Source organism: Myotis myotis, unplaced genomic scaffold, assembly GCF_014108235.1.
Source record: "Myotis myotis isolate mMyoMyo1 unplaced genomic scaffold, mMyoMyo1.p scaffold_m19_p_6, whole genome shotgun sequence".
NCBI classification, from domain to species: Eukaryota; Metazoa; Chordata; class Mammalia; order Chiroptera; family Vespertilionidae; genus Myotis; species Myotis myotis.
In genome coordinates, this window is record NW_023416368.1 from 97,338,729 (window position 1) to 97,408,193 (window position 69,465).

Consider the following 69,465-nt stretch of genomic DNA (forward strand, 5'->3'; position numbering starts at 1 on the left):
CCTATATTGGGTGCATATGTTTACCAGGGTTGTATTCTTTTGTTGTATTGACCCCTTTAGTATTATGAAGTGGCCTTTACTGTCTCTTGTGATGGCCCTCATTTTTTTTTCTACCCTGACTTCTAATTCACTAATCCAATCCTCAGCTTCCCCTAATTTGCTGTGTATTCCTTCCAATGTGTTCTTTATTAGTGCTGTGTCATTTTGTCAGATATGAGTACTGCCACATCAGCTTTTTTTTTTTTTCCATTTCTATTTGTCTGAGGGGAAAAAATTGTCCATCACTTCACACTCATCCTGTGTGAGTCTTTTGTCCTAAGGTGGATGTCTTGTAGACAGCATATAATTGGGTCATGTGTTTGTATCCATTCAGATACCCTATGTCTTTTGATTGGAGCATTTAATCCATTTATATTTAAGCTTATTATTCGTAGGTACTTATTTATTGCCATTTTAATTCTGTATCTATATTCACCAAGAATATTGGCCTCTAGTTTTTTCCTTTGTAGTGTCTTTATTTGGTTTTGGAATTAGGATAATGTTTGCCTCATAAAAGAACCTTGGAAGCCACACCCCCCCCCCCACACACACACACACACACACACACCCTTCAAATTTTTGGAATAGTTTGAGAAGTGTTAGTCTTCTTTGAATGTTTGGTAAACCTAGCATGTAAATCCATCCAGTTTAGGACTTTTGTTTGCTGGGAGGGTTTTATTATTATTATTCCTGCTTCGATTTCATTAGTTATTATCAGCCTATTCAGGTTTTCTGATTCCTCCTGTTTGAGTTTTGGAAGATTGTATGTTTTTAGCAATTTTCCGTTCACCCATGTTGTCCATATAGATATTCATCATATTTTCTTACAATCCTTTGTATTTTGATGATGTCAATTTTTACTTCACCTCTTACATTTCTGATTTTATTTGTTGGGGTCCTCTCTCTTTGTTTCTTGGTAAGTCTGGCTAAAGGTTCATCAACCTTGTTTATCTTTTTGAAAACCCAGCTCTTGGTTTCATTGATATTTTATATTGTTATTTTAGTCTCTGTGTCATTTATTTCCACTCTGATTTTTACTATTTCCTTTCTTCTACTTCCTCTGAGCTTTTCTAATTATTTTTAAATTTTTAAAAAAATATTTTTACCGATTTCAGAGAAGGGAGAGGGAGATAGAAATATCAATGATGAGAATCATTGATTGGCTGCCTCCTGCACTCCCCCTAGTGGGGATTGAGCCCACAACTAGGGCACGTGCCCTGACCAGGAATAGAACCGTGATCTCCTGGTTAATAGGTCAACACTCAACTACTGAGCCACACTGGCTGGGCTCATTCTAATTATTTAGTTGTAAGGTTAGATATCCTTGTTTTTGTGGGGTTTTTTCCTGCTCTGACTAGGTGATTTTTTTTCTACCTTATCTTCCCAATCACTGATTCGATCCTCTGCTTCATCAAGCCTGTTTATTTCTCACAGTGTATTTTTTAAAATTTCAACTATGGTAGTCTCTATTGCCACCTGTTTTCCATGTTTTCTATGTGTTTGTGGGGGTTTTTCCAAGCTGTTGAGCATCTTTATAGCCATTACTTTGAGCTCTGTTTCTGATGAATTGGTTGCCTCCTTTTCATTTAGCTCTTTTTATAGAGATTCTTCCTGTGTTTTTAATTATTTGGGGCCTGTTCATTTGTCTCCCAATATTGGCTGTCTCTTTTTGTTTGTTTCTATGTAGTAGATAAAACTGCTATCACTCACAGTCTTACTTAGGTGCCTTCTGTAGTAGGTGTCCTGTGGGACCCAGTGGTGCAATCTCCTTGATCTCCTAAGCTGGGTGCTCTAGGAATCTCTCTTTTGTGGGTTATTTGGGCCTCCCTGTTGTAACTGGGTCTTAAATGTTGTTGACCTATTTGTGGGATCAACCCTCAGGCTGGCTCTCCCACCCACACCCACAGCATGCAAACTTGCATGCTGTCCACTCTTTGTGTCTTCATCTACTGGACCTGTTTTGCATGGGAGGGGTCAATCTGTGTAGACAGGTCAGCTTTCTGGAGCTCTGATACAATGGCAGATCAGTAAAAGACCATGCACTGTGAGCTCAACATCCACATGTCAGCTACTCAGCTCGCCCTCTATGTTGCTTGGACTCCTAGTCTTATGCAGGAAAGCTGTTGAGTGGGCCCAATCTGGCCACACCACACTGACCCTTTCACAGGTGCAAGCTCAGTAAATTGGGGCAACTGGTTTGGGCAGACAGGGCTAGTGGGTCCGCTAGTTTGGGGCAGCATAGTTTGACACTCAAATGGGGAAAATGTGCCCCTACTCCAGAGCCATCCATTCAGACTCTGCCAGTCTCCAACTAAAGCTCTCCCAGGAGTGCACCACAGGTTCAGTTTGGGTGTAGCCAGATTTCCTCACTGAAGGAACAAGCTCAGCAGGACAGGATGGGGGTCACAGGGACTTAGGCAAACAGATCAAGAAAGCCTTCTTTTGCGAGTGTCACCAACTATACCACAGGAAGGGTTGAGCTGCATTCCTCCTTTTAGCTCTGTAGCCACTCCTGCTCAAGCCCTGGACTAGAACCTGTGAGGTAGATGGACACTGAATGTCCTGGCTCTGAGCAAAGCCTCCTCCCCACTCAAAACTGAGCCTAGCAGCATGGGGCCAGCAGGGCTATGAAAACTGATCAAGGCAGTCTTCCATCAGTGGTGGTGCTAGCCCCCGTGAGGAGAGAAAGCTGTACAACTCCTCTCCCTAGCTCCACAGCTACGCCTTCAGAGACCCCTACAGAGCCACATTCCAAAGCTGCAGTTCCAAGCTATGCTCCCTGCTCCATTACCCACAGCAGGACTTGGAGGAACAGATCAAAGCAGTCCTCTGATGGGTGTGGCGCTGGCCCTCAGCTCTTAAGAGGGAAGTGAGCTCCTAGCCTTCCCCTAGTGCACCACCAGAGACCCCAACAGGAGGCTCCTAGTAGTCACACCAGTGTCCCAGTTCAGAGTTGTGCTTCCTCTCCCCTACAAGGCTGCACCAGTAGTACAGTGCCAGCAGGGCTTGGAGAAATAGATCAAGGCTCCTTGGCCAGTTTGGTTCAGTGGACAGAGCGTCAGCCTGCGGACTGAAGGGTCCCGGGTTCAATTCTGGTCAAGGGCACATACCTGGGTCGCAGGCTCAATCCCCATTAGGGGACGTGCAGGAGGTGGCCGATCCGTGATTCTCATCAATGATGTTTCTCTCTCTCCCTTCCTCTCTGAAATCAACAAAAATATATTTTAAAAAAAATACATCAAGGCAACCCTCTGCTTGGGGTGGCACCAGAACTTGGGAGGGGAGAGAACTGTTACCTTTCCCCTAGCTCTACAGTACACTGCCAGACTCTGATGGAGGGTCCCTAAGGGGCTATGTGAAATGTCCCAATTCGGAGTTGTGTCCCCCCCCGCCCCAGATCTGAGCTTAGCAGAATGGGGCCAGCAGGCTTTAGGAATGCAAATCAAGTCAGCCCTCCATTGGGAGTGGCACAGAGCTGTGGGAGGGGTGCTAGTGCACACCTCCCCCTAGCTCTGCAGCTGCCCGCTGCCTCAGAACCTGACAAGGAGGTCTTCCTTTGAGGTGACACCTGCCTAAGCCGTGAGTTGGAGAAAATTGGCCCTTGTTCCAAAACTAATCAGTTCAATGATCATGAGTGTTTATAGCTTCTCCAGAAAGAGAGCCCACCTCAGGTCTGTATTGGGTACAGCCAATAGTCCTTTTTCCTGGATTCAATCTTGGCAGGTGGTGTCACCAGTCTTTGGAGGACAGCATTAGTACACTTCCTCCAGCTGGAGCTGAAAGGATAGAAGAGCTTGACCCTGGCAGGTGGCATCCAAGGGCCAGATGGGATGTTGACTCAGGACCAGACCTCAGTAGCCTATAATCCAGATCTCTGGAGCTATGCCACCCAGTTCTTCCCTTTATGGCTTCCCTGTGCCAAGTCTCCTTCCCTCTAACCGGGGCCCCAGGTGAGTGCCCAAGCCCTTGTGTGTTGGCCCTTAAGCACCTGGGTTCTAGACTCCTTCCTCTTTCCAGCAGACAAAGTCCTCACTTATTTCTGCGGCCAGATGCTATGCAGGCTCCTCTTCCCAGCCCTGGTGCTCTGGTTTGGTGGTCCCAGTGTGGGGTTCACCCCACTTTCCTCAGGAGGGACTTTTGCAACCACAATATCCCTTTGGATTCTCAGCTGCTGCACCTGGGTGCAGGGGCTAGCCCTCTCCGCATCTCCACCCTTCTTACCAGCCTTTGTGTAGCTTCCTTTTTCCAGACTCCTGTGTAGGTGTTCTTCAGTGGTTTCTTCAGGTTGATGGCTCTAAATTTTAGCTGTAAATCCAGTTCGGCATCAGGTGTGCTGATTTCACCTACTCCACAGTGATCTTGGAACGCCCTGGCAGTTCCATTTTTAACTTTTTGCAGTGGCTGCACCAGTCAGCATTCCCATCACAGTGCACTAAGGTTCCCTTTTGTCAGCATCCTCACTAGCACTTATTTATTGATGGTAGCCATTATCTCAGATGTGAGGTAATAACTCGTTTTGTAGTTTTAATTTGCATCCCTCTGATGATTAGTGAAGCTGAGCATTTTTTCTATAGACTCGTACTTCTTTTACATTTGTGGGTGTAAGACAATGAGATTTGTGGTCTCTGCTCTGGTGTTGGTTATGCTTTGAGGGGTCCAGAAAAAAAAAATCTGATATTCCAAAGGTATGTTATCTTAGAAGCAAAAGACAACAGGCTTAGTTAAGGTGAAGATTTGACTTTTGTTAGGAAAAAATACTGCCGTAGCACATGACTACCCTCCCTGAACTATTTTTAGTTAGAAATTTTTTTAATTTCAGACCACTCTATGGGGTTCTTTTGGTCTCTTGAGTTTGTAAGGCTGCCATGCAGGCCGCCCATAAATGTGTAAGGTTTAAATTGGTATGTGGCCCCTTTTTTTGTCCACAGCTTTACAGTGGCAACTAAAACCTCAGACACAGACTGAACTGAAGTTACCTAACACTCCAAATGCAACGTCTGGGGCTTGTTTGAAGCCTGAGACCACCCAGTGTTAAGGCAATGATGAGGCAATTGGGGAAATTTTAATTTGGTTTAACAGATGACACTAAAAAATTATCAATTTAGTCTGGTGTGGCAAAGGCACTCTGCTTATGTTCCAAAGACCTTATTTTTCAGACTTGCATTCCAAAAACAGAAACAGCAAACCCAACTTCTGTCACCTCCCTGATAATGTTCATAGCCTGTTTTTCCTATCGCCTAAAATACACCAGACACCCTCCCCCATTAAGTTAGACCAGGTGACCTGGTGAATAAAAGGGGAATGAAGTGACTGTGTTTGCCATATTAACACACTGGGTGCCATCTCACTGGTGAATAAAAGGGGAATGAAGTGACTGTGTTTGCCATATTAACACACTGGGCGCCATCTCAACCCACCCCGTTTCTGACCCAGGGACTTGAGAATGTGCATTTCCAAGAAGTTGCAGGTGATATTTATGTTGCTGGTTTGGAGAACCCACTTTAGAAACCAGAGTTCTAGAAGAATCCTCTCTGGGCCAGGATCTCGGAGTGATGAAAGGTGGGTGAGAGACATTTCTACCGTTCTCACTTCACTGTGAGATGTTCATGCCCATAACTGATCATACCTCACAAAAAAACCCCAAAATTCTCAGAACCCACAGTCCTCAAGAAAACATGACTGTTTTGATTAGACTGGCCCCATCAGTGTCAGCTGGGTTCCAGGCACACAAATCCTCATAGAATTAATGGTGCAGAGCTGCCCAGAGGGCCTGGGGCACATCCTGAGCACAGTCCTCTGGGTCTTCCTACCTGGTTATAGGATGGCTACTTCCAGGAGGAAGTTCTACCCTCCCCGTGTCTCCAATGGGTCCTGCCTACATATTGCATTCACTCGTATCTGGCTTCCAATTATGAGATATCAAACCCTGTTAGAGCCAGTTGGGGTTGGAGCATGTTTGAAACAAGGTTTATCAGTGATTTTCCTGACATCAGAGCCATAAACTTCTAGCTGGCAGAGGGTCATAAAATGCAGACAGCTCCAGGAAGGGCCCACACCCTAGGTAGGACCTTGAGCTAGGTCAAGGTAAGGATTATAAATCTGACCTGCGCTCAGTGAGTGTCCAAGCACCTCAGAGCACCATCCTGCTACTGGCTGAATCACCTGGGCATGCTCCTGCTTCATCTCTGAGGTCCCTCCCTGCCGCTGAGTGCACCTATCTTCACCACTTTTGTACCAATTCTTCTAGTTGCACAGTATTTCCTCTCATCCCCTCCATTTACGCTTCCATACCAATTTACTTGCCTTTCACATTTTCTCTGGATGTGCCTTTAATATATTCAATTTAATTCAGAAAAAAAAGATAAACAAACAGCATATCCAAGGTGGCAAGTAAGCTAAATAGCTGGCTGCATTTAAAAAAAAAAAAACACAACAAAATCTTGAGTTTGTTTTTGTTGGTGCCATGAAGACATAGCTTCCCTCCGAAAGAGACCATTCTAAGGCCTTGTGACCTTTCTTGTTGGACGGGTTCCTTCCAACTGAGTCACCACAGTCCCTTCTGCTAAATACAACTGTTTTGAGGGAGAAGGAAAGTTTTGTGATCAGAGGCTTCAGAAATCCTGTCCAAAGTGGAAGCAGAGTTGAGTAGAGGTCAGCTGAAAGCCAAATAGGAGAGCAGGGTGCACACTCCTGCCCAGCACAGGGGCAGCGGGGCTCCTGGCCTCTCCACAGCAGCAACACTGAAGTTAGAAAAGGGGAGGGGATGTAAAGCGAGGGACTCATCCTCCCCTGAACAGTGGCAGCTTCTGAGAGCCCACCCAGTTCCAGGAGCCCCGCCAGGAAGCCCTCCACGCCAGCAGCTTCCTCTATCCCTCCACTCTTCCCCCATCCCCACAGCGCTGTAAGTTCCTGCCTCACCTCTGGAGAAGGGTAGGCCCCAACATGGCTGACATGCCCTTCTGCTGCGTGTGGAGTGGAGAGGACCCCTAAGGAGAGAGGAATGGGGACAGGGTGGCTGAAAGCATGTGTGATGAAGAAGCAGCTGAGGAAAAAGGAGTTTGTCTTCTTTTGCCAAACTCTGCCACTCTGGCCTCCATTCCATCCTAGATACAAATGTTCCTCTGTCCTAAATGGGGAAAAAACTCATTTTGACTCCCATTCTCCAACTGTGTTGAACAAGTCAGCTGGTTTATCCCAGGTGTGGTAAACGCCAGCCAGCCACCAGGAAGGAGAGGCCACCCAAGCACTCCGCCCTCCCCGGAAATGCAAGGTCCTGATGCAGTGGACAGTCATCAGCTCACACCCAAGCAGCTGTCCACTGCCTCTGGCTGGGTCCCAATCAACCCTGGACTTGGGAGTTCTCATGCTCTGTTCCCAAGACCTCTCTGCAAACGCATCCACCTGCTCACATCGCCCACTAAATGCCTCACAGGCCCAAACTCTCCACCGGCCATGTCATTTTAGTTCTTTAAAGAACCTGAGATGCCAAAGCCGGTTTGGCTCAGCGGATAGAGCGTCGGCCTGCGGACTGAAGGGTCCCAGGTTCGATTCCGGTCAAGGGCATGTACCTGGGTTGCAGGCACTTCCCCAGTGGGGGATGTGCAGGAGGCAGCTGATCAATGTTTCTCTCTCATCGATGTTTCTAACTCTCTATCTCTCTCCCTTCCTCTCTGTAAAAAAATCAATAAAATATATTTAAAAAAAAAAAAGAACCTGAGAGGTCATCTGCCCGGTGCGGTGCACTTCTTGCAGACTGGGACACTAAGGCCCAGGGGAGCTAGCGGGTCATTCATGTGCACACAGCTCCTCATGGCATAGGCAGGCCAATGACAGCCCTCTGGACAGTGTGGTCAGTGCTGTTCACTCCTGGGTTACATCTGCCCCCTTTCACCTCACGTGCACCAGTTTAGACCATACATGGCGTACGGTCACTCTATCCTGTCTATTGTAGCATGTTAGGTGTTGAGCAAGGTAAAGTCAAATGAGCTTTGGGGAACTTGGAGAGGGTGGGGGGATTAGTTCAGAGCTGGCTGGAGAGCTGGGAACCAGAAAGGCTTTTCTTTGATGACAAGAAACCTGAGCTGGGTCTCAAATCCAGGCAGAAGTCTAACAGGTTAAGCAGCGGGGAAACATGTCAAGAGTAATACAAGTATCAGCATGTAAGTGGGCAGATATTGATGGACAGTGGCATGTGCCAGACCCTGAGAACATAAGATGGGTGAGACACAGCCCTGGCTGGAGGGGCTCAGGACATGGTTCAGAAGAGTGAGGCCTAGGGTCAGGAAGACTTGGAGGTGGGGGCCCTCCTGCCAGCACCTGTCCAGCTTGCACCCAGTGGCTGGGTCAGAGCTCCAAAGTAATGAGTGCCCCACTCAAAGCGTCCCACTCTTTCCTCATCTCCCAGATCCCTCCTTGACTGTAGCCCTCTCTAGTCATCAATGTTTACTGCCCTGAATCACCTGCTACCAGCACGAACCTGTGTTCCTCACCTGAGCACCCCACCCACTTTATGGTGTTTCTAACAAGCCCTACCAGTGTTTGTACTTAGAAAGATCCTGGCAAATATTGCTTAATAAACTGAACACATTCAGCCCTGAGGGTGTATTCCGTGGTTAGAGCATCAGACCCCGGAACCAAAGGGTCACAGGTTCAATTCCCGGTCAAGGGAAGGTACCTTGGTTGCAGGTTCAATCCCTAGCCCCAGTTGGGGTGCACGCGGGAGGCAACCAATAAATGTCTCACTCACATCAATGTTTCTATGCCTGTCTCTCTCCCTTGCCCACTCTCTCTAAAAATCAATGGAAGAAATATCCTCCGGTGAGGATTAACAAAAAACAAAAAACAAAAAACAACCCGCACACATCCATTTGTAAGCCAGTGGATTGTCCCTGGTTCCATCAGTCCCAGGAGGGCCCAGTGTACAGACCTGGGGCTCAGGAATGGTGGGGTTGGGGAGGGGTGGAGAGAAATGATTGCCCAGGAATGGAATGTGGAGGGAAGTTAAGAAATGAACAGGGACAGGGCCTTAGGGAGGACAAGAAATGTGGGTGGAAAAGAGGACAGGGCACAACAGGCACAGAATATCTGGTCCCAAATGACAAGCCACCCCAAACACCTGGGCCAGCTCACTCTCACACCGCATGGAACACAGACGCGGGAATGCAGGAGGCCTGAGAAGCGGGGACAGATGGGACTCAAGTGGTGTGCTCCCCACACTGGCCCAGCGCCCACCCACCAGGCGCCCAGATGCCCACCAAAATTCCCGAATGGAATCTCATAGGACAGACGTGAACATATGCTTCTGCTGTCCCCTGCTGACAGCGCAGGGTGTGACATCCTGGGAGCCCATCCCTCTCCTCACACCTTGAGGGAGACCAAGCCTTAGGTGGAGACTTTATAAGGAGTCTCCTTGTCCAGCACACGATGGGACCAGGCCCCCCTGTGCAGGTTCACTGTTGAACGGAGTGACTGGCATCCACTGATCTGCACCAGGCTAATCCACCTGGACCTTCTCCTTGTACAATTTATAACACCTAAGAACAGAGACATTGGAGAACCAACCCACCGCCCCCAATGGACGTGGATGTAGAACCCAACCCCTAACCAAGTAATCTGGTGCACATCAGACTGGGGGCGTGCGGGAAGCAAAAAAAGCATGGTCACTGAGCACCCATTAGGCACCAGGTGCATGCTGGGCGCTGGGAGACTGAGGCCCAGCCGCTCACTTGTGGACATTTTCAGCAGCACTGCTACCACTCACTGTTTCGTGTGACATGGTACAGGAATGGGAGGGACGAGGCCCCACATTCCCCACAACCTGGCCATCTCTTGCTCACAACAAAATTTTTAACAACAAAATTCCCTTTGACCATGCTGATACTTCATACAACTTCCTAAGAGGTGACTACATCCACTGCCTCTACTGTCACTTCTGGTTCCTGTGAGTTTGGACTCAAAGAATCCAACTGCCACCCTGGACAGATGGCTTAGTTGGTTGGAGGAGCGTCCCTTAAACCAAAAGGTTGCAGGTTCAACTCCTGGTCAGAGCACATACAGGAGGCAATCAATTTATGTTTCTCTCTCACTTCAAGGTTTCTCTCTCTCTCAAATCAATAAAAAAACACAGCCTTGTGTGAGGATTAAAAAAAAATAAATCCAACTTCCTCCATTTTCTTCTATGAAGCTGGAGCAGACAGGGTACTTCCACTCTACCTGTTGTCTCATCTGGAAAAAGGCAGCTGTGGTGCTACCCCCCACTGTGGGAGTAAAATGGGTCAATGCATATGCCTGGCACAGGACATGCCCTGGGTGGTGTTGGCCATGGTTGTCGGGATCAGGCTGGGGTGCTTTCACTGTGGCCATTTTATTCCATTAGAGCAGTGGTTCTCAACCTTCCTAATGCCGCGACCCTTTAATACAGTTCCTCATGCTGTGGTACCCCCAACCATAAAATTATTTTCGTTGCTGCTTCATAACTGTAATTTTGCTACTGTTATGAATCGTAATGTAAATATCTGATATGCAGGATGTATTTTCGAACGACCCCTGTGAAAGGGTCGTTCGACCCCCAAAGGGGTCGCGACCCACAGGTTGAGAACCACTGCATTAGAGGAAGCATCATCAGCTCTAACCCTCCTGGTCTCTCCTCACTCCTACCTTATGTGACAGGTGATTTTGCAAGGAATTGGGTGGGCACAACTAGCCCTTTCCTGGGTTCCTTCACACCAGGAGACTTATAGGTCCACGCTGCCAGGGCCTGGGGAGGGAAGGATGACCTGGGTGTCATCTCAGAAAGCTCACTTGCCTAAAGACATAGGCCATGCACTCACAGCAGCTTTCCTAGTGACAAAGGAAATAGTTTGGCACCCATCTGTCTTATCATACTTTCCTTATTTCTCAATAAAAACAAGCCAGGTCAGAAAAGGCAGTCTCACACTGGACAGTACCTGCCAAAGGACACTAGTACATTTCTGTACACAGTGGCTCCTGATGTCCCATCTGAGGTCACCAGTCACTGCTCTGCCCTCCTGTCCCTCCAACTCCTGGCCTCTGCCCGGCCTCTTGAGTTTAGACCTCATTTCTCACCAGCTTTGCAGGGTTTCCGACCCTCCCAGCAGTACCTTCTTCATCCCTTTGACTGACCCCACTCTTCACCTGGATGTAAACACAGGTGCACCCCTGATTAGGCTCAGTCCAAAGCCTTCGTGTATATCATGCTCGTGAAGTTCTCAGCCCTTCTCCACCTGATGTTTCACAGGTTAGGGCCGTGGTCGGCAAACTGCGGCTCGCGAGCCACATGCGGCTCTTTGGCCCCTTGAGTGTGGCTCTTCCTAAGCCTTAGGATTACCCTCATTAAGTTAATAACAATGTACCTACCTATATAGTTTAAGTTTAAAAAAGTTGGCTCTCAAAAGAAATTTCTATCGTTGTACTGTTGATATTTGGCTCTGCTGACTAATGAGTTTGCTGGCCACTGGGCTAGGGTATACAGGAGGGCCTGGCCCACAAGTCAAACCTTGATTTGGGAGTCTCCTCTGTGTTAAACTTTTAATTTCAGGTAGACCACAAATAACTAAGTTATGACCTAAACACTGGGGCAAAAAGCACTCACTATCTGAAACCCAAGTCTAACTGGGCAACCTGCATATTTGCTAAATCCTGCAACCCTTCCTTCATGCTCATGCCAATCCAGGAGTGGCACTCATAGGGACCACCCCAAAGTAGCTGGCAAGTCACTCCACCCTACAAACCTGGCTCCACCAGCAGGTGGGATGGGGAACCACCCCTGTGCACTCACCCCAGCCATGTTGCTATAAGCCTTCCCTCCTCTCTTGGCCTGGTTAAATCTCAGATCCAACTCTTCTTCACCTCCCAGGGGCCTTCCCTGACCATCCCATCGAAAGAGGCCCCCATCATCCTGCTCAACACCCCCCCCCCTTCTCCCTTCCATACAGGGGTAGTAAACATTACTGTTACATAAACTATTTTATTTAAATAAAATCAGGGCAGATCCTTTCCCCCCATACACCAGCACATGCACACACACACGGGCACATCTTCCCTTTCTTCCCTTCACCCACGGCCACCTCAAACCCACAGGTTCTCATTGTGACCATCCTACCTCAACCCTAGAACAGGGACACACCGTCCATGTGAAGACCCCACGGCTCCCAGTCAATGGCAGCAGCACACAGGCCTAGGTACAGCCCTACTACCCAGTCTAGCTCTCAGCCCTCCTAGGGTGGGACAGAAGGACCAGCCCTCCCAAGGCACCCCAACCTGGTGAGACTTCCCCACCTTCCCCCCGCCGGACGCACACACAGCCTGGCAGCACCACTAAACGCCTAAAGCTGCTCCCTGGGGAGGGTGTGTCCCCTCCCCACATCAAGGGCAGCCACACTTTTGCATTCCCCAAGGGACCCTGGAGTAGGTATGGTATTGTTGGGGAAAGAGCACCAAATTCCCCAACTCCATCCTGTAGGAATAGGCTGAGATTCAGCTCAAAATCCTCTAAAAAGTAAACCTCACTTGGGAACAGGGATGGCAAGGGTCTCAGCATCAGGACCTCATAACATCTCTACTCCACACATGGACCCCATTAGAGACCCACTAGCACCTTGGCAATGTTAAGGGCCCAACTCTTCTGGGGAAAACACCATGTACATGGGAGCCTGTGCGGAGTTGGTAATGTCCCCTATGCTGACAGCAGGGTCGGGTTCCACCTTGCCTGACACCAGCACCCTCAAGTCCTGCTCTGGGACACCCGGAGCCAAGTGGCTGAGGTCATGAAGAGGGAGTGCTGAAGGGACAGGGATGCGTCTTCCACAGGTACACAGCCCCACAGTGCATGTTACAGGTCACACACAGGCGGGCTGGAACAGAGCATGGGGCCAGGCTGCCAGGAGGCTCCTACACATCCCTCTGCCCCTCATGAGAAGGGAGATGGGAGGAACACCTGTCCACTCACTCAGGTTTGGGGGCCCGAGATGCTAGATTCAGGTCCACATCCACCTTCTGTGATGGGCTTCCCTGTGCTTCCTAGACCAAGTTCCCTGAGGGAAAAGCCAGGCAGAAGGAAAGAAGTTAGAAAGAGACCAGCAAAGGGAATGGACAGACCGTGAGAGCCGGAGGTAAGCCTTCGGAGTAAGGCAAAGAGAGCTGTCACCTGTAACACTGGGGAGGTGGGGGGATGACAAATGACAGAATCAGACACAGCCAACCCGACCTCTCCAGGGGAAGCAAGGACCCCAGGAAGAAGCTGGGAGCCCCTGTCCTGAGTGGGCTAGCAGGGTAAGGGCCACACCAGACCCCTAAGCACAGGCTACAGACTGATGCTGCGCTGGTGGCGGCCCCCACGGCCCCCGCTCCAGGTGCCCAGCTCCTGGCCGTCTAGACTGGCATGGTCCGAGAGACCCCGCAGGTGTTCCACGGAGTCACACTTTTGCAGGTCTGAGGCCACTGTGCGCAGGCTCAGCAGGCTTACCGTGTCTGCATCAGGGGCAGGACCAAGCCCCAGGCTGCAGCCCTCTTCTGGGGCCTCACCCTCGGCCCCCTCAATGATCCCACTGTCTCCGTCCTCCTCCTCCTGGGGCCTGGCCTCAGCGCCCACAGGGGAAGAGCGCCGAGGGCCAGGCGGGCGAGGGGGCAGGCCCCGCCGGCGCGCGTGAATCTGCTCGCTGATCTGCTCCAGGTTGCGCAGGGCCACCGAGTAGCGAGTCTTGGCCTGAGCAACCTGCTGCTCCAGCTCTGTCACCTTGGCCTTGTGCTCCTGAGGGAGGGACGGATGGCATCACCCAGCTGGCAAAGCTCCATAGCTGGGAGCTCCCAGTCCCCTTAGGTCCCACTGGGCAGCCCCACTCTGCCCCAAACCCACCAGATCCTCCTCCTCTCCCGATTCTCATTTTTTCTTGTTTATCTCCCTACAACTCCAATCCCTGCCAGCACCCACCCCCAACTCCACCTCCCACTTCCCTGAGGTCATTCTGATCACAGGCACCACCCCGTCCCACCTAGTTGATCACACACTGTCTCCCTGCTCTCACTTGCCATGCCCGCCCTCTCCCACCTGTCCCCCTCCCCATAGCTACCTCCAGGATCTGGCTGAACTGAGCCTTCAGCTCAAAGTAGGGGCGGCTCTTGCCAATGGCCCGCCGGAGGGTCTTCTGCAGGGCCTGCACCCGAGCTTCAGCCTGCTGGCACAGCCGCGTTACCCGTTGGTGCTCCCGCTCACCATGAAGCCGTTCCTCCTCTGCCTCGTTCACCTGGCCCACATAGCGTAGATGACAGATTTCACTAAGCTGGGGGACATGCTCCTACCCCTGCCATTCACCCCAGGCTGCCACTCCAAATGTTACCCTGGGGGAAACCCCACTGTCTGAGGAGCCTAGAGAGAGCATGGATTTCCTGGGACACAAAGGAGAACAGTGGGTCCTTGCACCTGCCTATTGTTGCCTGCACCACCGCCACTCGGGTTTGCTGCTGCTGGGAGGGTGCCAGGGCCCTATGGACAACTTGTGAGCCTGTCAGGATGTCCGTCTGGGCACATCTCCTACAGTCATCATCCTCAGGGAGCCCTAGTGCTGGGGTGGGAGCTGGGGAGACCGGAGGAGCCCCGGTGGGGGCAGCCAAGCTCTGCACTGCATTCTCTACATTTTCACGCCCCAACAAGGAATAGGCAAAGTCTCCTGCCAGCTTGTGCACCAAGACCAGGGGCCAACTTTGCCACACACTGGGCAGATGCACACTGGAGCCTGTCACACCCTGCCACTCACAGCTCAACAAGCCCTCCGCAGTGCCACACTCTCCTGTAGGGGCTCCTGCTGTGCAAGGCGGTGGCCTGGACTGAGGAGTCCTCAACGGACCTGAGGCATGCCCACCTCTCAGGAGCTCACACTTGCTGCTCTAGACTACGCATCTGTACCCCCGCCCCGCCCCCCCAACTAGAGTTCACATGCTGAAATCCTAACCACTACAGTGAAGGTTTGGGAGGCAGCACTCTGAGGTGAGTAGGTCATGGGTGGGATGAGTGCGCTTACAAAAGGGCTCTGGAGAGCTCCCTCGCCCCTTCCGCCATGTGAGGACAGTGAGAAGCGGGCAGACTAGGAACCTGGAAGGGGGCTTTCCCCAAACACCAAATCTGCCTGTGCCTTGATGCTGGACTTCCCCAACTCCAGAGCTGGGAGAACATTTGTTGTTTAGGCCCCATTGTATATCTTTGTTATAGCAGCCTGAATGGACGGAGACACTGCTCTTTACACGGTGAAGGTGGCTGATGCCAGGGAGCCTCCCGCTCCTCAGTCCCCTTCAAGTAGCTTGGAAATGATACACAAATTCCACTTTAAATATCAAAGCACAGTGGCGGAGCTCAAAAGCAAGGAAGAGCGAGTATTCTGAAAGCAGAAGGTGTCACAGCTAAACATAACAAAATGTGGGTGTTAAACCGAGAGCATCCAGCAGGATGAACTGTTTGGGTTAGTGCCTAACCTGGAGGCAAAGAGCCAAACAACATGCGTCCAGAGGAGATGTACATAAGAACACTGGAGGCCAAGCAGAGCAGGGCAAGAAACAGGTTTGCCTGAAACAGTTACAACTGAGGGAAGGCTGGAGTGGAAAAAAGAAAGGAGTGAGGAGGGTGATGGGATAAAGAGACAGCAAAGAAAGCAAGGGGACCATGGGAGGGGACCTGCTGGAACCGCCTGGCTCACCTTGCAGGTGGCATGGTTGAGCATCTCCTGCCACGTAGGGTCCAGCCGGTTCTTGTCAGCCATGACACCCTGCTCGGCCACAAACACCATCTCCCGGGCGGCGTTGTGCATGCTCACAGCCCGCTCGTATCGTAAGGCTGCCTTCTGCGTCTCCTGCTGGGCCTGGGGGGAGAAGGCCATCAGAACAGGGAGTCCTCAGGGGACTGTGGAGATATATCCTAGGTGAGGACAAGAGGAGGACAGCCCATTGCAATGCCTCACTTCTCACACTGCGCTGACCAAGAAAGCAACATTCTACAAAGAGTATTTTGTAAGGTTATGGCCTGAGAGAAGATGGGAAAGCGTGATGCTGCCAGTGGAGGGTGAGTTGAGACCGACCCAGCAGTTTCAGAGCCGGATGGCCTTCTGCCCTACAGAGAACAAAGAGAATTCCACCCCTTGGTCGTTGCAAGGGAGTTAGCGACGTGGATCAAGTCTCAAAGAAAGAAAGCACACCCAAGACCATCACATCAACTCCGGTCCAGTAGGGAAGGTGAAGGAAACAATCTGACCATTGCTCAGAGATAGTCATCACAGCCATGCTGACCAAACAAAACACTGGAAACAAACCCAAGTTTTCAGTTCCAGGAAACTGTTAAGTAAATATAGTATGTCTCATATAAGGAAATATTCGGCAGCCCTTAAAAATGATGGCATGGATGTATATTTATTGACATGGAACTATGTCATAAGTAAAATAAAGGGGTAAAAACAGCATACACTGTATAATACGTTTGGCACAATGTATACAAAAAATGTAATGGGTTATCTGTACTGTATTAAGCACGCTTTTTATTGCCTATATTTTATGATGCTTTGACATCCCGGGATCCTTACTGGCCCTTCCAAAGCTAGTTAATTTCTGAGATAAAACTCCCTTGTGAGCACACCTTTCACATGCAAACCAGCCAATCCAACACCCACCACCTCCTTTTTTTGACTCTTCTACACCAGCCAATGTTGCCTCTGCCGTTACCCAGGACCAAGTACTAACTAGGTCCCACCACAGAGCACAGAGCCCTCCCCTATTCTCAAACCATCCTACCACCCTAAGTTTAGCCAGAGCTGCCTACCCTGCCTCACCCATTCCTCACCACAAAACACAGTAGAAAGGCCGTGGGCCAAGTTTTCTTCTCCTGCCTTCAGCCTCCTGATCAACCCAGGTGCTTCTCCATGTAACCCTGCATGGCATGCCCCACTCTTGGGAACTGCCATTGTCTCTGCCACCTCACCCCATACTTGACCAACACAAATCAAGTGTGCATGGCAGGATTTAGGGCAATTTTTGTTTTATCTTTTTCTTGTTTTACTGTTACAATTATAGTTTTCTAATAGTGAACCCACATTATTTGTGTAAAGAAAAGGGAGGAGGAAGGGTAAAAAGGTGGAGGGTAAATAAAAAGAGAGGCATGAACCAAAAGGAAGAGAAGAGAAAAGCAAAGAGAAAAGGTGATCTGTCTCCCCTCCATACAGAGGAAGAATCTTGGGCCAGCATCGGTGCACGGCCCTCTCAGATCGAGGGTCAGGGGGCTGTACCTCCTTAGCCAGCCGCCGAGCCTCATAGTAGGGCCGGGCCTTCTCGATGCAGCTCCCCAACTGGGAGCCCTGCGTGTTAAGCTTCCTCGCTGACTCCTGCAGGATCCTCCGATAGGTGGTTCTGGCCTCCTGGCAAAGGGACAGAGATGTGGGCAGACGAATAACTGTGTGTGGATACCAGTCCCTCTTGTTTCCTGTGTCGCCCCTTCCCCTGCCACTGTGCTGAATAGGGGACATACGGAGACACTGGGGCAGGACACTCACGTCCAACTGTAGCTCCACCTGGTTGATCTCCTCGCTGGCCTGGTTCAGGTGCTCCAGCTCCTCCTGCCGCAGAAAGGGGCAGAGTTAGAGCCGGGGAAAGAAGGAGCCTCCGTGGGCTGGGTGGGCAGGGAGTGCATGCAGAGACAAAAGCCCACCAAACCAGGGGAGGGAAGAAGTACAGGGAGGCACTGCTCCTCCTTGTCAGAGACCTAATCCACAGTCCATTATCTCACAACTTACCTGTGTCAGGGAGGAAAGCCCCCACGTTAAAGGTCAGGAGATCAAGATTTGGAGATGAACACTCATGCACACAGGGAAGTGGCAGCAGCCTGGGCGCTCTCCCTCAGACTGTACCAGCTCCTCCTCAAACCCCAGCCAGGAGTTCTCCTCCTCCCTGAGCCACTCGCTCAGCACGTTTACTGCACACTTACCCCAGCTTAGCACATGAGACCCAAGAATTCAGGACTCGGAAAGGTGGCAGCTTATGGCCCAGCAAGTAAGCAACAGACCCTCATGGTGTGAGGAGTCATGGGGGGGGGGGGGGGGGGGGGGGGGGGAGCAGCATCACCTACCTGGGCAGCACAAGGCTGGGGCAGGGTGCTCTAAACACCTGCCCCAGACTGGGTCTTGATTGATGCACAGAAAGCACCAGTGACAGGCAGGTGCCCAGGAGGCAACGCTCAGATGAGAAGCCAGTGAGGTCAGGGCAGAGGGAAGGGGAGGGCACAGAGCCTGGCACTCCCTGGCTGTGGCTTGGGAAGGCCTATCTGAGCAATGTGAGAATGAGTGGGGAGCCAGGCAGACAGTGGTGGAGGCAGTCTGCAGTATCCGGCTGAGGAGGGAAGCACAGGTCCAGGGAAATGCCGGCTGCAGAATTATGAGGGCCTGATGGGCAATGAGGCCAGATTAGGGAGAGCACATGGTTCAAGAGGCCACGAGCCAGCTTGGGCGTAGAGTGACAGTGACCCTAAGTCCCCACACAGTAAATCCTGTGGGAGAAAGGAAGAGCCTCAGGGAGAAATCACCAGACACACTGGCTTGAGCGCCTCACTGGACCCAGGACCACCTGGGAGAGAGAGCAAGGAGGAGTGCTGGGCTCAAGTTTCCACTCCTGCCCTTTCTGGTCAAGTTCCTGGAGCCCAACAAGTCAAGGACACTCCTGAGGAGCAGGGCCCCAGAAGACGCCTGGTGCTCAGCTAAGGGACTCCATCCAGGAGCCCTGCAGCAGCCAACTGGACTCACAGGTATGGCCCACACTTGGCCAGGAGGCACACTGCCACTGCCACCTTGCACTCGCCTCATTCAGCCCTTTCAACAGTCCAGTGTATGATCCCCCTTAGTCCTTTTATTCCTCAAGCCCTGAGATTTGATTTGCAAGTAAGAATCCAGGAAACCAAGTTACATGTCCTAATTACAGTAAAGGAACACAAAGGAAGACACAACAGAACCAAGAACAAAGATATCATAGCACACTTTCCCTGCCTCCAACAGGGCCTCAAACTTGACTCTGGACTGAACAAAGCTGTCCAACAGAAATACAATGTGTGTCTCACCCTTCCTAGTAGCCACATTTTTAAAAAAGCAAAACTGAACAGATGAAATTGTAACTTTTCATTTAACCCTACATGCCCGAGAAATTGTAATTTCAGTTATGTCATCAGCATAAAGTATTTACAACACTCCTATGCTTTTTTAGACGATGCCTGTGAAATACGCACGTTCATTTGATCCTCAGGGCACATCTTAGCCTGGCCAGTCGCACTTGGCTCCCATACTGGGCAGTGTGGGTCTAGAAACTGGTGCACATGGGCCACCTGGTTAGTCACACAACCCAGTGTCCACAAGACAAGACAGTCTGGAGCCATAGGCAGCCAACACTCAGGGACCCCAGGGAGGCCGAAGGAAGTACTCCACCAGCACAGAGCTCCGTTTCACTGCCTCCCCAACAAGGACTTCACCTGCATCTGACAGGAGCACCCCAACGGGCCTCAGAAGAGGTAATTCCTGCAGGATGAGAGGCCACCTCTCCCATGGGCCCAGCTCCTATGTGTGACTCAGCCCAAGATGGTTTCAGACTCTGAGACAAGATGCCGGCCTTCCCAGCAGCCTTGCTAGCATCCTCCCTTTCTCAGCCCATTCTCTTGACAGAAAAGAACAATGAGGTGGGGCCCTGGCCGCTGTGCTCAGTGGTTTGTGCCAAAGGGTCACAGGTTCAATTCCCGGTCAAGGGCACATAACTGGGTTACAGGTTCCATTTCCGGCCCCTGTTCAGGGCAGTCGGGGTGTGTGCAGGAGGCAACCAATCAATGTGGCTCTCTCACATCTCTCTGTCTGTGTATCTCTCTCTCTCTCTCCCCCCCACTTCCACTCTCTCTAAAAATCAATGGAAAAATATACTCAGGTAAGGATTAACAAAAAGAAAAGAAAAATAAAAAAAGGAAACCATGAGGTGTGCATCTGGCCATCAGTGACAGAGTTGGGGCTGCATCCTGGACCCTCCCTTGGATCTGGCTGCCCAGCCTCTGTGACCACCCTCCACACTAAGGATGTGCCTGGGTGCGAACCTCAGAGACGACAGGTACACCATCACCTTAGACAACCACGGCAAAGTCCAGGCCTCAGGAGAGCAACAAGTATTGATTTGGGGAAGGAGAGAAAGTGGATGCAGTCCACCCTGCACTGTTCCTGTGGGAAACCCGAGATCCAGGCTGCCTCCCACTCGGTTCCACAGCCCACACTGTTCCCAGCCAGACAAGGTCATCAGCGTGGAGGGCTCTATGGAAGTCATCCCCCACTGGAAAAAGGACGTGCAGGGTTTGGCTACTGGCGAAAGGCAGGAATCTACGTCAGCACAGCAGCTCCAGTAATTAAAAGTCTTCTGTTGAATGAGGTCTGCTCCTCAGTCACAAAGCTCTAACAGGCTGGAGGTGGGCAAGGGGGTGGGGGCAGCCAGGCTGAACGGAAGCTGAGGAACACCAAGCAGTTGGGGAGCTGGAAACACTTGCCATGTGGCCTGCCCCACTGGGGACTCCTGGTAGCTGCTGACACAGAACTCCAGGAAAATGAGGTCTGAGTCAGCAAACACTGCCCATCAGTGAGCCTGCAGCCAGCAGGGAGGGTGACCTTCCTGGACACATAGTGCATTCCCAGGATGCCAGGCCACTGTGGCAGAGGCCTAACCATTCAGGCTGCCAACATGCCTGTCTGCCTATGCCAGCTATTAAAACACTAAGCCACGATCAACGGGTGGGGCCAGGGTGATGCACGGCCCAGGTCTCAGAAATAAGGGAATTAAAGCTGTCTGCGAGCCAAACCAACATTTCAGATGAGGTGGCAGAGGCTGCAGAGTCATCCTTGAGAGTCTGAGTGAATGTATCCACTCACCCAGGAAAGATGTGCCCATCACAGAGGCTGAGAAAGTCACAAAGGAGGAGACCCAGGCCCAGAGAACCAGTTTAAAGGCCTCAGAGAACTATGCTGAGGTCAAGACACGGATATGGACAGTGGCCTTCCCAGGAGAACAGCATACTTCCTGTAGGCCTGAAGCTGGCTTCCATACAACTTCCAGGCAATCCCACCAGACAACGGAGGCACGGGCATGCTGCCTGCCTGCCCAGAAACCCCAGTCCCTACATCACAAAGAGCCTCGCCCAAAGATCCAGAAAACACCCGAAAAGGGGCCCTATCTTCGAATATCCCTGGCCCAGTGGACACGTCAGAACCACTTCTCACCCACCCAGGCCAGAAGGATGCACTTGTCTGCGCACAGCTCCGATGGCGGCTCTTACAGCTCCCTGGTGGGTTCTGATGGATCTGTGGGTAAAGACCCACTGAATGTACTAACGATCCACTTAAAACACTGAAACACACAAAAAGGAGAACAGTCTGTGCACTGTCGACACTAAAGGGACGCAGAAGACACGCCCCACTCTCCTCTGCACAGAAGAGCCCGAAGCCCGCAGGGCTGAACGCCAGCTGCCTGCTCCATGAAGGGAGCCCCTCACAGCAGCCTGCCTCCCACAAGACAAGGGCCGAATCCCCACTGAGGCCAGGAAACTGAGGGCCACCTGTGCAAGGAGACTTTTCCTTCTTACATAACCCACAACGCAACTCCTATTCTGGCAAGTCACGGTGGGCCCACCGGAGGCGAGGGGATAGCACAGGTGCCCAGTGTCCTCTAAAGATCAGAGCTCATCTGATGGAACTGCCCATGACAGAATGTCCTAGTTCTGCACTGCCAACAGCACCTGAGGAACTGTATCTTCAACTTTTACTTCTTTGTAACTGATTTGCTGAAGTCGGCCATGTGAATGGACAGTGAAGCACGGGAGTGACTGTGTGGGCGCTGGGCAATAGAGGAGCAGGCAGGACCACGGAAGACAATGCTGGATTCTCTTCGGAAGCAGGGCCAGGAACGCTGCAGCGCGTCACGTGGCCTTCCTCCCCAAGGTGCACAGGGGTGTCTTTCCCAAAGCACTACCTGCAAACTCACCAACAGACAAACGAAAGAACGTGAAAGATTCATAGGACTCTGTCAGAGCAGTGCAGGAAGGAGTCATGCAAATCAGGGGGAACACCCCTCACTTTACAGATAGAGAAACTGAGGCTTGTGGAGGTTACACAACTTGCATGAAAATCACAAATCATCAGTCAGAAGGTTGCTTGAACCTCAGTCCGAAATGTTTTTCACTACAACTTGTTTCCTCAGTGGAGGACAAATCTAAAATCAACCAAAGAAACTGAGCTGATTTCAAGGCAATACCCGTGAAACAGCAGGAATGTCTGACACACCACGGCTTCACTGTGAGCAGGGACCCAGTTCCCACACACACCCCAGGAGCCCCGCCAAGAGGCAGGAAGGACTCTAGGACCAGCACCGACTTCTGGTGGACACACCAAAGTAATCTGCTAAAGGAGTGTTGACAGAGAAGCCCAGGACGCAAGCCCAGGGATGTGTTGCTCACCTACACAGGTGTGAGTCACCTGCACACCAGAATCTTGAAGATGCTATGAACTGAAGGGCAGACTCAGCCTCAAACACAGAAACGTGCCGACTCTCACCGGCCCAAGCAGCTTCCCCAGCTAGTCCTTCCCAGGCACTGCCTGGAATCACTGCAATCAGCCTCGGCGGCCAAGCACCTCCACCCCTCCACCCGGTGCCCACCTGCTCCGGCCTCACCCACTGCTGCAGGTCTCCTTCACAAAGAGCTGCCAGCCGACCAACCGGCCTGTAAATGCTCCACGGCGACAAATCAGCTCCCCTACACACTCGGCAGCCACCGCATCCTTAGAGCTGGGCATCTGTGTCACTGAGGACGGAGGACCAATACCTATCAGGCTTCCTCAGGGGCCGAAACCGGATGCCACCTTTGTAACACACGACAGGTCTCAGCCTTCACGGACGTGAACATCCCTGGAGGCACTGATGAGGTGAGGCTGCCTCCCAACCTGTCCCCTCCTCTCACGTCCCAGCCCCCCAAGTCCGAGCTCACAGCCTGCTGCTTATTTGGAAAGAACAATTCCGCGCTGCACTGACCCGAAGTGTGCCTCCTAATGCCCCTTCCCTTCTCCTGAGGCTTCAGCAACCACCCCAGGCACTCGCGGCCTTTCTTGGCTCTCCCGCCGCAAGCTGATCTTAGCACTTCTCCCCGCATTGCACTGGTGTGTGGACAAGCTCGCTTTCCTGTCCTGCCCCGTGCCCTCATCCGCCAGCTCGTCAGGAAGCTGGCGCCCCGGACTCTCCGTCGGTCCCCTCACCTGTATTCTAGGATCCAGCTCTTCCTCCTCCCCGGGAAACACTTTGGCCTCACTGCTACTGCTGCCGTCCCCGCGGGGCTCCTCCGAGACTGGGCTGCGGGGGCCTTCATCCGGCCCCGCCTCCGGCCGCAGCTCCCCCTGAGGGGTCTCCCGCCCCCCCGGGACCTGCCGGAGCTCCGCCATGCTGACGGGAAGAGGGCACAGCCCTATACACAGGAGGGGGCTGACATGCTGGGCCCAGGGCCCCAGCTTGAGGCCTCCCGGGCTCTGGGCGGCAGGAAGGGTCTCTCTCCTCAAGGCCTGGCAGAGGGGACACAGGCGGGGCTCGCACTGGATTAGAGGCCGCGATCCCAGTCGTCAGGGGGTCCCTGCGGCTAGAGCCTTGGCTGCACCCAAGTTCTTCCCCCCCAGCCTCGTGGAGCTGCTGCTCCGAGGCGGGGGGCGGAGGGCCTGGATCCGGGGCCGAGGCCTGCGAGGAAGCACACCATTCGGGAGGGCGGAGGCGGGCGCCACGGGCGGGGCGGCAGCTGGAGACGCGGCTGGGCCCGAACGAGGCTGCGGCGAGGTCTCTGGGGAGCTGCAAGGGAAACAAAGGCCACGGGCGGGCTCAGCCCCAGGCCGCCGGCCGCCGGCCCCGCTCTCGTCCCCCCACAGCTCCGACGACGTCCGGCCGCCTCCCCGCCTCCCCGCCTCGGCCCTCGGGACCTGCGGCCCAGCCCCTCCGCGTCTCCGCCGCTCGTGCCCGCCCCCAGCGACCCCGGGCGCACCCCGGGGGTTCACCTCGCAACTCCCCGCCCCGCCCCACCTGCTCGTCTTTCTCCAGCCTGCGAACACTCCGAGACCGGCCCCAGGCCGCCGGCGCAGTCGGGCGCACGGGTGCCTCACGCACAGCTCTGCCTCAGTTTACCTTACCGTGCGCGAAGGTCCAAACAACCTGCCCCCGCCCTCCCCACAACAAGCCGGTCCAACCTCATAGGACGGGGCCGAGAGGAAGCGGAAATACATGGCGGATAGCACGCCCTCGCCACCCGGCAGCCCGGCCGCCCGCCCTCCCACGGTCTCCAGCCAGCGGCCTGGTCTGGGTTCCCCGCCGCTCGCCCCGCCCAACCGGCCAGCAGTTTCCGTACAAAATGGCGCCCAACGCGCTCAGGTCACCTCACGCTGCCTTCGGCCCGTACTCTGCCACAGATGGATGAGGCTGAAATATGAGCCAGCTTTACTGAGAAAAACTAGGCCAGGAGATGGAAATAGAGAGGCCCTGGCAGGTAGAGAAGTGCTACAAACAGGATGAAGACTGAGCAGCCACTTCGGAGCGAGCGCTGCCATCTTGCCTTACGACCCTGTGGAGCTGAGTGCGGGGAAGCCACTTCCGGCCTCGCCCAGGAAGTTGGAAGCGCGCCGGAAGTGGGCTGAGGAGACTTCCGGCGCGGCCAGCCGGGCGGGTGCTCGCGTCCGGCCTCTGGCGGCGTAGGCAGGTGGTTGAGCTGTCGTTTTCCACTAGTGTCGGTCCTCGCTGCGGTGGGTCGGCGGTGCCCTCACTGCCCAGCCCACGGCTCCGCGGGGCGCATCTCGCGTCCCGTCCCCCGGAAGCGCCTGCGAGCGCTCCCCTGAGAGCTTCCCGGGGACTCTGCGCTCCCGGCCGCCGCGAGGAGCTTGTGCCAGGCCTGGGCGCTGCCGCCTGGGCGCTGCCCGCCGGTGCGCCCGGCGAGGCCGAGGGACCGGTGTTTCCGCCCCAGGCCAGACTCCCCGAGAGCCGAGGCCCTCCCACCTCCCTCACCTCTTCACCCCACGTGAAAAAGTTGTTTTAACCGGCAGTGCCAGACGGCCCTTTAAAAGTGATTGCAGAGAGATTTCTTCCACAAAATTAGAAACCTTATTTTTAAAATTCCAGTAGTGACGTTGCTCGCTGCCGTGGGTTAGCGGGAGCCTGAGTGCCTCGGTGAACAGATCTGCATAATAAATGCAGTCGTCTGTCACGTTCCTCTTACTACTGCGGTGCTGCACAGAAACCGCGTACGGTGCACGTGGGAGTCAGTTCATTTGTTCTTTGATTTTGTAAAACTGTGACGATTGCATTACCCACCTGCGTGCCCAGGCCCGAATCCGCCCTCTGGCCCCGTGCAGTGCCCGGGCCCTCGCAGCCTTGCCCACGCTCCCTCCCTGCGCAGCCGGCCCTCCGCAGTCATGGCTTCTAGTCGGCACGGATCGGGACTGCATTTGGCGGGAAGCTCCTGGGCGGACACCTGTAACCCGACGGCGCTGGCGGCTTCCTGCAGTTCAGCAGCCTTCCTGCGGCGTGCACCGGCTCCCGGGGCTGCCCCCTCAGAGGCCAGGCGCCGTGTCATCTGTACAGATGGTGCTGGGATCCGAGCAGCTTTTCTGCTGGGCTCGGATAACATGTCCAGTGCGAAGAGGTTGGGCGCTGCACTGCTTGTTTTACTGAGGGCTCGGCATCACAAATGAAGGCTCTTTTCTGGAGCATCACTCTCCAGTGGACCTTTCCGCAACGATGCGACGCGAGTGTTCGGTCGGCTCTGCACCGTAGGCTGCCAGTGGCTGCAGGTAGCCGCTGAGCACCGGAGATGGAGCTGGGATTAAGGAACTGTACTTCAATTTACTTCTTCTTTAAGTAGCCACATGTGGCTAGTGGTTTCATTGTTGGACAGCACAGCTCTAGAACATGCCTTTCCTATAATCTCCAACGTATGTTGGATTTTCGTATCTTTGATACAAAACAGATAAATCTCAATCTCCACTGTCATTTGTCTCAACCCTCCTTCCTCGCCTCCTGTTTGCTTCTGCAGCCTGGCTTCTGCTTCTGCCAGTCCACAGCAGTCACAGAGACAAGCTCCTTTGTGCTCTGACCATGGCCACATCACTGACATTCGACCCTGGGTTATTTCTTACCATTTTTTAGCTCCTGAGTCACCCTTGCCCTAGGTTTCCTCTTATTTCTCCGACATGTTGATTCTTTCCTTCATGCAGGAATGAGTGTCTACTATGTGCCAGGATTTGGGACACTGTCCCAGTTCGCATGTAGCTTATAGTTTGTGTTGCTCATTTTTTAAATCAGTGACATTCAAGCTACTTGGACCACAACCCAGAAATACATTTTACTTTGCAACCCAATATACATATATGCGTAAAACTAGAGGCCCAGTGCATGACACTCGTGCACTGGAGGGGTGGTCCCCTCTCAGTCTGGGACCCCTTGAGGGATGTCCGCCATCCCTGAGGGTCCTTAGTGCTGCCACAGAGGTGGGAGAGGCTCCTGCCACCACCACTGAGCTCGCCAGCAGTGAGCCCGGGTTCGACCAGGGGGCAGCTCCTACATTAAGTGCCTGTCCCCTGGTGGTCAGTGCGTGTCATAGCGATTGGTCATACTGCCGTTTGGTCTATTTGCATATTAGCTTTTTATTATATAGGATTACTCATATTACATACAAAGCATATTCGTAGTTTCTATATATTTTTAATGCTGGTGGAGACCTAGTCTGTTGATTTCTTGACCCACTCACAGTTTGGAAACCCTGCCTAAATGCACTGTGTCCCAGCCTGGTGCCAGCCTCTGGCAGTCTCATGTAGCCCACTTCCTCTAAGCCTTGGCACCAGCCTCTGGTGGTCTCATGCAGCCCACTTCCTCTAAGCCCTGGCACCAGCCTCTGGTGGTCTCATGCAGCCCACTTCCTCTAAGCCCTTGCTCAGCTGCATGGCTCCAGCCCCTACCCAAGGCTGCTGCCCCTTCCTTGGAACGCTGGCTCCATTCAGACTCCTCACAGATCACAATCTGAGATGCAGCAGCTTCTCAGACCATTGTCCCAAGGCTTGCCTCTCACTCACTGGGTACAAATCTGATTTCATACCCTTTTCCAAATCCTGCTTCTGCTGTATTTACTTTGTTGGTGAATGGTTCTACCCGTTTACCATAGGGAGGAATATAGAAAACAGGCTAAAAGAATCCCCACCTTCACTCTGCATCACATTAAGTATCTCAGGGAGATCCCTTCTTTCCATCTGATTGCCACAGCTTCAACTTAGACCCTCCTCATCTCCATTGTAGATAATGTACCTCAAGAGCCTTCCGGCTCTGGCCAAGTAGCTCATTTGGTTAGAGCCTTGTTCCAATACAACATGGTTGCAGGTTCAATCCCAGGTCAGGCACATGAAAGAATCAACCAATGAATGCACAAAGAAGTGAACAACAAAATTGATGTTCCTCCCTTCCTCTCTCTAAAATCAACCAATAAATAAAAATTTAAAAAATGTCTTCAGAATCAACTGTTCAATAAACTTTCAGCAATGATGGGAATCTCACTATCTGCACTATTGAGAACTTAAAATGTAGCTAGTAATCGCTTCTTGGCCTTTTGGCTAAGATCAAGTGTAGTATCTGTTCTTATCAGTTTAATATCTGATATGTCCTCTATCCGAGGACAATATATTAAATGGATTTTTGGAATTAGGAGATGGAATAGGAGCTTGCTCTGTCCACTCCACACATTGGCCTGGTATTGCAGTACCTCTAGGAAAAGTGCATCAAAATAATAATAAAATAAAATGTTGCTAGTGGAGCCCTACCTGGTTTAGCTCAGTGGATAGAGTGTTGGCCTGCGGACTGAAGGGTCCCGGGTTCAATTCCAGGCAAGGGCACATGCCCGGGTTGTAGGCTCGATCCCCAGTGGGGGATGTGCAGGGGGCAGCCAATCAATGATTCTCTCTCATCACTGATGTTTCTATCTCTCTCCCTTTCCCTTATTCTCTGAAACCAATAAAAATGTTTTAAGATAAATAAATAAAATATAGCTAGTGTGACTGTAGAAATAAAATTTTAATTGTGGTTTGAATATCCACATGGGGCTAGTGACAAACAGACAGCACAGGTCTACATGATCTTCCCACTACGTTTACCCCCTTCCAGTCCTTGGCACAAATAACCACCCCTTCCCTGTTGACTAGGCTAATGAATGAAATATAAAAATAGGAAAGCCATATAAAGATGTTAGCAATGCCATTAATTACTAGGTAGTATCACAGTCAACCATTTCTCAGTGAAATAAAATATTCTCATAAATTTTTATTTTTTAATTCCTTCACCCAAATTTCCTTCATTTTGGTTTTGTTTTTTTCTACTATTAGAAACTTTTTTTTCCTTTTATTGAATTTATTGAGGTAAGTGATACTGGTTAACAAAATTACGGTTTCAGCTGCACAATTCTACAACACATCATCTGTACCCCATTGTGGGTTCACCACCCCACGTCAGATCTGACCATCACCATTTATCCCCCCTAAAGCCTCCTCCACCTCCTCCCTCCCAACAATCACCATAGTGATGTCTGTGTCCATGAGTTTTTTCTCCTTTTTTTTCTTTGTTGTTCAATTCTTCTGTTATAGGCACCCCAGAAACACCGAAAAAGCTGTCATAGGACACCCCCCTGAGTTGAAGGGAGAGGGCTGTTTCCTCCTCAGTTCTTTCAGTCTCGTGGGAAGGAATTCAAACGAGTGACTTGGGATGATTGCTTTGTAGTAAAGCCAATTTAAGAAAAAGTGAAGCAAGTAAATTTATTAAAGAAGCAAGGCAAGCCTGGCCAGCATGGCTCTGTCAGGTGAGCATCGTTCCCTGCACGGAAAGTTTGCTAGTTTGATTCCTGGTCAGAGCACATAGCCAGGTTATGGTTTTGATCCCTGGTTGGGATGCTTGTGGGCAGCAGGCGATTGATGTTTTGCTCTCACATAGATGTTTTTCTCACCCTCTCTCTTCCTCTCTCAAATCAGTATGTGTGTGTGTGTGTATTTATATAAATAAAAATGTAAATGTTCGTTTGTTCAAAATCTTAAATCTCCGAAAGTTCTTCACCGATTGCTTTGAAATTTTGACACAATGTTGCATTCAAATACGCGTGTGTTTTTATGTACCTATATACCTATTATTATATAGATGCCACACCTGTGACAGGTAAAAACATGCTTTTTTTGAAAAACAGCTCCATCTGTTGGATGTAAAAGCAACACACGCTATACTAAATATTTTACGATTCCATTTCAATATTTCTGTTTACAGTTATAAATTGTAGGTAAAATTAACTACAAATATGCATGTCCAGCTGCAAAATGATCGATCAGCTGAGATATTCTCACATCAATTGCTGGACATTGGGAACGGAAAGGTGCCAGTTGATCTGATCTCAGGACGAATTTCATTGCCTCATAACTTCTGCAATTTAGTGATGTCAAAAGAAGAATTGGTTGAAAAAGTATTTCCCAATATTCAAACAAATTATAAGAATCACGATTGGCTGAGTGAACGAGCTATTCTTGCAGCCAAGAACAAAGACGTCTATGAACTTAACAGTATTACTCAGTCTAACATTCAAAGCGAGGCAGTCACATACAAGTCCGTCGACACTGATGTGGAAGCAGATGAAGCGGTTAATTATCCAACAGAATTTTTGAATTTACTCGATCTGCCAGGGATGCCACTGCACATATTGCAATTGAAAATCGGCGTGCCAATTATCATGTTGCAAAATATCGCCAGCCAAAGCTTTGCAACGGCACGCGACTTGCAGTAAAAAAATTAATGAGCAACGTCGTAGAAGCAACATCTTGACAGGACCTTTCAAAGGTGAAGATGTCCTCATTCCTTGCATTCCTATGATTCCAACGGATATGCCATTTCAATTTAAGAGATTTCAATTCCCAATTCCATTGACGTTTGCAATCACCATCAACAAAGCTCAGGGCCAATCTTTAGAATTGTGCGGTTTAGACCTAGACACGGATTGCTTCTCACGTGGACAATTATATGTTGCGTGTTTCAGAGTCAGCAAACCAGACAATCTCTATATCTGCAGACAATGGAACGACAAAAAATATTGTATACCCTCAAGCATTGTGAAATTAAACATATTAGAAGCGTGTGCTTTCTCTTTTCTTTCTTTTCCATTTAACCAGACTGAGCCACAGCAACACGTGGCTGGGTACAGCTAGTATGTGTGTGTATATATATATATATATATAGATAGATAGATAGATAGATATCTATCTATCTATCTCCTATCTAATAAAAGAGAAACATGGTAATTAGCCATATGTCCGCTATCCTGCCCATTGGCTAATTAGGGCAATATGCAAATTAACTGCCAGCCAAGATGGTGGCCAGCAGCCAGGCAGCTTGAAGCTAACATGAGGCTTGCTTGCTTTAGTGACAGAGGACTCCAACGTTCCCCGCCTGCCGCTGCTGGGCTCTGAGCTGCTAAGAAACATTGTTACAAATATAGAAGCTAAACAAAACCCCAGAAACCTGTTTTCAGTCAGCCGGGATCTCAGAGCTGGAGTCGCAACAAAGTTTCAAATACAGAAAGTAAACAAAGCCCAGAAACCTGCTTTCAGCAGCGAGGTCTCACAGCAAAAGCCGGCTCTCAGCTCCAGTGACAGCCATAAATCCAAGAATGAAAAAAAAAAAAGGAAAAAAGGAGCGGTTGGGAGCTTCAGTCACGCGCCAGCCTGAAAACGGCCCTCAGCCCCTCACCCAGACTGGCCAGGCACCCCAGTGGGGACCCCCACCCTGAAGGGGGTGTGACCAGCTACACACAGCCATCATCCCCTCAACCAGGCTGGCCAGGCACCCAAGCGGGACCCCCACCCTGATCCAGGACACCCTTCAGGGCAAACCAGCCGGCACCCACCCATGCACCAGGCCTCTATCCTATATAATAAAAGGGTAATATGCTTCCCAGCACCAGGATCAGCGGAGCCGCGAGGCCTCCCGGCACCGGGATCAGCATGACAGGGGGTAGCGCCCAAACCCCCTGATTGCCCTGCGGCTCTGTGTGTGACAGGGTGCAGCGCCCCAACCCCCTGATCGGCCCTGCTCTGTGTGTGACAAGGTGCGACCCCCCAATCCCCCCATGGGCCCTGCTCTGTGGGTGACAGGGTGGAGCCGCAACCTCCCCATCGGCCCTGCCCTGAGTGTGACAGGGGGGAGTGCCCCAACCCCCTGATTGGCCCTGCTCTGTGCGTGACAGGGGGTGGCGCCGCAACTTCCCCATCGACCCTGCCCTGAGTGTGACAGGGGGCAGCACCCCAACCCCCCAATCGGCCCTACCCTGAGCGTGACTGAGGGTGGCATTGCAACCTCCCCATCGGCCCTGCTCTGAGCCCGACTAGGGGCTGCACCTAGGGATTGGGCCTGCCCTCTGCCACCAGGGAGCAGGCCTAAGCCAGCAGGTCGTTATCTCCCGAGGGGTCCCAGACTGCAAGAGGGCACAGGCTGGGCTGAGGGACCGCCCCCCCCCCCTTCCCGGCCAGTGCACAAATTTTTGTGCACCGGGCCTCTAGTATGATATATAATATATATGATTTCATTTTATTTTTTTGTTAATCCTCACCTGAAGATATTTTCCATTCATTTTTTATGGAAGAGAGGTGGAGAGACAAGAGAAAGAAACATCAGTGTGAGAGAGACACATTGATTGTTTGCCTTCCACATGCGCCCCAACCTGGGTTGGGGATTGAGCCTGCAACTGAGGTACATGCCCTTGATGGGAATCGAACCTGGGACCCTTCTGAGCCAAACCAGCCAGGGCACTCAAAATACATTTTTTAAAAAGTATATTTCTTTATTGACTTCAGAGAGGAAGGGAGGAGAGAGAGATAGAAACATCAATGATGAGAGAGAATCATTGATTCTCTGCCTCCTGCACACCCCGCACTGGGGAACGAGCCCGCAACCCAGGCATGTGCCCTTGGCCAGAATAGAACCTGGGACCCTTCAGTCTGCAGGCTGACGCTCTATCCACTGAACCAAGTTGGCCAGGGCTCAAAATATATTTTAAAAAAAGAAGCAAGGCAAACAAATCTATTTAAACTACATCTGGTGTAGAGGGCAGATGGCTTCTCAGCCAGCCTGGAAAGCATGGTCAGTGGGGATTCAGTATTTTATACTTTCTATCTATATGTTTTAAAACTCCTCTGCTGGATATCTTGGGACAGATTAACTCTTAAGGTCTCTCCCTTTACTTTGTTATGTCTTTCCTAGAATTTATGAGAAGTACCAGGTGATTTTATCTTTTTAAAAAAAGATATTACAGCTTTTTAAAAATGTTTTTATTGATTTCAGAGAGGAAGGGAGAGATAGAAACATCAATGAGGAGAGAATCATTGATTGGCTGCCGCCTACATGCCCTCCACTGGGGATCGAGCCCGCAACCCGGGAATTGAACCATGACCTCCATAGGTCGATGCTCAACCACTGAGCCACACCTTCCGGGCTGAATGTATGTTATTGATGCAGCTTGTAAGTTTGCCCTTGTTTTCCTCTTTCATTTCCTGAAATCCATTTTGATCTGGCTTTATAATGTTTGCAACTTAAAGTTAATAAAAATCCCCATTGCTTAAAAAAAGGAAATCTAAAATTCAGGCTTTCGTGAAATGTATGCATTCTTGCCTGGTCTCGTTATTCCACGTTGTTAGATTCACTCTCTGTGCTTGGTTCTCTCCACTGTTGGGGATCTGTCAGCTGACACCTGAGGAGTCACTCGGGGCAGCGTGGGGAGCTGCCATTTTCATGGTGAGGGCACTGCAGCTGGAATGTTTAAAAAATGAAAACACCACGGAAACGCACCGGCAAGTGAGACAACGGGTATCACCTGGCCTCGCTGTACGAGGCCTCACTACCGGGACGGGTTGGTTGGTGGTGGCACCGGCAGGGTGCGCGCGTCTCAGGAGGACCCGGCGGGGCCGAGCCGTCGCGGAAGCATTCGTAAGCCCGGCCCGCTGAGGCCACCGCAGAAGAGCGGCGTTGAAGCGGGACCCCCTACTCAGAGGCACCTCCCTGGTCCCCGCCTCGGCGGCCGCGCGCGGCCAGTCCCAGTCCCTGTCCGCGAGGGGGAGCCGGCGAGCCGGCGGCCGGGGCACGGCGCGGCGTCCAATGTCCGCAGAGCCAGTCGGCTCCCGGCGAGGGGACCTGTGGTTTAGGGCCATTCCCGTGGTTTAGGGCCATTCCCGTGCCCTCGCCATGAAAATGGCAGCTCCCCACGCGGCCCCGAGTGTCTCCACAGATGTCAGCTGACACATTCCCAACAGCGAAGTGAAATCCAACAAGCCGGAATCACCAGACCAGGAAAGATGCACGCATTTAATGAAACCCTGACCTCAACACTCCCCCAGCTCCTCCGCTCCGGGTGGGTTCGTGTCTGCATTCATAGTGGCGCGCGCGGAGGGAGGGAGTGGGGGGAGAACCCGCCCCCGTGGGCCCCCAGCTGGCGCTGCACCGCGAGCCGCACCGGGGTGAGCGCCCGCACCGGGGTGAGCGACCACGTGCCGAGGGCGCAAGTGCTCCAGTCACAGCCGCTCCTGTCGCAGCACCAGCTGGCCCATATGCTCGCGCCACTTCCACCACCCAAGGCACCACAGCAGCCGCCCTCATCTGTGCTGGGCGGTAGGGCAGCAAAAGCAGGGGCTTCTGTGTCCCAGCTAAGGGAGCCTTGCTGAGAGGCAGCCCTGGAGTAGCCTATGCAAACGCCAATATAGTCACAGGGACTGCGGGCCAACTCACAAGGTGGGGCCTTTACTACCTGGCCTCCTGCGAGCCCTACACCTGCTTCCTTGCCAGTCCTTCTGCTCCTCTGGGGGGCGGGGGGAGGAGTCAGGTCCGGCGCCAGCCGCTGTGCTCTCCGGTGTTTCTTTCCCTGCTTCCCACTTGAGCCGTTTTCTCTGTCCCATCTTCTTTTTCCAGCCTGAGCCTCCTCTGCCTCTCCTGCCTGGGTACTTTTGATGTCCTGCCTCTTCAGGTAGCGATCACAGATGTGGCCTCTGTCACATCCCACCTGCCCTTCCTGCCTCACGGTTCCACTTAGCTACTAGCCTCCCCTTGGTCTTCGGACAGATTGGAAATTTGCAGGCAGAAATGGCGGCGGAGCTAGCTCAACTGAAGGACATCGCTACCCAGAGGCATACAGCCTGCTGCCTTAGAGAGATGGCCCGCTCTCATGAAGGTGGGTGGGAGCCTTCAGCATGGCTGCCCACCTGTCCCAGACCCGGTGCCTCTCAGGACAGTTCCTCCAGCCAGGCAGGGACATTAGCCCTGGGACCTAGGCTAAGACCACACGGTCCCCAAAGCCTGGCACAGCCAAGTGGAGCACGTGAATCAAGCTCACACTCCAGAGGCAACAGGGCAGGGTGGGGACTTCCTGGGCCAGCAGTGTTCTGCTGTGACTGGTGAAATAAAGGAGGCATGTATCTGGGTTCCGGAGGCCAAGAGCCTCCTTTATCAAACCTGAGGCCACTGTCTCTGCAAACCTGAGAAGTGACCTGAGAGTCAGGCCCCTTCCAAGTCCCTAGGCCTCGCTCTTCCCAAGGCAGCTCAGCAATGCTGCATGCACAGCCCTCTTGCTTTTGTACTAGAAGGCAAGACTCTTTGGGCCTGTATACTTGCTTCTCCTGGTTAATAGACAGAACACGGACCAGGGTCACATACCGTATGCCTGCTGGTCCATACCTCCAGTGACCCGGTCCTCTCCCTGCACTCACAGCCTGCTCTGCTCCAGTGAGAGTGGGCGTCACACTCCACAGGGAAGGGCTGCAAAGTGCCCAAGCAAATTGGGAAACCTGGGTCCTTGAGGTGGGGGCTGCAGAGAGGAAGAGGCTGGTGCCTGGGTTGCACCGGCAGAGTGCCTACAAAGGAATCGATTCCTGCGCCTCCGGTGCAAAACCACTCACTCTGCCCACACGTCCATGTAAAATACCGAGTTTATTCTGTCCTGTAGGAAGACTACTACAGCCTTACCGCCCTGGAGTCCAGTCCTGCCTGTGCCCTGACTCTCCCTCACCCTAGTTTCCAGGAACCAGGCGGCTGGCCGTTCTCCTCTTCAGTCCCGTGGTCGCTGCTTAGGAAGCAGGGTCAGAGCCTGAGACACTCGAGGGCCTGCACCCATCGCTGGCCCCCAGGAGCGCAGGGGGAGAGACACTGGAACTGGGCTCCGCTGGGCTGAGTTGCTCTGATGGGGCCAGGAGCAGTGCTGGGTGGCTCTTGCTGCAGTGAGCTGCGACGCTGTCCGGCTTCTCAAAGCACTTGCCACAGACTTCGCAGGGGAAGCGCAGGGTGGCTGCTGTCTCTGCGTGCTTGCGCCGGTGCCAGTTCAGGGAGGCCTTCTGGCGGCAGGTGAAGCCGCAGATCTCACACCTGTGCCCAGGTCAGCAGAGGGGAGTTAGGGGCCTCAGCCCAGTTGCCTGAGTGTCCTGCCGGCCCCCTCCTCCAACACCCCACACTCACTGCAGCGGCTTCTCTCCAGTGTGGATGCGCCGGTGGATGACCAGGTTGCTGCTGGTGCGGAAAGACCGGGCGCAGAATTCACAGATGTAGTCCCGGGTGTCTGCGGGGGCATGGGGACACCCCAGCATCCATCTCCAGGCTGTGGCCCTTCCTCATCCCATCCACCAGCCCCCACAGGAGTACTGTCCCCACTCAGCCTACACATCACATCCATTCTGGCCCCCAACAACGGCCTGTGGCTGTCAGCAATCCCCTCTCTATTTTTTTTCTGGAACCTACCCTCCCTCCCACCTCCAAGCTTCTCAAGGTGCCCCTTAGACCTGTTGCAACACCACTCTGTATACCCTGCCCTCAGATCACATACACACACCGGCAGCCTTCGACTCCATTACTCCTGTGCTCCATGCAATACTGGCCCCTGGCCTGCTCTCCAGCTATCCTAGCGTCAGTTTGCTTCCTACTTGGCCAGCACTCACTTCTGTTTCGTGACATGACATTCACTGACCTAGCAGCCCATCCTTCTCAACCACCACTTCCATTCCCCATCACCACAATTTCAACCATCCAAGTTCCAGCCACGGACCTGCCTACCATACCCTACCTTGTCACACTGATAATCCAGTGACTCCAGGCTGCCAGTCCAGCGCCCAAAGCCGTTCCCAGTCCCTCCTTGCCCAGCGCAGTTTCTAGGACAGAGTGACTTCTGTCACTCACACCAATCTGTCACTCACTTCTGTCCCTCTCTCCCTCAGCTGTACCTGCTAGGCTAAAACCAATGCAGCATAAACACAACTCTGGGCCTGCCCCTGTATACTGAGGGGGCAGAAATCCCTCCCCTCAGCCTCCACGTTCATCCACCACAGATCTCAAGCGCCGCCACACGCCTCTGCATTTCCCTGGTCAGCTCACTCGCCCCTCTCTGGAGTCCAGAAGGCCATGTTCACACCACCTCCTCTCCAGCGGCGCCATTCAGCACGGAGCTTGTTTTGAAGTCATCAATAAGAGGGAAGCCCAGAGAGGATGCTCATATCTTGCCCCCAAATCCAGCAGCCAGAACGCTTCTGTGCCCACATATGTGACTACCACCTGCTCCTCTGTGGCCACCTTCTAACTGTGCCTGATACCCCCTCACTGACCAGAGGGTGCCCACCCCAGTCAGTAAGTCTTTTCTCTCTGAGGGATCGGTCCCATTGTGTGCCCCAAGCTTACAGCCCTCTTAGCTAAGACCCCAATTCTCTGCTTGTTTTCTCAGCAATACCGAGTTGTTCATACCGTCTCCACTTCCTTAGCCCCTTCCCGCCTGGAACTCACTCCATTCTGGCTGTCATTTCCCTTGTCACCCACCATCTAGTCAAGGATGGCTTCCCACTAGGTCTGGTGGCCTGTCCTCACCCTCTTACTCGGCCCTGTGCACCGGCACGCCCCTCCCCAGCACTTTGCTTGGTCCTTCGATACCAGTTTCCTCGCCTGCCTCGCTGGCTCCTCTGCAGCTGCCCTTCCCACCTGCCGGCTCCCGCCTCTTCACCTGGCTCAGTCCCTCCATGTGGGGTTATGCCACCCACAGCTCCAAAACCACCCGCGTGCTCATGACAAACATACTTTTTCTACCCGTACCCCCAAACTCCGGATTCACATCCTCTGGGATACCCATTATATGCCCCAAATAAAATGTCCCTTTCTTACAGCACCTGTCTCTGTTTCAAGAAGCCATATTACCTTCTGCCCAGTTGTTCAGGCTAGAATCCTCCAAGTCACCCAACTCCTCCCGCCCCTCCCACCTGCGCCTAATGTGTCCTTCCCATTGGCAGCCCTTCTGGTTCCACTCTGTCGGCTTCCAGACCACCATCACTGCGCCCTGCACGTTCCTGCCGCCCCCTACTCCACGTGGCAGCCACAGCTCTTTTTGTTGTTTTAATTCCTCACCCAAGGGTATTTTCCCATGGATTTTTAGGCAGAGTGGAAGGGAAAGGGAGAGACAGAAACACCGATGTGAGAGAGACACATCGATTGGTTGCCTCCCACATGCCCCTGACCAGGGCCTGGTGCCTGCAACCAAGGTATGTGCCCTTCACTGGAATCAAACCCGGGACCCTTCAGTCTGCAGGCCGACGCTCTATCCACTGAGCCAAACTGACTAGGGCCACAGCTCTCCTTTTCAAGTCAGCTGTGTCCCTTCACTGCTCAAGACCCTGAGGTGGAATCCATCTCATCTGCCCAGGAGCCAAGCCATCCTCATGGTAGTCTTGGGGCCCCCACCACCTATCTGTCTTCTCATCCTTCCACGCGCTGCTCATAGAGATGGACACGTCTCCCTTTCTCCTTTCACTGAGGTCTTTGCTCAAGGCACCTTCCCTCTCTACACGCGCTCCTCACTTCCATGCTTTCACTTCTTCCGTGCTCTGTATCACGGGAGTGGACAGCTTCGGTGAGGACTGCCTGCTTTGCTCACTGAGGCGTCCCAGCACCTACAACAGTCTCAAGCAGGTACGTGCTCAACACAGGGAATGCATGCTGAGTGTGCGAGTGAGTCACCTAGAGAGTGACAGGAACTGCAGAGAGCTGACGGGCCCCATGGGGGAGGTGAAGGGACTCACAGATGGGAAGGTAAAGGATCTCCAAGGGAAGTGAACGGTCCCATAGGAGGACATGCTAGACCACAGGTGGAGGTAAAGGGATCCAGAGGGGGAAACGAGGAGGCATTCCCCCCACTGACCACTGTGCAGCTTCACATGCTCCTTCAGGTGTTTCTTGAAGTTGAAGGACTTTCCACAGGCCGGCTCTGGGCAGGAGAAGGACTTCTGGTGGATGTGCTGGTACTTCTTATGGTGCTACGGAAGGAGGGGGATGGTCTCCTCAGGGAGACCCCAGAGCCGACCCACCGGACAGGCTCCTCTGCCGAAAACCGTCACCCTGGCTCACATCACCTGCACATGAGTGTCCCTCCCCTCCCCTCCCCCCGACCACAAAATGCCCTCATCTTATTGTAGCCTTGACTTCTATGATCTCACCTCCTTGCCACAACTTCCCCTTGTAAAGCCCAGGTCCCCAACTATGAACGTGCTGTCTGCTGGGGATGGGAAAGACTGTAGGGGCATGATTGTCCTCTTCACGGTCAATATTCAAGTACAACATCACCCAGATGGCCTGCTTTTCAGTAAGAGATCACCAGATATATGCTACACGATTTTCTCTGACGTCTGTTTTGGACACACATACTCTCAACTCTTAAGGGTAGTGTGCACTTCTGGAATACATTTCTCTTCCTATGTGACGCAGCTTCACACCCCGTCTCATTAAATCCCATGGGCTTCCCCCTCCAAAATCCCACATTCCTTCCTTTTTCTGATTTAATTTCATTTATTTTTCCATCACTATTTATCCCCTCTATGCCCTCTTCCACTCCACCACCCCCCGCACGCCCCCAGGGACCCCACTGTTGTCCATGTACATGAATTCTCTCGCTTTATTCTTTGTCCACTTTCTGAGTTAAACTGCCGTTGGGGCTGCTTCCGTCTCCTCCTTGAACAGGCTCAGTGTATCCGAGCAGCCCTGCTGAATGTCCACAGCCCAGAGCTTCGCTGCCACTTGGGGACTCTCCCCCTCTACTTGCTCCAGGTACATCCAAGCCTCACCAGCCCTGTGTGAGCCCTCCTCAGGCCCCAGACTGCCCTGAGGGCTCTGGCTGAGTGTCGGGGTGGGCCCTGCCCTTTCTGTGCTTCAAACTTCTCCTGAATATGAGGACAAAACTCAGAGACCCCAGCACTATTACGCACTAGCTGAGGAGCCTTGGACAGAGTTTAACCATGTGAATCTTGGCTTCCTGGTTTGCAAAGTGGGAACAGTATTAGCATCTACTCCCTAAGGACATTTCGAAGATCGTCCCTTTCGATCTTCGAAACGTCAAGTGCTTATAATAGTCGCTATCACCCAGAGAACCTGAGGATGCTATCGTCATCTCCTGTGGTCCCTGGAGGCTATGCGACAAGCAGTAGTGGGCAGGGGTAGTGTGTCCAAGGCTGGGTTTTCTGCCTTCCCTATCAGTCACCTGGCTTAGTGATTACGAACTGCAGGTAAGCTCTGCATGTCCACCCAACCCTTCTTTTCCTGACTTCCAATCCCCCCGCACTCCAGGTTCCTTTGCCTCAACTTCTCTTTCAGCCCTTCTCCACCGAGGCCACATGGAACCCAACCTGTGCCCTTCACATCCTCACATTCAAATACTGGCGGTTGGAGAAGATCCTCCCACAGCCAGGGTAGTCACAAGGCAGCAGCTCCTTTTTGGCAGCTTTCCTGGGGGAGCAGAATAGGGAGGAGCATGAAGACTCCTGCAGGCTCTCCTCTCAGCCCCTTCCAGAACCCTCCCCCAGCCTTACCTAATTCTCTTGGGGCCAATCTGTGCACTGTCCTCATCCCAGGCTACCGCCAGAGCAGACTGGACCTGACTCCCAGGGCTACGAGCAGCAAAGAGGGAGCAGAGGGCCTCAGGGAAGGGCCATGTCCCAGGGCACCCTGCCTCCGTCTCAGCCAGTCGGTTACCTGGCCAGGGCCTCAGTTTGCTGGGCCACCGGAGGGGTCTGGCGGAGCTCCGGTTTCCCCTCATCTTCTACAGACAGGGGAGCTCCAGAACCCAGCGGCGATGCTGATGAGAGTGGCACAGCAAGAGAAGTGGGGGCAGCTGCAGGAGCCAGAGGTGTCTCTCCTTCCTCAAGTGCATGGGTGACAGGGGAAGGGTGCGGCCTGGGGGCATCTGGCTCACAGCTGAAAGAGTGAAGAGGAGGACATTAACTCCTGGGCCCTCAGCCAGCCACAGCCCCACCCCAGCCCCGAAACTGAGATGATCCCAAACTCAGAACAACTCCACCCAAGCCTCTACTCCTATCTGCATTCGGCCTTCATTCTCCCTTGAAGCCTAACTTAACCCCTTTCCACCCAATTCCAAGCCTCCAGTTCTTTGTGCCCTTCCCACCAAGTCCGCAAAGCTCTTCACCCTGGTCGGCTGCCCCCCCTCCTGCCCTGCTGACTGTCCTCCCTCAGCCCCAACTTGCTTGTCTGAGGAGGAGCTGTAGGTCCATGGGCTGGCATCACTGAGCATCTCCTCTTCACTCTCATCTTCATCCTCCCCCTCGTCTCCTGGGGGCAGGAAGGACTCCGGTGGGGGTCCCATTCCCCTGCAGGGGCAAAGAAGGCAAGCCTGAGGTTCTGATCCCTCACCCCACTGCCCACCCATCTAGCTTGCCCCTCCTTCACCCAGCCTCACCTGGGCAACCTCGCCTCCTGAGTCCTCTCCTCACGTTCAGATTCCAAACCTGTTGGCACAGGTGGGGTTAAAGGGGAAGAAACTCTGGCCAAAGGGATGAGGGCAGGTGGGCTCTGAGGTCTGAATTCATGGGAGGACTCTTAGGGAGGGGAAGAGGCTACTACAGTGGGAAAGGGTATTTTATTTTAAAGATGACACATTCACATGGTCAAAAACAGCACACACAAGTCTAAAAAGGTACATTGCGAAAAGTCTCCTTTCCAATACTGCCCCCTAGTGGCCTAGCTCTCCCCACAGGCAATCTGGTCTCACTTGCCTTCCCAGAGAGATTTCATTCTTTCAAAAGTGCTTGCCCCCCCCTTATTTTCCCACCAAAACACATGCCATACATCCTATTATGCACTTTCCCTTTTACACCTAAGCCTCTATTTAAGGACATATTCCCTGGACAGCAAAGTCCATTGAGAACAGATCATTTTTAGAGCCAAAGGCCCTGAGCTCCAGAGGGAAACCCTTCTCCCTTCCTATTCTCCACAGCTCTTCCCGCCCCGCCTACCTGCAGGCTCCTGCCCACCCCTGGCCTCTGGGCACCAGCTTCTCTGGGAAGGACTTGGAAGGAGGGCTGGCTTGGGCTCCGCTGGAGGTGTGGGGCCTGAGGAGGGGCCCCAGGAGAAGGTGTGGCCCGCGGAGCACTCCCACACAAGCCCTCCATCTCGGCCCCCGGGCCCCCGCAGCCCGGGCACCAGGCTGCACTCTTGGCTGTGGGCATGAGATAGGAGCACCAGATACTGCAGACCCTTGGGGGGCAAAGGCTTAGGACCTAAAGGGGTGAAGGTGACAGTCAGAGCCTGTCAGACAGCTGGGGTGCCCCCTCTTCTCACCATGGAGCGCCACACCCAGACAGCCTGGCCGGGTAACACCCTGGGCAGGGCAGCCCTGGTCCCTTCCAGCTTACCGATCCTCAGAGCCCAGGCAGCGAGGTCCTGAGAAGCTGCTCCCTTCCCCGCGGGCTGCGCTCACCTCACTGCCTGGGCTCCCCAACGCCTTACCTCTCCCCAACTCCCACAGGCCCCCTCTGATCCATCCCCTTAGGGAGTCTTCCTGGGTCGCACCCTCGCTGCTGCCCCGCTTCCCCCTACGGCCCCTGAGCCCCTTCCCCCAGCTGCTGCCTACCCACCTGCACAGAGCACACAGCCCGAAGAAGTGTACCTGCCAGAGGACAAGGGGCAGGTCAGGCCGGGCCCAGGCGGACCAGTGTCCTCAACTAGGGGCACTCGCACCCTCAGGGGGGCGACTCCAAGGGCCCTGTGCACGGGGGCGACGCCAAGGGCGCTGTGCACGGGGGCGACTCCAAGGGCCCTGTGCACGGGGGCGAGGGGGGTGGGCCGGACCCTGGGAGGCCACCATCACTCAGTCCATACCGGACCGCTGAGGTGAGAAACGGGCCAGCACTCGGGGTGAGGGTGGGGACTCCGGGTGCCCTAACCGGTCCAGCAGGAACTTGGCGAGCTGCGAGTGCAGGGAGAAGCCCAGCTGCTCCTTGAGGAGGCACCACTGCTCCATGTGGCCGCCCAGGCGGATGCGACACTTGCTGCGGCGCGCGTCCAGCTGCCGCCGCTTCTCCCGCCGCCGGTGGGAGGCGTCGGCCTCTGCCGGGGAGGCGGCCATGGGCCCGGGCCCTGCAAGGCAGAGGACGCGCGTGGGCCGGCCGGACCCGCCGCTCGCCGGCCGGCCTCCGCGGGGGATGGGCAGGACCAAACCGTTGCCATAGCGCTCGCTGCAGTCGGCGGGAATAGGGGACCGACCACCGCGGGGCAGGAACGGCGGGCGGGCGTGATTCTTCCACGGGAGCTCCTCCCGGGAGGGGAGCCGGGTGGGAAACAGCTTCAACTGCAAGGACGCGTCCTGGGGGCCGGGGGCCGGGGCCCGCCCCACCCGGTCTCGGGCCGCAGCGCTTAACGCGTACAGTGAGCGCACCGGGCACCGCACAGGCCATCCCGGGGCCGCCTCGAGCGCCCGCCCGGCCCGGCCTTACCAGCTTCCCACGGCGCCTGCGCCGCCGCCAAGCGCGGGCGGGACAGCGGTGGAGGGACGGGGCCCACCTTCCGTGCCCGCCGCCGTTTCTCCTTTAAGAGCAGCCCGTGCCCTGGCTCCTGAGTGGCCCCCGCGGAACTGGGCGGCCGCGGAGGAAGGGGCGGGCACGACGCGCGCCTGCGCACTGCCGCCCGCTGGCCGCCCGCCGCCCAGGCGCGCACGCGCGTAGTGCGGGGCGGGCGGGGTCGGCGGAGAAGGGGTCTGTCTCTGCGGGGCGCACCTGCGGCGGGTTTCCGAAGCCTTGGCGGAACGTGCGCGGACCCAGCCCTCAGCCTGCACCCCCCGCCCCCAGGTCCTGGTTTGCACTTCCGCTTCAGTTCCGCCTCCCCTGTTGCCACCAACGAACGCGAGCTGCAGAGTCACTGCCGTTCTTCCTACAACGGTCCAGCGGAGCTTTTCCCGCCGCCAAGCCGGGAACGCGTTCTCAAGGCCGCTGGCGGCGCCACGTGGCCAAGTGCAGTGGTCCGTTCTCTGACGCTCGCGCTTGGAGCGGCACCTGGCGATGCTGCGCTGCCACCTCCTGCGGCTCTTCGCTTTGGCTCCTTTCCCTGGTTGGACCCTCTGCGGTCCCACTGAAACAGATTGTGTCCCTGGCTCAGGCCCTGGACCAAGTCTTCTCTCTTCTTGGGCTATCGAATTGGTCGCGTGGCTTTCAATAAATACAACGGATGACTCCCAGATTTCTATTTCCAACCTAGCCTTCTTTTGGCTCCATACTCATAGCCAGTTGCCCGCTTGACTGTCCATATGAACTTCGCATGATACATACTACTTGATATGTTCTCACAGACGACTCTGGCCAACACACAACACCTAATCATTCTTACCTCCCCCGGCCCCTTGCACACCCACTTGCACACAAAAACCTAGAACATGGGCCTGAGCTGGGTCACCTCACACAGGATCTGGTCCAAGGGGTCCCTCTTTGCCACGTGAGCACCTAAAACACAAGGTTATCTCATGACTAGGTCTAGGCAGCACCCCTGCTCTCAGATTTCCGAGGGCGAATCTGACTGCTGCCTCCCTTCTAGTCATTCTTGCCCCCTCCCCAAGCTGTGCTTCCTGCCCAGGTGTCCCTGGGCATAGGTGTACATAGGGATACCTGCTTGTGGACTATCGTGGACTTACTGAGGCAAGATAGTAAGAAGCTAGGAAAATTCCTGGGCAAGTAGGATGGGGAAACTGAGACATAATTAAACAAGGCCTAACAATTTTCCCGATTTACAGCCAGGCAGCGAATCATAAGACCTTATCTTCCCTAAACAAGGATACTTGAGAACAAATGGTTAATACCTCTCCCTCCTGCTCAGAGAATAAATAGCTTAAGTCACCTGGTCAGGGAGATAGAGGAGGGACCCAGATAACGCCATGTGTGCCCGCCAAACCCAAGGACGGATGAAGTTGGGAACAAATAACAAAAACCTGGTAAGAGCCGGGCAGACCCAAGATAAAAGTAACACCGTAAACCCAACCAAGGAACCCCACACTCCCCATATACTCATTCTGATGCCGCAGCGCAGAATTAAAAATGCACTTGAGGAGCTGGTGAGCGTTTGCTGGGGACCCTCCACCTAAGAGAGAAAACCCTCAAGACAAAGCAGGCCAGCATGGGCTCTCTCGGGAGCACGCCATGCCCTCCTCAGGCATGAGCTTTTTACTTCCTTTCTCCTAAACTCTAGGGTCCCCAAGGGACTTGCAACCAGGGGAGCAAAGGGCAGCGGCAGGTCATCCCAGGCTCACCCCTGATCCTGTCCCCAAGGTCCTCTTTTTCTCTGATGTCCCAGTGAGCTAAAGCAGCCCCACCCAGGCTCACTTCTGTCACTGCAACCTTCCCTTCCCAGTGAGCCAACAGCAGCCCTGCCCAGGCTGCTTTCCTAGAGCATTTCTAGGGAGCCAGAGCAGAGCACCGCCCACGCTCTCTGCTGCTGCTCCCACCCTAAGTGCCTCCTTTGTTTCACTGTCCCCAGTACATTTAATAAATGTACTCTCCAAATCACCTGGGCTCATGCTGTGAAATCTTTCCTGCACAAAGTCAAGAACCCACATACTACCGGCCGGCTTGAGGCAGACCTGCTCCGGACCTGGTCCCTGTCTGGTAACATTACAGGTGTCAGTCAGTTATCACCCAGGCTGTGGCAGAGACCCATGCACCTGGCCTTGGGTGTGTTGCAGAAGAAGTAAAGGTATTTCCAGAATAAATATCCACGGAAGGAAAAAAAACAAAACATTGGAACTCAGGCAGGGACGTGTTCACGGGCGCTTAGAATCCAAGTTCCTGGACCACTCCTTAAGCCTTAACCTCCCGTGAAGACGAAAATAAAGAGAAACCTGATTTGGTCTCAGTAAAACCTGGCTTTTTGTGGTTGGATGGGTGAGGAGAGCTCAAAGATGGGGTTCCTCTAGTAAAGGGAGTGCCTCTCTTTCCCCTTAGCCCCCCAACCCCTTCCCCAATTCACTATTTCTCCTCACAGTCATTTCACCCCCTGTGCCAGGCCTTTGTACTGCGGCACCTCTGTGCATTCACAGGAAGAGATGAAAGAGGAAGAAGCCAGACTGGCAAGAACGGGGTCTTGACAAAACACTAGTCCCCTAAGTCAGGCCTACTACGCCCTCTACCTTTTCTTCTGCCACATACTGGCGAGCTAGGACTCACCTGGAATTCCCTAAGCTTTCCTCTCATTCTGCTCCACTTCCTGTGTTTATTCTTTTTTTAATATATATGTATATTTTATTGATTTTTTACAGAGAAGAAGGGAGAGAGATAGAGAGTTAGAAACATCGATCAGCTGCCTCCTGCACATCCTAGTGGGGATGTGCCCGCAACCCAGGTACATGCCCTTGGCCGGAATCGAACCTGAGACCTTTCAGTCCACAGGCCGACGCTCTATCCACTGAGCCAAACCAGTTTCGGCCCTGTGTTTATTCTTTCCCTCTCATCTCTATTCTCTCATTCCTGTTCTCTCCATTTACTGTCATTTCTCCCATTTTACATCTAACTATACCCATTTCCTTCCCTTTCTGACCCTCATTGTATATTTTTGACTCACTTTTCTTCCGTTCCTTGTGTCTTCCCTTTTCCTCGCCTCATTCTTTCAGCTTCCTTCCTCTGTACCTAGACAGTTTTACATTTCAGCCAAAAAGGGATCCAGCCTATCTTCTGCCAACTTTCAGCGTCAGGCTTTTAATACAGAATTTGTGAGCCACCAACAGACTAGGTTCTTCCTCCTAATTCTGTTCTTGTTGCATTCCCCTCCTGGCTCACTCAGTCCATTGAGCAGACGGTATTCCGGTGGTTCCCAAAATGACCATCTTCCCTTGCTTGCACCTCCCAGGGCCTGGTGAATCTTGGCCTCCCCAGACGGCAGTTCAGCTGGTGAGAACTGAAACCCCTTCACCAGTGAGTTCTGGGAACATGGCTGTAATTTCCTGGTTGTCAGTCTTCACTTTCCTCTTTCTAGGAGCACCTACACCAGCTTGTAGCTAAACTTCCTGCTTGGAGCCCTGAGCAGAGCCTGCAGTCTTCTGGGTCAGAGCGTTGGGCTTCCTTAGCCTTGGCACCCTTTAGGCTTTCCCCTAAACTCCCAGAGGCTACCCTCCCACCCCTTTGCTGCTAGATCAGAATTCTAATGAGAGATGCTCTACCTGATAGACCTCAGTGGGCTGGACTTGATCACATAGCATCTCTAAGAATCGCAGAAGCTTGCCATAATGGTGTGTAAAAATGGTCCCCATCAGGGTCCCTCCCATCGCCCTATGTGGAATGCCTGGGGAAGGACATAACATGTTAGCAGCCCCAACAGTAAAATAAATGAGAAATGTTTAGTGAGGCTACGATTGGGAAGAACTTTCGTTGTAAGGCCCACTCCTGATTATGCCAACTCTCCCTCTGGGCTTTGAAGACACCCAGCACGATGCCCAAAGACAAATGCCTCCCCTCTGCCCTCTCCGCCAGGAAAATCCAAGTCTGGCTACTGCATGTATTGAGGTGACTACAAGTTTATTAACAGAAGTCTTAATATTCTGAAGGCAATAATTTCAGACTAGAGCAGAACTGAGATCTGGGATGTGAAAGTTGCTGAGGTGAGAAACGGGCCAGCACTCCGGGTGCCCCACCCTCACCCCGATCTCCTTGCCCTGCCCATCCTCTCTCCTCAACCCACTCCCTACTGAGAGTAGGTGGAATGTGAAAGTTTCTTGGTGGCAAGAAGTGGTTCATATCTCCACTGAGACTTAAAAATAAGGCTGTATTTCCTTGGAGAGCTTTACTAGAATGAACAATGATATGGGAGCGGTCTGGGGAATGAAACCCTCTCTCCTGCCACACGCACTAGTGCAGTCCACTATGGAGAGAGGGGGGTGGATGGCAAAGCCCTATGGGAGGCATGTCAGGGGCTATTATAAGACCCTCCTTTTGTAATCTGAGCATTTAAACTTCTTGAGTCTCCCACTCCCCTAGTAATGTCATATATTGGGGCCTAGGAGATGGCAGATGTGATGTTATGTGAGTATGCCCAAGGCCACCACTAGTTGAGGGTCTGGGCTTTACTGACCTATCAAAGTTCAGTTTATCTTGGGGGATTTTTGTCTTGGGGGAGGGCGGAACTGGGGAAAGGGGAGGGCAGAGAAACAACTAGGATACTTGAGAGAAGGACCATGAGGCACTAAGGAGACATGGGGCAAAAGGTTTGAGAGCAGGAAGAAAGGACCACTTCTAAGTCCAAATCAGATGGCCCGGTTCAAACTCTTCCTCTTTACTATCACTTCATCCTCCACCCCACAACTCCTACCCTGCACTTGTCTGCACCACCTCTTCAGCCACCCCTACTTCTTGCCCTGCACTCTCTACAAGGTAAAAAGACCCCTTGACATAAATCCATGGGCATTGTTATCTCATACTAGTACATGTGCAACTACCCCCAGGAAGTGAAACTGCAAGAAAGCAGTCCAGCAGGCTAGAACCAGAGCCAGGGCCAGAGCCTGGAAAGAATCTAAATCTCTATATATAAAAACCTAAGCTATTGTTCGACTGTTCCACTGGTAGCTATGACGTGTAGTGACCACAAGGGGGCAGACACTCTGACTGGTAGGTTAGTTGCTGCTGGGGTCCTGAGATGGGGACTAGGCAAGATGGGTGGACATGCCCTGGAGCCCTCCTGTGGTCGTCCAGCTGGCCAACCTCCTGTGTCCCTTCTGGACCCCACCAGTGGGGTCCGTTGGCCTGGCCTGCACCCTTTCACAACCCAGGACCCCTTGGGGGATGTCCGCAGGCCAGGCCAAGGGACCAGGCCTCTAGTATAAAAATAAAACCAAATACCACCTGGCCAGTGTGGCTTACTTGATTGGGCGTTGTCCCATGTATCAACCCAAAAGGTTGCCCGTTTGATTCCTGGTCAAGGCACATACCAGGTTGTGGGTTTGATTCCCGGTTGGGGTGTATACAGGAGGCAACTGATATCTCTCTCACCCTCTCCTTTTCTCTCTCTCAAGTCAATAAAAACATATTTTAAAAAAATAGCCCTAACCGGTTTGGCTCAGTGGATAGAGTGTCAGCCTGCAGACTCAGGGTCCCGAGTTTGATTCCGGTCAAGGACATGTACCTTGGTTGTGGGCACATCCCTAGTGGGGGGTGTGCAGGAGGCAGCTGATCGATGTTTCTCTCTCATTGATGTTTCTAACTCTCTATCCTTCTCCCTTCCTCTCTCTAAAAAATTCAATAAAATATATTAAAAAAAAAAAAAAAGCCCTAACCGGTTTGGCTCAGTGGATGGAGAGTCAGCCTGCGGACTGAAGGGTCCCGGGTTTGATTCTGGTCAAGGGCATGTACCTTGGTTGCAGGCACATCCCTAGTAGGGGGTGTGCAGGAGGCAGCTGATCGATGTTTCTGACTCTCTATCCCTCTCTCTTCCTCTCTGTAAAAAATCAATAAAATATATATTTTTTAAAAAAACATATTCCAGTCCCTGTCAATTGTAAACAATTGTAGAATAACGGTTTGGGTTGTCTATCTCAAGATGCTTATACTTCAATTAGCACATTATCATTTATCCTTTAATAAACATATTCTACATGGAAGTTTATTTGGAGAATTCCCATTATTGAGTCAGTCTGGACGCAGGCCCTACTCAGCTACACATGTTCACTTCCAAAGCAACTTTCTAAGAGGTTGGTTTGGAAGCACTTCAGCTCATTTTGGCACAGACGGAAGGTACCACGTATACCTGAGTGGACTTGAAAGAAACCATAGCACAGTGCTGTGAAGACAGAAGATCAGCTTGGATTAAACAATGCTGTCATTCTTCACAGCCACTTGCTAGGAAGCCAAACAGTGAAACAAAGTGTGAACTGCCAAGTGCAATATATTTGTGAGTAGAAATTTTAGTTTATGCATGAAATGTTTTATTGAATTTGAACATTTTTAACACTGAAAAATCCAGAGTTAATGAATCTAGGAAACAAAGCATTCCATCAGTATATAACTTTGTCCAATGTCATCTTTCAAAGCTTTCCCCAATCCTGCTGAGGCAGTCCTAAAAGCTGTGTCTTCTTGCTACCTGACAACATTCAAAAGCATCCTGCTAACACCACCTGTCTTTCTAGTGCTCTCCTTCTGGCCCGCTCTTGACCCCACTGGCACTCCACCCCCTGACCCACTCCACCTCTGTATCACTCCCAAACTTGCCCTTCCAGTCCAGGTTCTACCACAGCAGTCACTTCCCTGGAGCACACCTTTATGCCCTTGTCCCCTCTTCCAGCATCTTATTCACTTGGCAGGAAGCCTTTGCTACTGTCCTTATATCTCTCAGATAGCCAACTGTTTCCTGGGCACAATGGCATTCTCCCTCCCCATGCCATGTCCACCTTTTCTATCACCAATTTTCTCTCTCTCTCTCTTTTTTTTAAAAAATATGTTTTATTGATTTTTTACAGAGAGGAAGGGAGAGGGATAGAGAGTTAGAAACATCGATGAGAGAGAAACATCGATCAGCTGCCTCCCGCACACTCCCCACTGGGGATGTGCCCGCAACCAACGTACATGCCCTTGACCGGAATCGAACCTGGGACCCTTGAGTCCGCAGGCCGACGCTCCATCCACTGAGCCAAACCAGTCAGGGCACCAATTTTCTCTTGACCTCAGGGTTTTTTAAAATTTTATTTTATTTTCTTAATTAAATCTTTATTGTTCAGATTATTACATTTGTTCCTCTTTTTTCCCCCCATAACTCCCCTCCTCCCAGTTCCCGCCCCACCCTCCGCCCTCACTCCCCACCCACTGTCATCATCCATAGGTGCACGATTTTTGTCCAGTCTCTTCCTGCATCTCCCACACCCCTTTCCCCCCCAAGAATAGTCAGTCCATTCCCTTTCTATGTCCCTGATTCTATTATGATCACCAGATTATTTATTCACTTGATTCTTAGATTCACTTGTTGATAGATGCATGCTTGTTGTTCATAATTTGTATCTTTACCTTTTTCTTCTTCTTCCTCTTCTTAAAGGATACCTTTCAGCATTTCATATAATACTGGTTTGGTGGTGATGAACTCCTTTAGCTTTTCCTTATCTGTGAAGCTCTTTATCTGACCTTCAGTTCTGAATGATAGCTTTGCTGGATAAAGTAATCTTGGTTGTAGGTTCTTGGTATTCATCACTTTGAATATTTCTTGCCACTCCCTTCTGGCCTGCAAAGTTTCTGTTGAGAAGTCAGATGACAGTCGTATGGGTACTCCCTTGTAGGTAACTGAGTTTCTTTCTCTTGCTGCTCTTAAGAGTCTCTCTTTGTCTTTTGCTCTTGGCATTTTAATTATGATGTGTCTTGGTGTGGTCCTCTTTGGATTCCTTTTGTTTGGGGTTCTCCGTGCTTCCTGGACTTGTAAGTCTATTTCTTTCGCCAGGTAGGGGAAGTTTTCTGTCATTATTTCTTCAAATAGGTTTTCAATATCTTGCTCTCTCTCATCTTCTGGCACCCCTATAATTCTGATGTTGGTACGCTTGAAGCTGTCCCAGAGGCTCCTTACACTATCTTCGTATTTTCGGATTCTTTTTTCATTTTGCTTTTCCAGTTGGGTGTTTTTAGCTTCTTCGCATTTCAAATCTTTTTTTTTTTTTAATTTATTTTTTTAAAATATATTTTATTGATTTTTTACAGAGAGAAAGGGAGAGAGATAGAGAGTTAGAAACATCAATGAGAGAGAAACATCGATCAGCTGCCTCCTGCACATCTCCCACTGGGGATATGCCCGCAATCTAGGCACATGCCCTTGACCGGAATCGAACCTGGGACCCTTCAGTCCGCAGGCCGACGCTCTATCCACTGAGCCAAACCGGTTTCGGCCGCATTTCAAATCTTTGCCTTGATTCTTGCGGTCCTCTGGTCTGCTGTTGGGAGTCTGTATAATATTCGTTATTTCAGTCCGTGTATGTTTTATTTCTAGTTGGTTCTTTATCATAACATCGAGGGTCTCATTAGATTTGTTGAGGATCTCATTAAGTTTATCAGCGGCTTCTAGACAGTTCTTGAGAGACCTTAAAAGTGTGGTTCTGAACTGAATATCCTCCATTGACAGTTTTGTCCTGTTTCTTTGTCTCCACATTTTTTTATGCTTTCTTGGCGCACCCCCTAGTGGTCTTTGTGTGCAGTCCTCCTGTAGTTAAGCCTTGATTGTTGTAGTTAATACTAGTGGGATTTGACCTCCAGGCCAGCTGGCTGTGAGAATCAGCTGTGTTTGCAGTGGGAAAACTTCTGTCCTCTGGGGAGGTGCTAATCTAGCCTTTGCCTGAGGCTATCTGGCAAATGGCTCTGCGCAGGGCTTGGGCGGGGCGGGTGGGTCGCTCGGGCTTGGGATCAACAGGGTGGGCCGGAGAGAGCAGTTATGGCGGCTCTCAGTTCTGTCCCTAGGGGCTCTGCCTCACAGAGTCCCAGCAACCGCTGCAAACCTCGGAGAGAAAGCTGCCTTCGAGTTCCGACTGAAGCCAGACAGTCCCGCTTCTCCCGTTTGAGTCTGGGTCCCTAGAGACTCGCCCGGATCTGGAGCTCAGAATCTGAGACTCCCTCCCGATTGAAAGCACCAACCGCGCCCTCCGCCGCCAGCCCGCTCCGCGCACTCCGTACCTCAGTATTTCACTTCAGCACTGCGCCTCCTCTGAGTCTGGGTATGATATTCTCTTTCCTCCTGGTTGTAGAATTTCCACTCAGCCAGCCTTTCTGTGGTTCTGGATGATGTCCGTTCATTTGGTTGTTCAAGGCAGCAATCTCCGGCGTTAACCTATGCCGCCATCTTGGTTCATCTTGACCTCAGGGGTTTTAGCCTGGGATTCTAGTGGATAGAACTAAGGGTCCTATGAATTTGGATGGAAACAATTTACGTCTTTATCTTCACTAACCTCTAGCTGAATATCTCCTTCCATTAACAATGGACATAGCAAACCACAGTAGTATTGCACATTACAGCTGTAAACATTTCAGAATATCATTTATACTTATCACTAATTCAAATGACACTATAGCTTATTTAATGTGTTAATAAGTATACATATTACAATATCACAAATTAATTTTAATTTTTGTGATAACAGAATTTCAACATACTAGGTAATTAGTTTCCTCTGTAATCCTATATGTTTTATCTTATGCATTTAAAAATATTGAGGGAATTTCCTCAATATGATAAAGGGCATGTATGAAAAACACAGAGCTAAGATCAGAATCAATGGGGAAAGACTAAAAACTTTCCCTTTAGGATCAGAAACAAGTCAAAAATGTCCACTTTCACCACTGTTATTCAATATTGCACTAAGACATTCTAGCCAAAGAAATTAGGCAAGAAAAAGAAATAGAAGTTATCCAAATTGGACAGAAAGAAATAAGACTTTCTCTAGTTGCAGATGACAAGATCATCTATTTATATAAAAGGCTAATATGCAAAGTGTCCCTGTGGGAGTTTGACCAGGAGACTGGGAGTTCAATGGCTCACAATGACGTTCGCTGACCACCAGGGGGCACTGTGGAATGAAGGAAGGCCCTGTCCAGCAGCCGGTAGGCTCCAATGGGTCCTGATCACCAGCCAGGCCTAGGGACCCTACCCTTGCACAAATTTTGTGAACCAGGTCTCTAGTCCTGTATATAAAAAGTCCTAAAGAATTGACAAAAAAAATCTACTAAAGATAATACCTAAGTTTAGCAAAGTAGAAGGTCATGAGATCAAACAAAAAATTCAGTACAGTTTCTATACACCAGCAATTCCATTTACAATAGAAAACAATTCAATTTACAATAGTTCCAAAATAATAAAATACCTATCCATAAATTGAACCTAGAAGGTGAAACACTTGTATGTTGAAACTATAAAGCATTGTTGAAATAAAGTAAAGACCTAAATAAATGGAAAGATATCCTCTGTTCATGGACTGGAACACAATATCATTAGGAGCCAATACTACCCAAAGTGGTGTACAGAGTCGATGCAATCTTTAACAAAATCCCAGGGAATTGTTTTTTCGGATGTGGAAGGGTTAATTCTCAAATGCATCTGGAATTGCAAGGGCCCTCAAATAGCTAAAACATTCTTGAAGGAAAAAAAGTTGGAGGATTCACACTACTTGATTTCAGAACTGACTACAAAGCTACAACAAAAGTAATCAAAGCAGTGTGGTGCTGGCAAAATGACGGACAGAAATAAGCCCATGTATCTACGGCCAATTGATTTTGAAACAATGGAGGAAAACAGTTTCACAAATGGTGTTAGCTCAACTGGAAAAGAATGCAAAGAATGAAATTGTACTCCTAACTCATACCATATACAAAAATTAACTCAAAATGGACTGGTGGCCTAAAGATGAGAGCTAAAATGATACAACTATTAGGAAAAAAATAAGGGTAAATCTTCATGACCTTGGATTTGGCGATGGATTCTTAGATATACCAAAAGTGTGAGCAACACAAAGGAAAGTAGATAACTTGTACTTAATCAAAATTAAAATCTTGTAAGCATCAGGACATTATAAAGAAAGTGAAAAGACAACCTACAGGATGGGAAAGATACTTGCAAGTCAGATAACTAGTACAGGTCTCGCATCCAGAATAGACAAAGAACAAAAAGACAACTCAATTTGAAAAATGAGACAAGTAGACGAAATAAAAGGCATCCACACTGAAAAGGAAGAGAAGTATAACTTTTGTTATTTGCAGGTCAAAAACCCTCCAGGTATGGGCCACCCCTTCATTTCTTGCACGCCACCCATTCCTGTTGGTTCCACCTTCAAAATTTACGCTGTCACCACCAGGTCCACTGCCATCCAGCCCAGCCAGGGGCTGCAGCCCCGCACTCCGCGGCCCGCCCCGCACAGAGGGCCTCCTCCTCTGGGATTCTCTCCCGCGGCTCCTGGACTCCGCTCCCCGCTGCGCTGCCATGGCGCCTCGGGAGGGGCTCGGGCCGCCTGCACCCCGTACCCGCTTTCCCCGCGTGGCCGCTGCGCTCATCGCTGCCTGGACGGACCTGCAGGCTCCAGCCGGCTCTGGGACCGCGGGCTCCCGCGGCCTCTGTGTCTCCCCTCCCTCCCGGGTGCCGGCGCGGAGCCCGGGGCGCCGCACGGCCGAAGTCTTGGGGCAGAGACCCCAGCCGGCTGGACCGCCGGCAGAGTTGCGTCCCTTCTGCTGTCCCAGTGCCCGCGACGTCCCTGCAGCCAGGGGTCCCAGCCGAGGGGACGCGGAGGGGATCACCACTGGGTTGTCGCCTGGCGCCCTGGCGCCTCGGCGGCTGGGTATTGCCGGCCAGGGTTGGGCCCCTGCGAGCGACCGGCCCTCTGTTTTCCGCTTCTTCTGGACAAGAGACACCCTCACTCCTGTTCCCCACGGTCCCGTCCCTGTGCCCACAGCTAATAGGCTACATTGGAGGAACCATGGCAGGGGTGTCAGGATGGCCGAGTGGTCTAAGGCGCCAGACTCAAGGGGCTCCCTTACCTACGGGTGTTCTGGTCTCCGCATGGAGGCGTGGGTTCGAATCCCACTTCTGACACATGACTTTTTTTCCCCCCTCATTCCCAGTCCTTTCCCGTCAGGAACCAATGTTTTCTATTGTTCACTGCTTGTTTCTCCTTGTCTGCGGTGGCTGGGAGGTGGCGAGGAAGTAGAGGGCGGCAGTCTAAAATGTCTGAAGTCCATCCAATCATAAGCCCGCATACAACGTGCGTCACATAACAGGAACTTAGCTTATCAGACAGAGAACAGCTACAACCTCCCTGGTGGTCTAGTGGTTAGGATTCGGCGCTCTCACCGCCGCGGCCCGGGTTCGATTCCCGGTCAGGGAAGGAGTGTTTTTCTTTTCATTCACCTTAAAAGCATACAATATATCTGATAACTTTCTTTTTTGGAAGAACGTTCGTATCAGAGGTTAGCGTTATTGTGGCTAATGAACTTCCACTGTGTGTCAGGCGTTGTTCTATTTCTACAATGTCTTAACTAGGATGAGTTTCACAGTGTTTCCTTCTCTGATTTTTTTCCCAAAAGTTTGACATGGGTTGGCATTACTTCTTCAAATGTTTGGCAAAATTTTCTAGTGACCCTATATGATCCTGTGGCCCCCCCGCTCCCCCCCGCCCAAGGTTCCCTGTTATATGAAGTTGGGATTTTTATTTGAATTTTTAATTGGTTTTGTACTTTCTTTTAACGTATTTTTTATTGATTTTAGAGAGAGAGGAAGGGAGAGGGATAGAAAGATAGATACATCGATGAGAGAGACATGAATCGAGCCCCAACCAGGGCATATGCCCTGAACGGGAATTGAACCGGAACCTCTTGGTTCATGGGTCCACGCTCAACCACTGAGCAACACCAGCCCGGCTGTTTTGTATTTGTTATTTCTGTTACGCTTTTAAATTTTATTTAACCATTTTTTGCTTATTTTTCTCTTATTTGTTTGATGTTACTTACTAGGTATTTAGGTAATTTGTAATTTTTTTCTGGTTTCTTATTAGGTCTCTTTATTTTCCTTAGTGTTTTTGAAAATTTTATTTTTCAATTATGGTTAATATTTAGTATTATTTTGTATCGGTTTCAGGTGTGCAGTAACTAGATAATTATATGTTTTACAAAGTGTTTCCACTAATATTTCCAGTACCTGACTATATATAGTTATTATTGACTACATTCCCTCTGCTGTTTTTATTTTTATTTTTATTACTTTTTACATATGTCCCCCTTTTTCCCCATTGACCGTCTCTAGCCCGCTCCCCCACTCCCTCGCCCCAGGCCTTCAGCACCCTATTGTCTGTGTCCATGGGTTATGCATATATGCATACAAGGTTTTTGGTTGATTACCTCCCACCCACCCACCCTTCCCCACCTTCCCTGTGAAATTCTGCACTCTTTTCCATGCTTCCATGTCTCTGGATCCACTCTGTTCATCAGGTTATTTTGTTACTTAGATTCCACATATGAGTGAGATCATGTGATACTTGTCTTTGACTGACTTATTTCACTTAGCGTGATGTTCTCCAGGTCCCTCCATGTTGTCTCAAAGGATAAGAGATCCTTCTTTTTTACTGCTGCATAGTATTCCATGGTGTAAATGTACCACAGCTTTTTTATCCACTCATCTGCTAAAGGGCACTTAGGCTGCTTCCAGATCTGAGCTATTGTAAATGTGCTGCTATGAACATAGGGGTTGCATACATTCTTTCTGATTGGTGTTTCAGGTTTCTTAGGATATATTCCTAGAAGTGGGGTCACTGGGTCAAATGGCAGTTCCATATTTAATTTTTTGAGGAAACTCCATACTATTTTCCATAATGGTTGCACCGGTATGCATTTCCACCAGCAGTGTACTAGGGTTCCCCCACCCCTTTTTAAAAAATATATTTTTATTGATTTCAGAGGAAGAAAGAGGAAGAGGGAGAGAGAGAGATAGAAACATCAGTGATGAGAGAGAATGATTGATTGGCTGCCTCCTGCACACCCCCTACTGGGGCTCAATTCTGCAACCTGGACATGTGCCCTTGACCAGAATCAAACTCCATACCCTTCAGTTCACAGGCTGTCGCTCTATCCACTGAGCAAGCCCTGCTAAGGCTAGGGTTTCCTTTCCTTCACATCCTGGCTAGCACTTGTAATTTGTTGATGGTTCCCTATGCTGTTGTTATATCGCATGACTATTTTGTAACTACCAATCTGTGCTTATTAATCCCTTCACCTTTTTCACCCAGTTGCCCAACCCCCCTTAATTCTGGCAACCACTGGCCTGTTCTCTGTGTCTATGAGTTTGTTTCAGTTTTCTTTGTTCATTTATTTTGTTCTTTAGATTCCACATGCAAGTGAAGTCATGTGGTATTTGTCTTTCTCTAATTGACTTATTTCATTTACCATAATATCCTTTTGGTCCATTCATGCTGTTACAAATGGTAAGATTTTATTCCTTTTTATGACTGAGTAATATTCCACTTTATATATGTACCACAACATTTCTATCCAGTCATCTTTTTTATTTATTCTATTTACTGAGAGACTTTGGTTGATAATATTATATAGGTTTCAAATGTACAATACTATCAAGGTCAAATCTTCTTCCATCACCATATATTTCAGCCACTATGCCCTTTCCCTCCTGCTTCTGGTAACCTCCATGCTGTCATCTGTGTCTATTAGTTTTTGTTTGTTGTTCTTATTTGTTCATTTCTTCCTTTCAGTTATATATTTTACACCTGAGTGAAGCCATATGGTTCTTAACTTTTCTGTATGAATTATTTCCCTTAGCATGATATTCTCAAGTTCCATCCAAGTTGTCACAAATGGCAGTATTTCATCTTTTCTTATGGCTGAGTAATAATCCATTGTATGTATGCACCATATCTCCTTTATTCTGTCATCTATCAAAGGACATTTTTGTTGTTTCCATGTCTTGGCCACTATGAATAATGCTGCAATGAATATAGGGTACATATATCTTTGCGAATAAATGTTTTCAAAATTTTCAGGTATATAACCAGAAGAGGGGTTGCTGGGCCAAATGGTACCTCTATTTTTAATTTTTGAGGAGCCTCTATGCTGCTTCCCATAATGAGTGCACCAGTTTACCTTCCCACCAGCAGTAACTGAGGGCTCCTTTTTCTCCACGACCTCTTCAACAGTTATACTCACCTTGTCGATAATGGCCTCTCTAACAGGTGTGTGGTGATATCTCATTGTAGTTGATTCATATTTCCTTAAAGGCTAGTGAAGATGAGCATCTTTTCACATATCTGTTGGCAATTTGTATGTCTTCTCGCGAAAGTGTCTGTTCAGGTCGTCTGCTCTTTTAAGATTGGATTGTTTGTTTGGTGTTGAGTAGTGTAAGTTTTTATATATTTCGGATAGTAACTTCTTGTCAGAGCTGTTTGCAAATATCTCTCCCATTTGGTTGGTTGCACTTTTGTTTTTGTGGCTATTTCTTTTGCCACGCAGAAGCTTTTTAGTTTGATACAATTCCCCCTCATTTATTTCTGCTCCCCTTGAGTTTGGGGTCAAATTCATAAAATCTTCTCTAACACCAAGGTCCATAAGTTTAGTAACTAGGTTTTGTTTTAAGTAATTTATTGTTTCAGGACTTGCTAGTATATTAGATCTTTGATCCATGTTGAGTTAATTTTTGTCCATGGGGACAAACAGTCGTCTAGTTTCATTAGAAAGCATGCGGCTTTCTAATATCCCCGGTAACACTTACTGAAGAGGCGTTCTTTTCTCCGTTGTACATTTTTTAGTCCTTTATAGATAAAGATTTGCCCACATATATGTGGTTTTATTTCTGGGCTCTCAATTCTGTTCCATAAGTAGGTTTGTTTTTTTCTGCCAGTACCATGCAGAAACAACATCATAAGTGGATATGAAAGGACAGAACGGAACTGATAGCTGTGTCCCTAACTCCTCTTCCAAGAAAAAGCCGCTGAATGTATCAGTTACTCAGCCTGCCCTCATCTCAGCCAATGGGAAAGTGAGGGAAACTAGCCCAAGGCCAAAAGTATGCTAGCCACCCCCCTGTCTTTGTGTAACCAGACCCTAGCTCAGCCGTGGGCAAACTATGGCCCGTGGCCAGATCCGGCCGTTTGAAATGAATAAAACTAAAAAAAAAAAAAAAAAAAAAAAGACCATACCCTTTTATGTAATGATGTTTACTTTGAATTTATATTAGTTCACACAAACACTCCATCCATGCTTTTGTTCCGGCCCTCCGGTCCAGTTTAAGAACCCATTGTGGCCCTCGAGTCAAAAAGTTTGCCCACCCCTGCAGCTGCACCCTGCCCTTGTGCCACTAGCCCCCAGGCCCTCACTCAACCAACCGGAATCGGCCAAATCAGTGGTCAGAGTGTGTCCCCGCCCCCCCCCCCCCCAAGCCCTATAAATTCTTTGTTCTCTTGGGACTCCGGGCCCTCTAGCATCCTACAACGGTGGAGGCAGAGGGACCAAGCTCAGCTTGAATAAAGACTCTATGCTTTTGCATCAGACTCGGCCTCCCTGGTGGTGTCCTTTGGGGGATCTTGAAATCTGGGCATAACAGATACAATGCTTTTTCTGCATCTGTTTCAATTATTGTCGCTTTGTAGTATAATTTGAAGTCAGAGAATGTGATACCTTTGGATTGTTTTATTTTCTCAAGATTGCTTTGGCTCTTTGGGATCTTTTATAGTTCTATACCAATCTGATGATTTTTTGTTCTATTTCCTTAAAAAATGTCATTAGAATTTTGAAGGAGGATTGCATTAAATCTGTGTATTGCTTTGGGTAACATAGGCATTTAAACTATGTTGATTCTTCCAGTCCATGAACATGGAAGACCCTTCCCTTTCATTGTGTCGTTTTTCTCTTTAACAGTGCTTTGTAGTTTTCAGTATATATGCCTTTCACATTTTTTGTGAGGTTTATTTCGAAGCATTTTATACTTTATGTTGTAAATGCAAAAGGAATTGTTTTTCCCACTTCATTTTCTGACATTTCATTTGGTATATAAGGACACAATGGATTTTTGTATATTGATTTTTATTCTGCAAATTAACTATATTCATTTATTTTTTCTAATGGTTGTTTTTGGTGGAGTCTATATGGGGTTTTTTTGTATAAAGAATCATGCCATCTGCAAAAAGTGATACTTTTACTTATCCATTCCCAATTTGGATGGATTTTATTTCTTTTATTTCTTTCTTTTGCCTGATTGCTCTGGCGAGGACTGCCAGCTCTGTGTGGAATAGGAGTGGGCATCCTTGTCTTGTTCCTGATTTTAGAGGAAAAGCTTTCAGTTTTTCTCCATTGAGTATGATATGGTTGAGGGTTTGCAATATGTGGCCTTTGGTATTTTGAGGTACTTTCCTTCCATACACATTTCATTGAGTGTTTCAATCATGAGTGGATGTTGTATCTTACCAAATGCTTTTTCTGCATCTGTTGATAAGATCACATGCTTTTCACCCTTTGTTTTGTTAATGTGGTGTGTTACACTGATTGATGTTCATATGCTGACCCATCCTTGTCTTCTGGAATGAGTGCCACTTCATCATGACGTATTGTTTTTTCAATGTACTCTTGTATTCAATTTGCTAGTATTTTGTTTAGGATTTTTGCATCTATTCATCAGAGATATTGGTCTGCAGTTTTCTGTGTGTGTGTGTGTGTGTGTGTGTGTGTGTGTGTGTGTGTGTGTTATTCTTGCCAGTTTTTGGTATCAGGGTTATGTTGGCCACATAAAATGTGTTAGGAAGTTTAGCCTCTTCTTCAATTTTTTGGAAGAGTTTGAGAAAGGATAGTTATCAAATCTCTTTTGAATGTTTGGTAGAATTCACTGAAGCCATCTGGTCCTGAACGTCTATGTTTTGGGGACTTTTTTTTAATGGTTGTTTCAATTTTCTTGCTATTAATCAGTCTGTTTCAACTTTCAAATTTTTCATGACTCAGTCTAGGAAGGGTATATATTTCTAGGAGCTTCTGTTTCCTCTAGGTTATTGTTTTTCCGTGTCTTTAAGTATGTTTTTTAGAGATTTTTCGTTTTCTTTCTGTGCTGCCATACTGCCTTGTTTATTCATTATATTTGATGAATTCCTTCTCTGTCTAGACATCTATGTATCAGTTGCACTTGTCTTGCAGATGAATATGAAGAATTTTTTCTCTTATTTTCCAGTAGGTGGCACTTAATCACTACTTTTTTAGCCCTGTGATAGTCCAGTGCTGCCCACCCCCCCTTCCCGTGCCCCCTCCCCCCCAGCAGCCGGATGCTGCCATCAGTGTAGCCCCCGATGTGTGTGGGTGGGGTTGGCTCCGGTGGGCTTCTTTGTCATTTTGCCCACCCAGTAATGGCAATGTCGGACCTCTATAGGGTCCTCTTCGCACCCCAATCCTGGTACCAATCACAGAGTGCACCCTTTGCTCAGGGAAGGGAGTGATTCTTTAGTAGCAGTTCTCAGGTTTGCAGATAATGGGCTCTGCTACCCGACACCAAGAGCAAAAGGAGGCGAGCTCTGGGAGGCACTTGGCAGCAGGGCGCCCTGGCTTTGTTTCTCTGCCTGTAAGCCCACTGCCCGCAGCTGCACCCGCTTGCTGTGTGCTCCCCGGGTCTCTGGGCTCAGCTGCGCCCCCTGGCTGTGTGCTCCCCGGGTCTCTGGGCTCAGCTGCGCCCCCTGGCTGTGTGCTCCCCGGGTCTCTGGGCTCAGCTGCGCCCCCTGGCTGTGTGCTCCCCGGGTCTCTGGGCTCAGCTGCGCCCCCTGGCTGTGTGCTCCCCGGGTCTCTGGGCTCAGCTGCGCCCCCTGGCTGTGTGCTCCCCGGGTCTCTGGGCTCAGCTGCGCCCCCTGGCTGTGTGCTCCCGGGGTCTCTGGGCTCAGCCGCAGCTGATACTACTTGCTTTTGTAGGAGTGACCACTGTTTGGACTGTAGGGCAGTACAATCCTTAACAGCCACTTGTAAGCTTCCTGCCACAGGAGAACAAAAGACCAGGGAAAACTCGCTGGACACCAGGAGTCAGACCACACAAGGAATGAAAACTGTCCTGAAGGCACCTGATCGCACACCTGCATTCCATGCACATTCCAAGCCCAGCTCAGCCCCCAGACACACCCACAGCAAAAGTTTCCCGCCAGTGACTGCATGTAAGGATGGAACTCCAGCTCCTGGGGGCTGCCAGCATGGATTCCATGGCCCCTCGGCTCCGTGCTATGCAGCCCTTCCCTCCTCCATCCCCTTTCCCTAAAAAAATTGAATTTTCTTTAATCTATTTAGCCTACCCTCATGCACCATCCACTGTGTTCACCTTTCACTTCTTTTACTATTATTATTATTATTATTATTATTATTATTATTATTATTTTTTATTTTTAAATCCTCACCCGAGGATATTTTTCCATTGATTTTTAGAGAGCATGGAAGAGAGAAGGAAAGACAGAGAGAATGTGAGACAGATACATTGGTTGGTTGCCTCCTGGGGCCTGAGCGGAATCAAACCCGGGACCCTTTGGTCCTCAGGTCGACACTCTATCCACCAAGTCAAACCAGCGAGGGCCACCTTCCACTTCTTAAACTTTTACTCCAAGCCTGTCAAACTCAAAGGCTAACGCGGGCAAAATAAACAAGGTTTAGGTTTATGTGGGCCACAAAAAAAGCTTCAATTTTCATAGAAACGTAGGTTTATTTTGATAGAGTCATGCTGAATACAAAGGGCTGAAATAAACGAGTAATTGTTAACATAAAATAATAGAACATTTTAATAAAAATTAATATTTTTTTCTTGAACATTAACTTACTAGACACTGAATAACTGCACAAATTAATAAGTGTAACACAAATAAACCTATTTTTCTTGTTCTTCGAAAACGAAATATTTCCTGTTGTGCACACCAAACAAGTCAGTACAAGACTAATGTCGTGGCAATCGCTGCTAAAATATTCGCTGCTGGTATTAGTGGAGAGAAATGGTGCGCCTGTGCGTAAGGCGCGTAAGGGAAATGAATGCAACATGATTATAGTAATCAGTCATTAGTGAACATTGTAGTTCGTTATTAATAACTATGTATAACAGGAATTTGTAAAAATTAAGTTATGAAATTTTTATTAAAACATTTCTTACATACCGTTATATTCGCTGGGCCGCAAAAATATTCGTTGTGGGCCACATACAGCCCGTGGGCCGTGAGTTTGACATGCTTGTTTTACAACGTCTCTTTGCCTGGTTCCTTTCGGCATGGATCTAACACCCACCATATCTCGTTGCTCCTTCTGGCCAGAGGGAGCACCAGCCAGAACTGGATTCCTTCTCTCTCTGGCCTGAGCTCCACCATGAACTTCAGGCTGCAGGGCTGTGTCTGTGGCTCCTGTAAGCCCTTCTCCCTTCCAGCCTCCCCCTTTTGTTCCCAATGCCCACCTTTAGATGTTTGAATGCACGGCTCTCTCAGGCCTGCTTGTATGTTGAGTTATAGCTGTTCAAATTGTTGAAACTTTATGAGGAGAGACTAAGGGGATCTCTCACACCACCATTCCTCTGACATCACTAAGTTGTTGTGTTTTTATTTTCATTTGTTGTAAGATATCTTTGGATTTTTCCCTTTGATCTCATTGTTAACCCATTCATCCTATCCAATATAATAAAGAGCTAATATGCAAATAGTCATCACGCCCTCATGTCATCACATCCTCATGCCTTCACACCATAACTGCTCAGACACTCAACATTGGGGAGAGGAAAATGGGGACCAGCTAGGCACAAATGAGCTCGCAAGAGAGGAATGGGGACCAGCCAGGCACAAATGAGCTCACAAGAGAGGAATGGGGACCAGCGAGGCTGCGCCCAGGAGAAGGACAAGCTGCTGGCCCCGCGGTCCCAGGCGCCAGCATCTGCGCCTGCGCCTGCGCCTGTGCCTGCAGCCCCGGGAGAGAGAGGGACAAGCCGCCTGCCCCATGGTCCTGGGCGCCTGCAGCTGTGGCCGGCCCGGGTCCTGGGTGCCTGCGTCTGGCCAGAGGGAGGGAATCCTGGGTCCCGGGGTGCAGGGCAAGGCAGAGGCGGTTAGGGGCGATCAAGCCGCAGGCAGAGGGGTTAGGGGTGATCAGGCAGGCGAGCGGTTAGGAGCCAGCGGTCTCGGATTGCAAGAGGCAGTCTGACATCCCCTGAGGGGTCCCGATTGGAGAGGATGCAGGCTGGGCTGAGGGACGCCCCAGGGCTCTAGTTATTTAATAAAACGTTATTTAGCCTCTATGTGTTTGTACGTTGTTTGTTTGGTTTTTTTTTCTTGTAAATGAATTCTAGTTTTCTATCATTGTGCTCAGAGAAGATGCTTGATGTGATTTCAATCTTCATAAGTTAATTGAGACTTCTTTGTCTTTTAACATGTGGTCTATCCTGGAAAGTATTCCATGTTCACTTGAAAAGACTGTATATTTGCTGCTTTGTGATGAAATGCTCTGAAAATATCAAAACCTGCTGCTCTAGTGTGTTATTCGTGGCCTTGTTGATTTTCTCTTAGGAAGATCTATCCATTTATGTAAATGGTGAGTTAAAGTTTTTCGACTGTATTACTGTTGCTATTTCTCTTTATGTCCCTCAATATTTGTTTTATATACTTATCTGCTCTTATGTTGGGTGCAAAAATGTATACAAGGGTGGTATCCACTTTTGAGATTGATTTCTTTGTCTCTTATTCTAACCTTTGTTTCATTAGCCTCTGCTTTAAAATCTATTTTGTCTGATACAAGTATCACTTTCCCCGCTTGCTTTTTCATTTCCATTTGCATGAAATGTCTTTTTCCATCACTTTACTTTCAGTCTGTTTGTATCTTTCATCTCAGGTCAGTCTTGCATATATATCAGTCTTCTTAAAAAAAATCTATTTTGTTACCCATGTCTTTCGTTTGGGGCATTTAAAGTGATTATTGAAGGTACATATTGATTGTCATTTTGTTTATACCTATGCTTTTTCTGTCTTCCTCTTAAAGAAGCCCTGTCACTCTTTCATATGACGCTGGCTGGTATCATATTGAACTCCTTTGGCTGTTTCTTTCTTGGGGAGCTCTTCACTTCTCCTTCAGTTTTAGGTGGTAGTTTGCTGGGTAGGGCAGTCGTGGTTGTAGCTTATTGCTTTATGTCTACTTGAATATTTTTCATGCCTATCCCTTCTGGCCTAAAATGTTTCTGTTGAGAAATCAGCTGTCTCATGGGAACTTTCTTATAGGTAACTAATTGTCTTTCTCTAGCTGCTTTAGCATTCTCTTTTTATGTTTTACCTTTGCCATTTTAATTATAACATGTTTTGGTGTGGGCCTCTTTGGGTTCCACTTGTTTGGGACTCTCTATAGTTCCTAGACTTGTGTGCCATTTTTCTTCAATAGGCTAGAGAAGTTTTCACTTTTTATTTCTTTTAAAATATATATTTTTATTGATTTCAGAGAGGAAGGGAGAGGGAGAGATAGAAACCTCAATGATGAGAAAGAATCATTGATTGGCTGCCTCCTGCACACCCCCTACTGGGGATCGAGCCTGCAACCTGGGCAAGCATCTAGGGCTTCACTCTTTATTTCTTTAAATAGGTCCTCAATTTCTTGCTGTCTGTCTTCTCTTCCAGGTATGTCTGTGAAGTGGGTGTTGTTAGCTTGATGTTGTCCCAAAGGTCCCTTAGACTAGACTCATTAAAATTTTTTTCTTTTTGTTACTCTGCTTGGGCGTTTTCTGGTACTTTGCCTTCCAAATCGCTAATTTAATCCTCTGCCTCATCCAACCTGATGTTGATTTCTTGTAGGGCACTCTTCTTTTCAGATATTGTATTATTTATTTCTGACTGATTTTTTTGGTATGGTTTGTATATCCTTTTCTATGTCCAATATCTCTTTAAAATTTTTTTTACTGAGTTCATATATTCTTTTCCTAAGTTTTTTGAGCATCTTTGTAACTATTGTTTTCAATTTGTGTCTGGTAGACTTGTTGCCTCCATTTCATGTAGTTTTTTTTTTTTTTTTTTTTTTTTTTTTTTTTTTTTGGCGATTTCTCTTGTTTCACTTGTGGAATGTTTTCTCCTCCATTTTGACTGCTTCTCTGTAATTGTTATGTGTAGAAGGTATATCTTCCATTCTTCCTGGTCTTGGTAGGGTGCCCTCATGTAATAGGGTGTCTGTGGGACTCCGTGGTCCAGTCTCCCTGGTCACCAGCACTAGTTTCTCCAGAAATGTCCTTTTTGGGGGTTATGTGAACCCTCCTGTAGTTATGTCTTGATTGCTGTTGGCTTGCCAGTGGATGGGATTGGCTCTTGGGCTGCTGGACGGAGGGCTCAGTGCCCTCTGGCTCCTGGCCAGGGACCTCCCTCAGTTCCTTGCCCCATGGGCTTTTCCCGTGGAGAGCTGAGAACATTACAGCTAGCCTCCTACGGAATCAGTGAATGAGAGAACGGGAGGATAGCATGCACAAGATGGAAGTCCCAGTCTATTTGTAGCCTAATCTCAGGGAGTGAATACATGGAGGTAGGGATCAGTGGGGGGCACCTTAGAGACTGTCTACCACAGATTGCTGGAAGTTTGCTGTTACTAAATTTACCCATCTTCAAGTTTTTGGGTTTTCTATAAGACCCCATTCTATGGTCATTAATATATTTAAAAATTTAACAGTTTTGCTTATTCACAATTAGTTCTTAATACATCTGAGGCTTTACTGTATAATACAATAGTCAACAGTTAGCCACATATGAGTATTTAAGTTAAAATTACATTAAATTAAAAATTCCGTTTCTCAGTCACACTAGCCATATATTAAATATCTAATTAATAACCAGGCGTGGCTCATACTTCCATACTGGACAGCGTGGATGCTGAACACTGCCCTTTTTTTTTTTTTACTGTGAGTTGTATTGGTAGCGCTGATTTAGAGCAGTAGTTGTCAATCAGGGCATATTTTGCCCCCAGGGGACACTTGGCAATGCCTGGGAATTTTTTTCATTTTCACAATTAGTGGGGTGAATGTTCTACTGCTATTTAGTGGATAGAAGCCTAGGAAGCTGTTAAACATCCCATAATACACAGAACAGCCTCCCTCAACAAGGACTCATCTCGCCCAAAATTCCAACATCTCTGATGGTGGAAAACCATACCATAGAGTGTGTTTGTGGTGATGTGTGAGGTGAGGGAGCTTGTTCTTCTTCTTTCTGACCAACCAACTAGGCACCATTTCCTGTGTATTCTCAGTCCATTTCCCTCTGGCTGGCCATGAACTCTAAGCTAGAGATAGTTTCCCCTTAAGTGGTGGAGATCTTAATACTTTGTCAATTAAGGTACATTTTTTTTATTAAATATATTTTTATTGATTTCAGAGAGGAAGGGAGAGGGAGAGAGAGATAGAAACATCAATGATGATAGAGAATCATTGATCAGCTGCCTCCTGCACATCCCCTACTGGGGATTGAACCCGCAACTTGGGCACGTGCCCTGACTGGGAATAGAACCGTGACTTCCTGGTTCATAGGTCGATGCTCAACCAGTGAGCCACTCTGGCTGGGCTCACTTTTAAATATCAACTTCTGTTGTCCTACAGATTCTTAGACTCTGCACTTAAAGACAAGCCCGTGCTCCCAGTTCACCATGGCTTCAGCTTCCAGGCAGGAGTGCTGTTTGACGGAAGACTTTATACAAGTAATTACCCCTCTGTTTTTGAAAGGCCAGACCCATAATGTTTTAGCCTTTCATCCTGCTGGCCTCACTAAGCACTTGGTGTCTAGGAAGCAAAAAGTAGGAAAAGCAAGGAGAGAAGAGAGAAGATTAGAGCAAAGAGGCAGACAAGGGAGTGTGTGTGGTACAGGTGGGGCTGTGTTGTTCTTATGTCTACACCTGATTGAAAACGTAATTTACTTTTAAGACAGAAGATGGTTGCTCCTGGGCCCACCTCAGTCCCTGCAGCCTTTCCCACACCAAGAGTTAGAACAAACATGGGCAGAAGCTGTTTGAAGGCCTTGGGGGTGAGCTGCAGCTCAGTTACTGAGACAGGCAGAGACCCTGGTTGGGTAGGCCGGAATCTGTTCCTACAGACTGAGTGAGGCTGGAGAAGGCATGAAGATGGCTTCTGGCCCCTGAGAACTTGGCCCATGCAGTTCTTGAAGAATATTTTACTGCCCTGGAGGTCAGACCTCGTCCCTGCCTCCATCATGGGCGTGGCAGAGTCAGTGTCTGGGAAGTGAGGCTGCAGTGAATCTTTAATGCAACCTGAACTCCAGGTCTACAGCGGAATAGCCTCTGTGGTAAAACTTGCACCCTCCCTCTGGGGCAAGCTCTTTCATGTACATACGGAGCTCAGGAAGGGGCACTGGGCAGCGGCAGTGCCCACCCTCCCCATCCAGTCTGTCCTCACAGGCGGAGCGATGTATCTGAGCCCTTACTACCCTGCTTCACGTCCTGTGACAGCGGAACACAACCAGCAGTCCTGAGCAGGGCTCCGGGCTCCCAGCCAGCTCTGCACTGCTCTTCCCGCACGCCCCCGCCCCCACCTGCATCTGTAGCCTCACTGGCCTTTTTGCCATTTACAGATATCAAGTCTTAAGGCTCAGGACCTTGAGCCTGCAGTCCCTTCTCTCTGCTTGGGCGCCCTGTCCCCACGTGTCTGCAAGGTGCACTTCCTCACATTCAGGCTATCCTCCTGTGAGCCTTCACAAACCATCTGCCTAAAGTAGCACCCCCAGTCCTACTCCTTTGCTGTTCTTTGTCCTTATCCAGAATGGCCTTCATCACTACCTGATGCCACTCAGTAGGGCTGCTTGCTGGTTGATCTGTCATCTGTCTCCTCAAATTAGAGCAAGTCCTGAGCAGGTCAGGAATACAGTGTGCCCTTGCCTCTGGGCAGTGCCTGCTCATTACATAGTGGCTTCTGCCTGCCAAGGGGGAGTTGGAGAACAGTGTTTCCATGTGTTCTAAACGTGCTGGGTTCTGCACTGCAGTGAGTGTGTAGTGAGATGTCTGGTATTGAGTAGCCATATGAAGATCTGTCTGAGTCTGTCCAGGTCCTAAGCTTAGGTAGTGAGAGTTCAAGTAGTGAGATTTTGAGAATTTGGGAAGTGAGGAAACTTGTATTTGCCAAATGAATAAAAAAAAAGGGAAAAGCCACATAAGACAAGAGGATGAAGCATAGCTGCTGGGGCTGCTGAGTCAAGGGCCATGAGTGGGTGTCACTTCAGCTGTCCAGTGACTACTATTATCTGGGTGATGACTGTGACACCCGGACTCACTACTAGAGGGCACCCTTTACTCTGGACACCTTATTTAAGAAGGAAAGGAAGCCTGGAATGCCTCTTTAGAATGCTTTCCATTATTAAAATACTTTTAATCTGAGTTTATATGGAAAATTCACTTACCTGAAACTGTGCCTGGGGTGTCCATTCGAGATGCTATTTAAGTCCAGGCGCTGTGCAGTGGGAGTGACTGTCTCGGAGGCAGTGCAGTCTCAGGGTTTTCTGCTGAAACTCTATTTCTACATGGCCTCTCCCATTGTTTCCTGTCATTGCAGCGGCCTCGCTGCTGGGCGAGGTACCAGCCCAAAGCTGAA

At 50.2% G+C, this 69,465-nt stretch overlaps 2 protein-coding genes and 3 non-coding genes across 18 annotated transcripts; 3 read left to right on the plus strand and 2 right to left on the minus strand.

Moving 5' to 3' along the window:
- Positions 1-3,434: 3,434 nt before the first annotated feature.
- On the minus strand, positions 3,435-24,411 carry SH3BP5L (SH3 binding domain protein 5 like). Of its 5 annotated transcripts, none has more exons than XM_036313067.1 (9): positions 24,145-24,411; positions 23,340-23,916; positions 17,583-17,645; positions 17,319-17,447; positions 15,744-15,905; positions 14,127-14,300; positions 13,523-13,807; positions 6,958-7,165; positions 3,435-6,779 (listed from the first exon to the last, which is right to left on the minus strand). In XM_036313067.1, the coding sequence occupies exons 2-9, from the start codon at positions 23,520-23,522 to the stop codon at positions 6,388-6,390; spliced, it is 1,596 nt and encodes a 531-aa protein (XP_036168960.1). In that variant the 5' UTR covers positions 23,523-23,916; positions 24,145-24,411; the 3' UTR covers positions 3,435-6,387. The 5 variants fall into 5 exon arrangements, with proteins under 5 accessions (XP_036168960.1, XP_036168963.1, XP_036168961.1 ...); XM_036313070.1 differs by having other exon boundaries at positions 6,552-6,779; positions 6,958-7,025; positions 24,145-24,406; XM_036313068.1 differs by having other exon boundaries at positions 6,552-7,165; positions 24,145-24,409.
- A 3,279-nt stretch (positions 24,412-27,690) lies between these two features.
- LOC118659528 lies at positions 27,691-27,881 on the plus strand. Its single transcript, XR_004968628.1, has one exon. It is a non-coding gene; the product is annotated as a U2 spliceosomal RNA (small nuclear RNA).
- Positions 27,882-35,072: 7,191 nt separating this feature from the next.
- On the minus strand, positions 35,073-43,062 carry ZNF692 (zinc finger protein 692). 10 transcript variants are annotated; one of them, XM_036314305.1, is made up of 12 exons: positions 42,906-43,062; positions 42,357-42,549; positions 42,048-42,079; positions 41,427-41,522; positions 40,871-40,919; positions 40,659-40,781; positions 40,150-40,371; positions 39,987-40,064; positions 39,825-39,903; positions 38,327-38,441; positions 35,614-35,713; positions 35,073-35,523 (listed from the first exon to the last, which is right to left on the minus strand). In XM_036314305.1, exons 2-12 carry the CDS (start codon positions 42,536-42,538, stop codon positions 35,229-35,231), a joined length of 1,371 nt encoding a protein of 456 aa, XP_036170198.1. In that variant the 5' UTR covers positions 42,539-42,549; positions 42,906-43,062; the 3' UTR covers positions 35,073-35,228. The 10 variants fall into 10 exon arrangements, 9 of the variants coding, with proteins under 9 accessions (XP_036170198.1, XP_036170196.1, XP_036170197.1 ...); XM_036314303.1 differs by having other exon boundaries at positions 41,427-41,690; XM_036314304.1 differs by having other exon boundaries at positions 41,427-41,690; positions 42,973-43,024.
- An 11,808-nt stretch (positions 43,063-54,870) lies between these two features.
- On the plus strand, positions 54,871-54,975 carry TRNAL-CAA. The gene is made up of 2 exons: positions 54,871-54,908; positions 54,930-54,975. It is a non-coding gene; the product is annotated as a tRNA-Leu (tRNA).
- Positions 54,976-55,195: 220 nt separating this feature from the next.
- Positions 55,196-55,267, plus strand: TRNAE-CUC. The gene has a single exon. It is a non-coding gene; the product is annotated as a tRNA-Glu (tRNA).
- Positions 55,268-69,465: the final 14,198 nt, after the last annotated feature.

What these genes read in the sequence shown, in the direction of transcription:
- SH3BP5L (XM_036313067.1), bottom strand. Translation starts at nt 23,522, where the DNA reads ATGGCGGAGCTCCGGCAGGTCCCGGGGGGGCGGGAGACCCCTCAGGGG. An exon ending in AGGTGGAGCTACAGTTGGAC is followed by an intron (nt 17,448 to 17,582) that starts GTGAGTGTCCTG and finishes TCCCTTTGCCAG; the next exon opens with GAGGCCAGAACCACCTATCG. An exon ending in AGTTCAGCCAGATCCTGGAG is followed by an intron (nt 13,808 to 14,126) that starts GTAGCTATGGGG and finishes TCCCTCCCTCAG; the next exon opens with GAGCACAAGGCCAAGGTGAC.
- ZNF692 (XM_036314303.1), bottom strand. Translation starts at nt 42,538, where the DNA reads ATGGCCGCCTCCCCGGCAGAGGCCGACGCCTCCCACCGGCGGCGGGAG. An exon ending in CAAACTGAGGCCCTGGCCAG is followed by an intron (nt 40,065 to 40,149) that starts GTAACCGACTGG and finishes TGCTGCTCGTAG; the next exon opens with CCCTGGGAGTCAGGTCCAGT. An exon ending in CCAACCGCCAGTATTTGAAT is followed by an intron (nt 38,442 to 39,824) that starts GTGAGGATGTGA and finishes CTCCTTCCGTAG; the next exon opens with CACCATAAGAAGTACCAGCA.